The sequence below is a fragment of the Ostrea edulis genome, chromosome 5 (assembly GCF_947568905.1).
Source record: "Ostrea edulis chromosome 5, xbOstEdul1.1, whole genome shotgun sequence".
Classification (NCBI taxonomy): Eukaryota; Metazoa; Mollusca; class Bivalvia; order Ostreida; family Ostreidae; genus Ostrea; species Ostrea edulis.
Genome location: NC_079168.1, coordinates 36,434,969 through 36,498,546, shown reverse-complemented (window position 1 = coordinate 36,498,546; position 63,578 = coordinate 36,434,969). Strand labels below are relative to the sequence as shown.

Below are 63,578 nucleotides of genomic sequence, written 5' to 3'. Positions count from 1 at the left end.
TTTAAATCTGGCGACAATTCTATGGTGAAAAATTATCGACCGGTGTCAGTTTTAGCAATTGTCAGCAAAGTTAGAAAGACGTGTTGTTAACTCATTTTACAAGTAATTAGATAAAAACAATCTTTTAACAGAACATCATTTCGGTTTCGACCAAAGCATTCATGTGAAACGACACTTCATAATATTTTTGATAAATGATTAAACATAAAATAGACAATGGCAAATTAACAGGTGTTCGTTTTATTGATCCTAGCAAAGCCTTTGATACTGTAAATCACCAATTATCGTTACACAAGCTTTTATCATTTATTATTTGTCAAAATTCTTTTACATGGTTTCAGTCTTATCTTAGTGGTAGACCACAGTGTGATAGATGGAAAGGCTGATTGGTTGTATATTGTTTAACGTCATTCTAGAGAATTTCCCACCCATATGGAGATTTCATCATTGGCGGTGAAGGGCTGTAAAATTTAGGCCTACAGTATATTCGGCACTTACGGCTTTTGAGCAAGGAGGGATCTTTATCGTGTCACACCTGCTGTGACACAGGGCCTCTGTTTTTTTCTGTCTCATCAGAAGTGGGGGAATGTCCCTTTTAAAGTCAGCATTTCGCAAATTTAATTGTCATTATAGTGATCATTTTGCAAATACAACTTCTCATTAAGTCGAATGCCGTCTGACTGTTTCATGCCAATACTGATTTGACTACGGATAAGTCCGTTGATCTGATAAAGATTGGGGGTTCACTGCAGGTGTGACCGGTCAACAGATGATGTGTATTCAACCATGGCACGTGATCCCACCTCTTGTGTTTCCAGGGATGTTTGCTCTGTTCTCGATTTTATTCATTTATAGGATATAAGAGATTGATTGTTGTTCGTTATCTTCACCTTTTTCATGTTGACTGTAAGGACTGCTAGTATTTATTGTACCTTTTTATATTATTGATTGATTGAGGTTTTACTCCGTTTTGTCAATATTTCAGCCATTTTACAGCGGTTAACTAATTGAAATATGTTTGGTTGTGAGTGTTTGAGTTTCCCTGTCGACCCTATGTGAGCCTACTATTTTTCGAAAATCAGGAAAACGGTCTTTTGCGTGCCAAAGGGGTTGTGATCCTTGACACCTTTTATCGTCCCATCCGACGGACTAGCAAAATCGTAAGGTACCAATGAACATCAGAAATACCCCCAAAAGATATTACGCAATAATTTTTGTGATAAAAGTGGCTATGTAGAATCGCAACGGAAAGAAAGGGACTGCAATAATGTTGCTACAATGATGTCGCATTTGAGTGCAAGAAAACCACATTTAGATCAATGGTGCTATAATCAACACCCGAAACAGCCAATCTTATTTTCTTAAAGATCATCATATCAAACATTTGGGATTTGCTTGTTTCGCATTAGAATGTGACCGGACCCGGTATCTCAGAGGTAGAGCGTTCGCTTCGTAACCGGGAGGTCGTGAGTTCGAATCCCGCTCATGCCATGGCCGCGTCAAACCTGAGACGTTAACATAGGCTGTGTTTGCTCCTTCGTCAACCACTCGGCATTTAGAAGTGAAAATCACGGGTCTTTCGGACATGACCTTAAAGGACATATCTCATGTTTTCAAAGTATACAATATTACATGCATTTTGTCTTCTTTATGCTTATAGTAATTAATTCTAATAGTTCGTTCGCCGAAATTTTGCGATAATTAACCACAATACAGACTTAAATCTAAGCCCCGATTTCAAAAAGTCAAGTTAATTAGGTAGGTAGTCACGTGGTACAGTGACGTCACATGCGCCCTTGGGATTGTGAAAGTACTGCGAGATATTATTAAAAACTCAACTTTTAGGGGCCTAATTAATTTACCATGAGCAACATTTAAATCGATGTTGATAAATTGTCCGAGTTTTATATGTGTTCGCCACCAGTGCACACATATAACGATGTAAATACCCAAATATAGCGAGTAAAGCGTGTATGAAATCGGCAAAATTGTGAGTAAATAATGTTTATATGGGTCGCTGTCTACAAACTGTTTGGGGATGTTATTCCTTTATACATATGTAATTGGCGCTGTTTTTCTAAAATAAACAGTGCAATCATTATTTATTTTTGGATTAGACAAATTATGATACGTTAAATTGTCGACAACTAGGCCCTATGCCAAGCTATTGTCACGCGTGCATTTCGGAAAGAAAGAAAAAGATAATACACACACAAATCAATAAAAATATTCAAATTTAAAGTGGTAATCACATTATTTTATTTTGATAAAGCAATCTTATTACTATTTTTGAATTGTGATCTGTACGTCTTTAGGAAGTACGAAGTGGGAGCACGGCGTTATAGCCTACTGACGCACTCAAGATGCTACGAGTTCAATAAAGAAATAATTTTATAATTCAATTTAAAGTTAGAAAATACAATATTCTATTATTTGTATAATTAAAAGTTCAATTATTTTGTATCTTTATTTTTTGTTGTTGTAAATCTACCAGTTGGTAGAAGTTACATTGTATCGTCGATATATGTTGTTACAAGGTGAAGGTCAGTTGATCCGAGTGTGTATTGAATAGAATGTATGCTATAGGCCTACCAGTGCTTATAGCTTCGATATATCCATTTTCTCGCAGTTTATCAGGGTCTCTGTCCAAGCGATGTTTGAAAAGGTGACTGGGTGTGTTTTTTAAGGTAAAGTTCTTGCTCCAACAAAAAAATTATCCACGTCTTTTTTCTCGTACCTTCCTTCGAAAAATTGAAAAATACTCAGTCTAAATCCTTTCTACCGACAACTAGTACACCCGAGCACGGCACAAAACATCTTAATGCATTATTATTTACAAGCCGTTAACGTGACAATTGGTTTTTTGTCGATTAAATCTAATCTGTTTATGATATGGCTAATAGATGTTTTCAAACCCGAGGGCGCATATGACGTCACACAAAATGGCGCGTAAACTAGCGAAAGAAAATATGCATATCGCAAGATTTGAATTTCATCGCTTTCAAACTCGAAAACTACGCAAAATATTTCATTTAAAACACATTTAAAGTAGTTTTAGGCATAAAAAGAGTTAATTTTGCTGAAAAAATGAAAAAGTTTAGAAACATGCGTTGTGTCCTTTAAGAACGGAGGTCCCGTGTCGCGGCTGGCGTTGGCACGATAAAGAACCCTCACTGCTCGACCCTGAGCTTTAAGCATGTCTAAATTTGTGGTACTTTTCCTACAGCTGGTGACGTCTCAATATGAGTGAAAATTCCTACAGCTGGTGACGTCTCAATATGAGTGAAAATTTCTCGACGGGACGTAAGTTTACACAATCAATCAATAGAATGTGACTTTGGTAAGAATCGTTTTATTTTCATTATCGTTATGAGACAGATGGGAACTCAAAGTGTCATTCAGTCAAGAAAAACAAAACATTCGATCGAATTGGCTTTATATTAAACCATCCATGGAAATAGATTTCGCGATTTGCAGAATGCCGCCCCCTACCAAATCTAGATACATTGTACCTTCCTAGTAAATCTCTGATGACCAATCATATCAAATAAGTGTTCATTCTAATTATATTTACTACAGTACAGTGTATTCAGTTTTGAATCATCAGGAATACGTAGGTGGTGTGTCTTTTCACTTTCCAATGTTTTTCTCACTGCGATTATGTATAATTATAGCAAGCAATCAACGTCGACAACACGGTGTTTAGTATTGAATTTGTCAAAAACAAACACATCAATCATTATCCGATAATAGGCAAGTAAATTTGGACAGATAAGAATTTGACAGATGTTGTAATATATAGAGGATAATGTATAATCGTGCTATTTCTGAAACCTATATAATATGATATGTCTAACAATTGATTGCAGGAAAAGTATGTAATTTCCAAATAGTGTGTATAATAATCGTATAAATTAAAAACCTTAACTGCAATTAATTCAAAATAGGAATTGCTGATGATTTAATCATTTTCAACACAACGGGCGTTCATCTCATGTCCTTTCATTTAAATTTCCCATTTTAGGTTAGGACCTTAATTTTCGGAGTACATTATAGGCTGCTACTATTCTGTACGCCTAGCGAAAGTGTGTATATATATAAAAGTACCAAAACGGTTAAAATTTTCATTATATTTCTTACACGTGTTATTTTATCCATATTAAAATAAAACCCAAAAATTAAACCCATTGTTCATTCAGTATATATGAATTTTTAGGGTAAAAGCTAAGAATGTAAATATAAACTTAAAAAATTCGATGATACATTATGCTTCAAGTATGTATTTTTAATGTTTTATGTAAACTTCAATCCATAATATGAAGTAAGCTACTTAAAATTACTTTAAGAATACCTACGAGAGGAAGGTAAGATGACGGCTTTATATGACCACCATTTGGAGAAGTCAGGAGATCATCAATTTGGAAATCAGATCACGTCTTTTAAAAAATTAGTATCGGGTTTGACATATGTCATATTGCAAGTTCACAAGAGGGTCATAAAGTTAATGAAAATTCTGAATTCCATCATTTTTTTGGTCCAACAATTGAAAAAATTGAAGACTGTTGTAGAAAATATACAGCATAAACTTGCCTACCTCTTGAACTTGCACATTTGAATACTAGTATCAGTTGCAACGTTGGTATTAACTTGTTTATATGCACACGTATTCTCCATGTTTTCTAAAACAAAAAGCATGTAAAATTTTATAGAACAAAACAATGTCATTTCTGTGGCTTTAGTTGCTTCCATTCATAAATGTACATGATAATCTATTTCTTTTGAAACATCATCTTGGAACAACATTCACTTAGTTTCACGATTTTACAGGTCAAGTGTAATGGATATGACGCCCCTCCCCCCAAATGTTGATATATTGTCAATTTCACATAAAAATTGTAATTCTAAAAGTTTTCGATTTGTACTGATACTTAAATGTTAAAAATATTTTTATAATTTTAAGATTGACAATATTCGATATAACCGACGGGGTTACATCCCCTGTTTATGACGTCACCAGAGACGTCGATAGTAAAACAAGTTATAGTAAACCTCTAAGAAAATAGCATATTTTCTGGATAACAATGAAAGTGATGGAGAAATACCCGAAGTTGACTTGACATAGCGAATACAGTCATACATGTATGAACCCATGCTAAGTACTACAAACAATCGTAGCATGATAGATTCGACGGAGACCGTGACCGATTCTGAAGCAGAAAAAGAATCCCTAGACGATCAGGAACATTCAGAAGAGTGCAGGAACATTCGGAAGAGTGGAGAAATGGGAGGCCAATTTTTTCTTCTATTTATTCATTTTACAAATATTGGGTTCTTGGTGTGCTTTTAATGTTTATATGTCCAAAAACACCAAAACTGTGTCCTTATATAACAGCTTCCGGGGACCACACCCCTTGTGTACCAACCAGGGCTTCTCCCTGGACCCTATTAGGGGGTTTCACGGCAGTTTCCCTTTCTCCCAATTCATTACTGCCCCCACCCCACCCCCAAGTTCAGGATTCGTCACTGGATAAAGGTACATGCACCAAACCAAACGAGTAATAGTCCAGATATTCTACAACTGTCATATCAACGAAAGAACGTTTAGGACAGAAACGTACATGACTCACCTGATCAAAAACATGCCATAGATTACATATTCAACCATGCCTTAATTTGGAATAAATCATATGATACTGTTACTTACTTATTTATTTTTTCTCTTCGAATTTGAAGATACGTGTAATATCACAAACCTCTCTTTGATTTATCAGGGCCCCGCATGAAATTTGGGAGCCCTATGGTACATGTAATCACATTGTCCAACCGTTATTCTGTCCGTCAACACTTTCTTTGTGACACAACTCAAACAGTTTCCATTGTACAGTTTTCAAATTTTGTACAGAAATAAATTACAATAGGCGGAAGACACCTATAGATTTTGGGGTCATGTCACTTTGTCTCTCTGTCTGTATATATGCCATCATCTTTATTATTATGAACACTTTCTTTGTCACATGTCACTTTTTTTCTATCTGTATTTATGTCATCATCTTTCTTTTTATGACTGTGTCTCTGTATCTATTTACCACTGTCTAAGGGTGCCTAGGAGGAGTAAGCATCCCCTGTCGACCGGTCACGCCTGCCGTGAGCTCTATATCCTGATCAGGTAAACGGAGTTATCTGTAGTCAAAATCAGTGTGCCAAGAACGGCCTAACAATCGGTATGAGACAAGTCAGACAGCATTTGACCCAATGATAGGTTGTATTGACGAACTAGATCATTATAACGACCTTAGAATTTGCAAAATACTGACTTCAATCGAGACTGTTGAAACCGCTGTACCATCAACTTGTTTGTCAGTAGCTTGCCTCGATTTAAAAACTGACTATACGCAGAACAAGCTCTTGCATATCGAATCAGTTGAGAGATATAAACACCATATGCAGGTGATAATGGAATATTGCTACATAAATATGGGAAGTTGACGATGGAGAAGCTGAAATCATCCCGTTTGTCATACATGTAATATGTCAAATTCATAATCATTTTCGAATGGTACGTACCACATTTTGCACCAGTTATCTATTTTGAATCCCCTTACAATGGGATTTAGTTACACTCTGTTATGTTCGAGTGGATGAGTGTGTGCCAAACAGAAGTAATTTACATTTGCATCAATTTCTCATAAATATGCTTCATGATTCCTTTTTCACAAATTTTCATTCCAATGTATCTTCGAATATTATTTATTCTTACATATATACCAACCCCAAACATTGCTATATCAAATACAGATGTCACTTTCCTCTTATTAGGCCATCCTTAAAATTTTCAACATGCCCCTGTCCCGGGTTTAAATCACAACTCTGTTTACGTCAGCCTGCTTTCTCTCAACTGGTCCCCTATTGTGACAGCTCCCAAGACCAGTAAACGTAAACCCGGGACAGGGGACATGTTGAAAATGGATTAAAAGCAAGTAAGTGTTGATTTCCTTGTGACAGTTTTGTGCATTACTGCTAAATGTTTGAAAACAAGTTGTCTATTGCGTAAATCCAGGCACATCTGAGTCGAAACGTCGGTCGAAGCATACCCCGTCACCGACTCCGGCATTTACACGTTTTCCAGAATCAAAATATGAATGCTTGCGAAGAGAAATCGATGAAGGCTATGCCTCTCGACTTCTCTAAAGAGAATAAGGTCACACCATACTATACTCAGGACACCAGAGTAACCATATACGAGGTGTGGCAATTATTATGAAAGAAGAAGTGACAAAAACTTTACTGGAATGGGAACCAATTAGTGAACGACTTATAACAGCCAGATTTAATTCAAAATACTGTAAGCTAGCAATCATTCAGTGTTATGCACCAACTAACGATGCTGACGAGGAAACAAAAGCCGAATTCTATGAGCAGCTTCAATCCATCTTCTCCAAAGTGCCACAGCACGACCTAGTCTTAATAACAGGAGATGTGAATGCCAAAGTAGGATCCGAAAATACCAATGTTGGAAGAAATCATGGGAAAACATGGCTGTGGGATAAGAAATGAAAATGGAGAACAATTGGTAGATTTTTGCCTCAGTAACAACTTAGTCATTGGAGGTACCATCTTTCCACATCTAGATATACACAAACTTACTTGGAAATCGCCAGATGGCAGAACAACTAATCAAATAGACCATTTTATGATCAACAGGAAATGGAGAAGATCGCTACAGGATGTCAGAGTGATTAGAGGTGCTGATGACAACAGTGATCACTACCTTCTAAGGGCATAAATTGTACATTGAAGTACATGGGAAGAGCTTTAAAAGAAATTATATTTTCATATTAGGACATGATCTTATTCTAACTCACAGGCCTGACTCCAACAATAATTAGGATATGATCCAGTTCACAAGCCTGACTTTAACACTAAGTAGGATGTGATTGAGTTTACAGGCTTCTAATTAGGATGTTATTCAGTTCACGGGCCTCTAATTAGGATATGATCCAGTTCACGGGCCTGCCTCTAACACTAACTAGGATGTGACTGAGATCACGGGCCGCTAATTAGGATTATAGCAGTATTATTTATTTCCACAAATCACATTTTCATACAAATATTTATAGTAAAAAGTTACACACGCTTTCTCTTTATAGTTTTAGTAAATCAGATTTTTCTTATTTTTACCAAGGACAGATAAGTCCTCAATAAAGTATCAAGTTTAAAAAGGTCAGCTTCTAATCATTTACCAGTCATGTGAGTTTGATCTACCTCACTTTCATTAATAAACGATAAACTTCTATTTTTATTTAAATCATTCAAAACTGTTCGTTATCCTTTCGTGATACATTGAATACCTTAAATTCAGAATTCCACCAGATACTCTTTCCCATTATATCAATGTCTTAAAGACACAATCTGATTACAATCACAGTTGTTATACTTATCTTTTATTCAAACATTTGATAAGCACTATTAAGCAAGTTAAACAAAGTAAACTTTGTCTCATTAAATCAAATACATTGTTTTATTGCGCTTTAAAAGCATCCAAAAATTATATCATATATTAGAGTCACCATGTCTGTCTGTCCATCTGTCTGTAGATATGATTTTGTCCATTCACGTTCCAGGAAACTTGTGATTGGAATTTCCAGATAATTTATGCACTCCTTATTCACCATATGAATAGTGTTTTAATATTGATTTGACGATTTTTCTTCACTTTATACTTAAGTTTATAGGCATTTTTTCTGTCTACTTTTGGCTGGGTTGCACAATGTGCAAATGGCTTATAGAATGGTGAATAGCGGGCAGGCGTTCCTGTAATAGGGTACCTACATTATATATTAGAAAAATAGTTTATGAGCACTAATTACCATTACAGATACCCTATTGTTCACAAGTACAGGCTGAGAAAGAATCCCACAAAGGTACTTCTTAATTAGAGATATTATAAACTATATTTATTAAATGTGTAGATGATTTGTTCGTTTGTGATCACACTCTTCATATTCATGTTTCAGGCAAGGAAAAGGAGTTCCTTCTTGTACGGTGATGCTAAAGGAAGGTAGCATATATAATTATAATAATTCATGATATGAGAAATTTCTTAGATTTACATACACATTGTTACATGTAAATTATGATATCATGATTGATAGGCTAGAGTACCGTAAATGTGCCTCTGAATTAAGATGTAATCACGCTTTGCACATTTTAGCTCACCTGATTCCAAGACTCGAGTGCACTTCCCTGATCAAAGTTTGTCCCTTGTCTACTGGTTTGTCCACCTGTCTTTTGATGACCTAAATCAATCACGAGTGTTTTTAAAGCACTTAAATACAAGGGGTGGGGGTAGGGTGCAGGTATATTTGAACCTCTCCCACACATGATTAATTGGCTACTATTTTTTTCTGCCAGAATCTTGTGACATTGACATTGACCTAACAGGCGTGGGGTGAGTAGGGGTAAGGGGGAAGCCCCCCCCTTCCGAAATTGTGCTGATATTTTTTTTTTCCTGTGATTTGGGTGCAAGAAATTAGGGACTCCCCCCAACCACAATGACATATGAGAAAATGAAGACGAACTTTACGCATTGATACCCCTACTGGACCCAACATCCAACCTAAAGCCAACGTTAGCCCAACATTGTTGTGCTATCTGAGAGGTTACCTTCGATTATTTTTTTAAACCAGATTGTTGGAATAAAGCTTATTCATTGCTAGGAACTGCTGCTTAGGTAAGGGATGTGACCCATGGGCCTCTTGTTAGTGAAGGTTTGCCAAATTCAAATATGTTCATTTTAGCTCACGTGAAATGAAGACTCACTTGAACAGTTCTGATTACCTGGACATTAAGTTGATTTAAAAAAAATGAATCAAAATTTTGTTCTTTATCCAATTTATTCAGTCATTAAGCATGGAACATTCCCTCTGAATTAGCTTGCAACTCTTTGTACCATGATATATTAATTATTCTTTTTATTTAAATTGTTTGAAATAAAAGACAGTGTAAATTTGAAGCTGTTAAGGTAATTTCCAATTCCACATCAAATAACGTTAGGACTGATTGTTTGAAAGCAAACAACAAAAAATTAAAATTAAAAACAACAACATACGAATCGCAATATTACAAACAAGCCGGTTATATAAAAAAAAAAAAAGAAGAGGAAAAAAAACTCGCAAGGGAGAATGCTTATGGTGTGGTTTATACATCGCAAAGTTCTTCATACACATTGCGTTACGATTTAGTCATTTAGTAATAGGTCAAACAGTTTTCCGGGCTTTTTTCCATTATGGATACAGATATTGCCCTGATATTTAGTCAAAGGCTTCCTCTCAGAGGAATACAAGTTCAGTTTGCATTTCAGCTTGATTGGTCCATTCTTGACTTGCTTTTTGAAAAAAATAGGTCAAACAGTTTTTGGGGCTTTATTTCAATACAGATTCAGATATTGCTCTGATATTTAGTCAGAGGGTTCCTCTCAGAGGAATACAAGTTCAGTTTGCATTTCAGCTGGATTTGCTCATCCTTGACCTACTTTTGGACTAAAAATAGGTCAGACAGTTTGCCGGGGTTTTTTCATTACAGATACAGGTATTGCCCTGATTTTTAGAAGGGCTGTACTCTGGGGAAAGTCTACTAAACACATTTTTTTTATGAATTTCATCAATATACATCCTCGACAAAATACATGCTGATAGAAACCTGTCGGGTTTTCAATATTAAGATGTGGTATGGGAAATTACCTTAAACAAACCATCGTTTAATTGTAAAATTTGTTGTAGCAAAATATTTTTCAATATTTTGCTATTTATGATGTTTTCAATAATTTATAATATATTGGTTTTAAAATTTTTATACCATAAACTGGAAAAAAGAATACTATAAGTAACTGTTTGATCCTTCTTTTAATGAATTTGGAAAATGTGCAACACATGTAAGTGATGTGCTCCATGGAACTTTTGTTATCTTATTGGAGACCCTCACTTCCTAGATGGAGATGGAACTACATTTGCTGATACAAGAAATCCGTCCTATAAAGTCCTCTGTAAATTCCTTAATCAAAGTCATAAAATTGCACTGTAAAATTGTTGGTTTTTTTATGAACAGGTATGTCACTGCAGACAGAAACTGTCAAGAAGTGGATGAGAAGTAGGTTATTCATCTCAAATGGATTCAAGTGTTATACTGTATTACATGTATGTTATTGATATGCCAGCTTGATATTTTAACATTTTCTTAATAAGGACTCCGAAACAATATATAATAAGAAAAGTCAAACTGTGTTGTGTTTACTTGGTCATTCAGTCTTTTCCCTCTAGTATCTTGTGTCATAAATGTAAATAAAAAAAAAACCATGAAAGATCTCTATAATATGTAATGCTACTGCTTTCTCTCTCTCATCTATATACATTTAAACATTGTCTTTCAAAATTTTTTGTCAATAAAAACTTGCTACAACTTTTTTAATTTTGAAGGGTTACCTGTGATGAGAAGGAAGAATTGAGTGGTGAAGTAGTAATGTGAGTATAAGTTTGATATTTCCATAAGAAAGATATTCATATGATAAATGTAATAAAATTGTCTAATTTTTGGCAACATAAATTCAATTTACATACCAGAATTTATATTCATTTTGAAATGTTTATAAATTCTCTTCCATTTGTTTTAAGTCATGTTTAGTGCTGTGTGTATATAAACATGCACACATATAATTATACCTTCCCTCTTCCAGGGGGAGACATATTGTTTTTGTACTTTCTGTCCGTCTGTCACAAGATCTTGTGAACACTTCTCCTATATGGCTTATAAGATAGACTTGAAACTGTAAATGCTTAATTGTCATTTGTAGATGTGCATATTGTCGGAACGGGAGGATCCAAAGTTTTTCCAAAAACATATATTGGATCTAAAGAGGGGTGGGGGATGTTAAAATACCTTGTGAACACTTCTCCTATATGGCTTATCTTATAGACTTGATAATTTGTACAATGCTTCAATGCCATTTGTAGATGTGCATGTTGTAGGGACAGTAGTATCCAATTGTTATCCTTAAAGTTAAAGTGGATCTGAGGGGTGTAGGGTATAAAATAGTTTGTGAACACTTCTCTTATATGGCTTATCGAAGTTCATAATGTCTATGTTTCTGCCCATGCTTTATCCTCCATACCATTCAGTACATTAAGGGGGAATGTTTCATTTGGTGCACTTCCAATTTGGGGAGCTGGGGAGACATTTGTTTTTCATAAAAAGCAATATCTAGTATTTGACATTTTAAAGATTCAAATATTCAGTTATTCACGGATTATTTTGCCAATTTGCAGGAAAAATGACATTGACAATGAAAATGCAATGGGAGAGGATGAGAGCAATTCAGTGAATGTTTCTGATTACAATCCATACAAACTCTGCCATTCTTTTGACATATTTTACAGAGTTTTTACAACGTTCTTAAGCTTTATGTATTTTTATGACTGTTTCAGGTTGAGATACTGACTTTATCAACAATAATGTAAGTATTCATGTACATGTGCATTAATAAATCAGTTGGTTTTTTTTAGAAATTGTTATGCCCCATTCAAAGAAGAGGGACATATTGCTTTGCAACTGTCGGTGGAAAGACCACATTGTCCGCTCAATATCTTGAGAACCATTCACTTGATGGTAATGATATTTCATATGTGGGTTTGCTATGAGTAGAAGAGGACCCCTATTGTTTTTCAGGTGAAAAGGTCAAACCATACTGGACATAGGAAGACATTGTCTGTTCAATATCTTGAGAACCCTCTGTTTGACCACTGGTACATCCTACAGAGTAGATGACCCCTATTGATTTTGAGGTCACATGGTCAAGGGTGAAACTAGACATAGGAATATACTGACCACTCAATATCTTGAGAATCCTTGACTTTACAGACATCAAACTTGGTACACTGGAACATCTTAAGAAGATGACCCTATTGATTTTGAGGTCAATGGTTAAACTGGACATAGTAATATATGTTTCCTATATTTTAAGAATTGCTTGATTGACACCAAACTTGGTACACTGGTACAGCATATATAAGGAGTAGACGACCCCTATTGATTCTTAGGTCACATGGTCAGTCCTCTCTTGACATTGGAATATATTGTCTGTTCAATATTTTGAATTGGTGATACTACTATCAATTAAATTAGGCACAGGTATAACCCTTTTAATTTTGCAACTTGGGGGACATATATATGTTTTAGAAACATCTCTTGTGTTGTATTGCATGAATTACAGGTTTCAGTGTGCTCAGTTTAGAGAATAGCATAAGGGTATTTGATAATTAAATATCTTGCAGACTGACAGTTTACTTCATGCACTGACAGGAATTATAAACTGTGATATTCATGAATGGTGAGCATTTTATATTATTTATATGTGGCTGTGGCAGACAAGTTTCAGTTCAACCTCCTAACTATTCAAATCTATTGGATAGGGGTTGTGTGGAAAACATGATTTACATCTACATCCTTACTTCTGAAAACAATGTCCACTTCAAAAACATGTATTAACAAGACAAAAGTCTTTTTTTCCAGTGAGGAAGAAGACCATGAAAGACACCACCAGTTCATAAAAAATCCGTTGAAGATGTTCAATAAATATATCAAACTTTACTGCTTTGGGGAAAAGTATATTGATGTATTGGTAAGAAAGTAATTTACTAAAGAATCAGCAGCTCACATTTTGATTACTTTGATATGATACGAATTTGTCAATATATATTTTAATTTAAACAATATTTAATTATGTATGAAACATAAATGGATTAGGCAGCAGGCTTGCAGCCTATATAAGCCTTCTCCAATATATATTTTGGGTATGGATCCAAAATGCACATCTCTATGAAGTTGAATGAACATAGTATACTGTTTTAACTCGCATGTCAGGCAGTTTTATGAAACTCTGTAGTTGATAAGGACATATATAACATGTCGATATGCTTATTTACAAGAAACTCTGATGCATTTTAAATCTGAATGTTAATTTAAAAGTGGGGATAAATAGCATTGGATGAAGAAAGACACATATGAAGAAAATTATTCCATACATACTTTTTAGCTCACCTGAGCTGAGAGCTCAAGTGAGCTTTTTCTGATCGCCTGTTGTTCGTCGTCTGTCCATGATTAACCTCTTTTAAAATTATATTTTCGACTTCTTCTCCAGAACCACTGGGCCAATAATAACCAAAAGCATCCTTGGGTGAAGGGCTTTCGAGTTGTTCAAATGAAGGACCATGCCCTCTTCAAAGGGGAGATAATCGCAAAAATAGGGCGGGGTCATTAAAAAATCTTCTTATCAAGAACCACTGGACCAGAAGAGCTTAAATGTACATGAAAGCTTCCTGACATAGTGCAGATTCAAGTTTGTTCAAATCATGGCTCCCGGGGTTGGATGGGGCCACATTAGAGGCCCGTGAAATGAATAATATCCTAATTAGTGTTAGAGTCAGGCCCGTGAACTGAATCATATCCTAATTAGTGTTACAGTCAGGCCCGTGAACTGGATCACAATTTAATTCGTGTTAGAATCAGGCCCGTGAACAAAGTACAGCATCATCAAAGTTATTCATATAGGAAAACGAAAGTATACGGTATGACGTATGCAATTTGTGTGTGTTTGTGTTCACGGAATTTCCGGTCGGATCAGTTCATGGGTTTATAGCCTATCTTTGGATATGTATTTGATGCACGGCCGAGTGACAATTGTAGGTATTTAAATTCGTTTGTTTTGCACGTGATCTAACGTAACACGTTCTCTGATTGAGCAGTGGACTTTCCCTGCGTCCAATCATATGCTGAAAGTTGAGGCTACGAAAATCGCACTAAATCTGCCAAGGGTTTGTAGAGAAGCGAAGCGGATCGTAAACCCTTGGCTAGCGAAGATGAAATATCTGACACTTCCTGAAGAATAAAGATAAAGTTTCATATACCTGGAAAATGTACTTCCTCTCATTACAATGTTTCTCAACAAATGCCCTGTAGCTATCAACTTTTGGTAGATCAGCTTGAGTGTACTTTCCTAGAGTCATATTCCGATCAATAAAATCAAACACTTTTGACTCAAACTCATGTTCTTTAGATGCTGGTTCGCTAGTTAGTCCCCTACCGACGAAGTCGAAGGGGACTTTAGGTTTGCGCTCCGTCCCTCAGTCCAGTTTTCCGCACCTTTTTTTCTCTGTTCTCGCAGATATTTAATATTTGGTACGTTGCTTTGCCATAACAAGTTACATATCAAGTTCGAATTTTGTCTCGGTCCGTTGATATTTCACTTTGTTATCATGGCCCTTGGACTTAGAAAAATAGCATGAATTATTAGTTTTGCGGACTTTTTTCGTTGAGCTTGCAGATATTCATTTGGTATTTGGTACATAGCTTTGCCATATCAAGTTTGAATTTCGTTTTGGTCCGTTGATTTGTCATTAAGTTATGGCCCTTGGACTTAGAAAAATAGCATGAATTGTTAGGTTACATCCAAGTTTATATCTCTGTAGACTCATTTATGTAGCAATATTCCATTATCACCTGCATATGGTGTTTATATATCTCAACTGATTCGATATGCAAGAGCTTGTTCTGGGTATAGTCAGTTTTTAAATCGAGGTAAGCTACTGACAAACAAGTTGATGGTACAGGGATTTCAACAGTCTCGATTGAAGTCAGCATTTCGCAAATTCTATGGTCGTTATAATGATCTAGTTCGTCAATACAACCTCGCATTGGGTCAAATGCTGTCTGACGTGTTTCATACCGATTGTTAAGCCGTTCTTGGCACACTGATTTGACTGCAGATAACTCCGTTTACCTGATCAGGATATGGGGCTCATGGCGGGTGTGACCGGTCAACAGGGGATGCTTACTCCTCCTAGGCACCTGATCCCACCTCTGGTGTGTCCAGGGGTCCGTGTTTGCCCAACTATCTATTTTGTATTGCTTGTAGGAGTTATGAGATTTATCACTGTTCGTTATCTTCACCTTGCACTCATTAAAACTTCTAGCATAGTAATACAATACATATGTATAGCTAAATTATTCATGATCACCTACATGACACAGTTTATTGACTTGGTTAAAAACCTAAACCTAATTATAAATTTGTCTTATTTCTTGGTCTAGTCTCTACTCGAATAGTAGTTGATTTCCAACCATTGCTATCCTATTTCCCAATTTCTCCATTTACCATAACCTGCATAATGAACTTTGAATATTGTTGTGGTACAGTATTTTTTGCAACCGGTAGGGGACTATGTATTGCCATGCAATACTCCCAGAATGCTTGTTCTGAATGGTTTTCCTTTCAACTGAACCCTCTCTATGCGATCAATAAGCTGGTTTGTGATACTTTCTAGACTCCCAAGTCAAGCTTCCTCTAAACCTCTCTCTTTCTCTGCCTTCTTTCTGGTGTCTGCCATTGAATTACATGATCTTAAGCACTGTTCAAAATTACTTCTCATCTCTGCTCTGTGAACAGCTATATTTTGATAAGCTAAGTTCAAGAGACTCATTATGCGCTCTGCAGGATTTGCCCATGAGTGCCCTGGGGCAGTTCGTGCAGCAATCAGAATATCCAATTCAAGTAGCTTGAAAAGAATAATCAGTGACAACTTGACAGCTCCATATGTCGTCCGATGGTCTGGTCCCCCATCAGTATACAGGATCAATCTTGGTTTAGTATTCCCATCCAAAATATTGTACAACTCTGCAGCATGCCGAAATGGACTGGAGTCCTTTAGTGTCACACTCACCTGTCCTCTGTAAAATGTATCTGCTGGAGATCCACCTTCTGTACATGTAAAGCCACTGATGGAGTCAAAGAACCCTTTGAAGCCACGTAATGATCAAGGGTACATAAAGCTGTAGATACTAGTACAGTGCTCTTCTTTCCCCTTACAACACTAGATATAGCTAAACCAGGTTCCCCATAATCTATTTTAGCCTTATCAAGACAAATAAAGCATGTTTGATTTCTGTTCAAATACCGCCGCGGTGGCCGAGAGGTTTGAGCGTTCGCACCGCATGAGGAAGGCCGGGATTCGAACCCCGGCCGCGACAGACCTAAGTCGTTAAAATAGGTAGTGACAGTTCCATCGCCAAACGCTCAGCATCAGGTGTGAATGTCACGGGTCCTCCGATGACCCGTGTCACAGTAGGTGTGGCACGCTAAATAACCCTCACTGTTCAATGCATCGAGCATAGGCCTAAATTTGAAGCCCTTCACCGGTCTTTGTGACGTCTCCATATGGTTGAAAAATTATCGCGCGAGATGCTAAGCAAAATACAATCAATCACTCAATCTCTGTTCAACACACCATACTCCTTCATGTAAAGAAATATAGCTACACAATAATATTGGAGTTTCTTACGAAGAGGCTTACTTTTACAATCGACAGCTGTCTTTTAGAATTTAAAGGGGCCAACTCCAAATATGAAAAAATTGGGAGTAGTATTTGCAAAATTCAAAACTTTTACGGCATTCAGTTGTTGTATATTATTTAACGTCCCACTTGAGAATTTCTCACTCGTATGGAGACATTACCATTGCCGGTGAAGGGCTGCAAAATTAAGGCCTATGCTAGGCGCTTATGGTCTTTTTGCAGAGAGGGATCTTTATCGTGCCACACCTGTCGTGACAGGGGGCCTTGGCTTTTCTGGTCTCACCTATTCTAACCTAGACCTCTACGGGGTACGGCATTTGGGACAAGCACATGTCAAATGCTTATATCGATAATGTACAGTATATACTAGTATACCAGGGAGTGCGATTTAAACCTGTATGTGTAGATCTGCTTCTTTTAGCATACTTGATTCTAACGATCCGACGCACCTGGGTTAATCTGCGATGACCGGCGACACACTTGATTGTGAGCCGGAAATGCGCACGCATCTCGCCGGGTAAGCCTACTGTTTGATAGGCGAAGGCGGCTTCAAGCTCAGGTTGGCGTCCTTGGAGACAGTAGTATCGGAAGTTGCTTATTCTAAGACAAAATGCTTTTAATGTTTACACTGGTGAAATAGACATGATTTGTAAATATGTTGGTCATGTCTATGCGGAATAATGTTTATACAATAGAAGGTCAACATTTTTATACCCCCCGCAACAAGTTGTGGGGGGGGGGGGGGATACTGGAATCGGGTTGTCCGTCTGTCTGTCCGTCTGTAGACGCAATGGTTTCCGGTCTCTAAAGTGTTATGCTTTCCACCTACAGTCACCATATCATACATATGGACTACCCATGGGATGAAGATGTTCCCTATCGATTTTGGGGTCAAAGGTCAAGCGCACTGGACATCGAAGTAGCAATATGGTTTCCGGGCTCTAAAGCGTTATCCTTTCCACCTACAGTACCATATCATACATATGGACTACTCATGGGATGAAGATGTTCCCTATCGATTTTGGGGTCAAAAGGTCAAAGGTCAAGCGCACTGGACATCGAAGTAGCAATATGGTTTCCGGGCTCTAAAGTGTTATCCTTTCCACCTACAGTCACCATATCATACATATGGACTACCCATGGGATGAAGATGTTCCCTATCGATTTTGGGGTCAAAAGGTCAAACGCACTGGACATCGAAGTAGCAATATGGTTCCCGGGCTCTAAAGCGTTATCCTTTCCACCTACAGTCACCATATCATACATATGGACTACCCATGGGATGAAGATGTTCCCTATCGATTTTGGGGTCAAAGGTCAAGCGCACTGGACATCGAAGTAGCAATATGGTTCGGTTTGTCATGCCATTTGTTTTATACACTCAGAAAAGAGGTAGTTTATACCTATTACCAACACCCTTTGGGAGATTGGGGTAAGCTGGAGGTATTCTTAGTGAGCATTGCTCACAGTACCTCTTGTCATTACTGTACTTTGGCCGGTTCACTTCCTTCATAGCGCGTCGCCGGGTATACCCGGCTTAGTTTGATTCGGTCGGATTTTTCCAGAATCAAGCATGCTATTTAAGTCAAGCTTTTCAAGGTATTTATGCGTTTACCTGATCGAGACATAGGGCTCATGGCCGGTCGACAGGGGATGCTTACTCTTCCTCTCCACCTGATCCCACCTCTGGTTTGTCCATGGGTCGGTGTATGCCCAACTCTTTATTTTCCTTGTGGGAGTTGTGAGAGTATCTTCACCTTTCATGTGTGTGTGTGTTATTCAAACTTGGGGTGTCATAAATTTGTGGAAAAGGGGGAACCCTAAATGAAGGAAAACTGATTTACCACAAAGATCGTTGATTCTATCGTGTATCTTGATATACATGTATACGATATACACATCACGTGTTGGTTGTCTTCACATTTAGACCTAGATAGAGTTTCAACACGAAAGAGGTGCACATAGACGTAGCATTGTTCGTTTTCTTTAAATTAGGCGGAGCTATGACAAAATGTATACATAAATATATAAACAAGCCTCTCCAAATTTTGGGTCTAGTATGCAGCTGTCGTCCAAAGGTAAGTGTAGGTGAGTGGGGTTGCTTTGTTGCGGGGAAGCCAGAAACCCAAAATAAAATAGGTAAAGAACTTTTAAGAAATTATAGGATAACTTGAGTTCGTCTGATTACATTGAGTGCGCTGTGGTACGCTTATGATATACGGTAATGTGTTCTTTTATGGCAATTTTCTGGGTCCCTTTATACATTTCTCAGCTTCTCATTTAACCTAATTAAATTAAGTCAAAATGAGTAGTGCATTACGAAAGTGTCGAACGAATGTAGAGAAAATATAAGAGTTGCTAAAGAGTTTACAATACTCTATTAATAAACATAATAGTCGGTTTTGGTGTTTTTACGGAAGCAGTCTATATACATGTATTTATTTCGGTCCAATTTCTGTAGTTGGAGACGATCCCTTTAAATTGTAAAAGTCAGCTGTCGATTGTAAAAGTAAACCTCTTCGTAAAACTCCAATGTTCATCAACATGTGCTGATCTCAGTTGTCTGGATTGCACTTTGTGCTGCAAGTTTATTCTCCCCTTATATAATTTCGCAGTTTCAACATAAGAATTTTTCGGAACAAACGCGAAAAGTACCGTGCTTTCTGAGGGTATTGGTGTTCCATTTGGACACTTTTTTGCTGTCTAGATTAGGCAGCAGGCAGCGCCTATATAAGCCGTCTCCTTTAAGGTACTATTTAAAGTCCACATAATGATGTACTTGAGAAATTACAATAAATATGATCATTTATGTTACATAATGATAAGGGACATTTAATTTGGAGGCCTTACTGATTTCCTAATAATCAAGTTTTATTTATTGTATATGATATCAATAAATGTAATGCACGCAACAATTAAAAACAAAACTCTTAAATTCATTTGAATTACATCTTCACAAGTCAAGGATTATTAATTCGTTACCTCGCACCAACCCTTGACACCATTCACTATATAAAACTTGGGCTCATTAGACCATTACGCAATCGACTATAAATAAAACATCCAATGAAATCACTGCATCTTGTTATGGTGTACATGGATGAAAATGACGTGATTTCATATTGCTATATTAATAAACACGTGTAATTGTAATATTTACACCACTAATTACATTTATTGATAGTAGATCAAGTTTGGAAACCTTTTTGCTTAACACAATGTAGCTTGAACAATTGAAATAGTCATAACTGTAGGTAGCAATACACGTGTTTTTATTTGATTCTTTCGCTTCGCGTTGTTATAAATAGAACCGCATTCTCATTGGTTCCCACTCTTTTTTTTGGAAACAATCAGAAAGATTGATCGTGATGATATTTCATACGTGGGTTGGTTATGAGTAGAAGAGGACCCCTTTTGTTTTTCAGGTTCAAAGGTCAATCTACTTTGTACTCTGGACCAAGGAAAACACTGTCCGCTCAATATTTTGAGAACCCTTTCTTTGACAGACATCAAACTTCATACACTGGTACCTCCCAAGGAGTAGATGACCCCTATTGATTTCGGGTCACATGATCAAAGGTCAAACTGGACATAGGAATATACTAACCACTCAATGTCTAGAGAACCCTTTGCTTGACAGACATCAAACTTGGCACACTGGTACATCAATAGTAGAAGATGACCCCTATTGGTTTTGAGGTCACATGGTCAAACTGGACATAGTAATAAATTGTCTCCTATATTTTAAGAAGTGTTTGCTGGATTGACACCAAACTTGGTACATTGTTACAGCATAAGGACTAGATGACCCCTATTGATTTTTAGGTCACATGGACAATCCACTCTTGACATAGTAATATATTGTCTGCTCAATATTTTGAATTGAAGATACTACTATGAATTAAATGATGCATGTGTATAACCCTTTTCAATTTTGCACCAAGGGGGGGGGGGGGTATGTTTTACAAACATCTCTTGTTTTGTATTTGTAGTAATTATGAGATTGGTCGTTTCTCGTAATACATTATCGTTTGCTATCTTCACTTATTCATTACAAAATCTCCAACAGAACACCAAAAAATGACCTTCAGTGTTAAGTAAAAGGTACAAATAGAATAGGGCCCACAAGTGTGCTACAGAATGGAGAACTTTTCTGTCCTTAATTACTTGACAAAGACAATGCTTACGCAATATTCAAAGAGTGCTTGATAATTAATAACAATGCTTCAAAATAGAATTTTCTTTTCATTTTATTAAAACATTAACATTTTCTCCCAGACAGTTCACGGATGATCAGCTTGATCGAAACGTTTCGCACTGTTGTATTTTTGTGTTTTTAATTAAGATGGAGGTGTTGGGAAGCTGTACAGTACAGTGTTGTGACGGTTCCGGGAAAGCCCCCACCTGGGAACATGACGTTTGCGTAATCATTCCTCATTACATCCCGTTGTATTTCCACTGAAATAGAAGTTCCAACAGCGTAAGGCCGCAGTCTACTTAAAAGATGTTATATTGTCAAAGAACTTGTCATTTCATATTTTATTTACAGAGTACATCAAAATGGACAAGAAAATATTTTGTAAATGACATGTTTTAAAGTCGTAATAATGCTGAAATCCTACATAACTTTACAAGCTTACTGCAATTGTGTGTCAGGATTTGAAGGAGATAAGATGTCCAATAATCATCTATGTCTTTTGTTTTTCATTATTCTCCTTAAGAATGTAAATACCCAAAAAGAGGTAAGCAAATACTTTTATATGTACAAAACCTGGAACTAATTTCACCGACATGACACTGTTTATTTTATTTTTTAATGGTAGGGAGAATTCTAGTACTCGTAATTTATCTGCAACATTTGTCTGTTTTCAAAATTTTTGAACTGCAACAAAAAGTAGTGTTGTGAATGAAAGAGGATCGCTATGTAAACTTCTGTTAGCTTTAATTAACTGATCTAATTTACTACATGTATGTAGATTGTAAATACTTTTATACGTTGGTTTATTATAGTAATATTCTAGTAAGGAATCCCCTATGGTAAAGTCTATGGGATGGGGCTTACCTTAAACGAAAAAGCGACAATACAACAATTTACTTGTACTATCAATGACACTCTCATCTATTTGAAGAATGAGACAGTAATAGTAGAGCTTAACGTCTTCTCTGGACGAGCAAATCCAGTTGCTAAAATGTTGAAACATCCAATCCATCGACTGCTAGTCTCCAATAATCAGTGGACACGATCAGCATTTCCCAATGGTAAGATTTGCAACTATTTTATCCGTTTTTAATAAATTTGGGGGGAAAAAAGTACCTTGGGTCAAGATCATGGGATTAAAAAGAAAATTTAATGTGGATCCGGATTTCAATAAATCATTACACTTGACAATGTGTGTTTGGACGACAAACTGGAATCGCCCTGTCAATCCGCCTGGAGGCACGGTGTTATACAGAGTCTCTTCTCACAGGTAAATGGAATCGAAGCTAACCTCCTCACAAGACACGTTTTGAAATACTATACTTCCAACTTATAGTTCTCTTGCTACGTGTACCTACATTTTGAGCCTCCTACTGAAAAGGTGAAGATAACGAAGTGACTGATTAAGGAGCGCATGTAGTCTCAATATCTAATGCAAGTGAATAATTGATCAATCTTGTTCATATGACACAATTTGGGATGCCTTTTCTTACCCACGATATATAAGCTGTATATGGTTTACATTTTTGCTTCATGACCCTGTACAAGGTCCACTATCATCAGTATACAAATAGAACTGTCTTACGGGACAAATACCCCAGCAGGGCACATTGAATGGTTGGAAATGGTGAAGTCGTGCTCATCGAACAATAAATGGTTTTCAAGACAGGTTGTTATGTTGTCCTATCAGAATTGGAAAATATCTATAATTTCCTTGAATGTTAAAAAAAACCTCTCCATCAAAATAACATGTGCAAAACTTCATTATTCATATTACACAACGATTTAAAGGGACTGGTTAATTTGTTTTGGATATGTTAAACATTTAAAAAAAAAAAAAACTCGTTTAAGAGTTGACAACCAAAATTTTGACCTTCTTTGCACAAGAGCAGTGTCGTAGCCTTAACACTGTCGGGCCTTGTTTATGTTTGCAAACAAAGTAAAGAGATGCAAATTTCGTAACATAAAGCATCCTAATTTTTCACAGACCCAAAGGTAACTTTTTGATGACACAAATTATTTAAATGTATACATGTATTATATAATATCATTAAAATTACTTGAAATGCGATATATATCATAAACTTAGATCGATAAACATATTTATGCCCCCTTTCAAAGAAGAGTTGCATATTGCTTTGCACCTGTCGGTCGGTAGACCACATGCACAGGGGCCTGTCACGAAATATTTGCATTCTTTTATATATGACCCTTCTCTATATATAAAATAAGAAAGGGGGGATCTCGAAACCTCAATTTTTACAAGAACCGGTTTTCTATTTTCCCGACGACTTTCGTCGCCGGCCGAGTAGGTATGGATAGTAGATATATTCAATTTATATGTTCTGTAGTCAAATTGTCATCAATTGGTATATCTAATTAAGAAACATACCTTCTTTCTTGATATTTTCATCTGACGACAGGTCTTTCCATGTGCAGAAGCGCAGAGAATTTTCTCCTGCGCTCTGATTGGTCGATCTCTTTAGACCATACAAAAAAATAACTCGTACAAGAAAAGGAGGGAAAATCAAACCAAATACAAGTTTATCAAAGAATGTGCGAGACTAAAGTCATTTCGTGGTACGTATTTCTCACATTTTAAAAATGATTAATTATATGAAAATCTGCAACAAACATAAAACGGAAATTTAAGATAAATTGAGAGAATTAAAACTTAAAGGCATACTAAGTGGTGTAATTTTAAATTAAAAACCACAGTGGGTTTAATAATATGCAGTGTAATAAAATAAAATTCTTGGTACATATTCAAATGTTAATTTAAAACCCTTTTCTAATCGAATAAACAAAATCATTTTTGCTGAAATGAACACAATAAACAATATACATGACATACTTCCCTCCTCATCTACAAATTATAACTTAATTACACAAAATAATTAAGAAATGCATTCTAGGAAGAAGTAAAGTTGGCAGAGTTTAAGAAAGCCATTACAAAAATGTTGAGTATTAAATGTGACACAGCAATTAACTTCGGCCCCCAAAAATATATGTTGGTTTCCACTTTCACCTAAAACATCTTAAGGGTCGGTAGTTAGGTAGTTTTATTTATATTTCTTTTATAGGTTGAATATTTTTTTAATGATTTAGTATTCTACTATGCATAAAATAAAGTGATTATTTAGTAATCAAATAAAATTTATATGATGAATGAATACATTTCTTCACATTACTGTAAACAAAAACTGTTTCTGTGTTTTGGAATCTGTCTAGTATTAGTGCATAATAAATAACTTAATAAGTCAATAAATATACTCTTGTTGTAGTGACGACATTTGCAAAATCTGTGAGAATGGGAAAAAATGTGTCAGGGTCGGCAGAAATTTTTAGGGTAGGTCGGGAAAGTGGAAACCAACAATTTTTTTTTTTGGCCTTTACTTCATGATTTCTTTGTAAATAAAACCTTTGAAAAGTTAGAACATGTACATATTAATTACGATTGAATAATGCTCAAAATGGAAAACTTTCATTTTATAGTACATTGTTGTTAATAGGTATAAATTACCTCTTTCCTGAGTGTAAAAATATGGTATGCCTTTGTAGAAGAAAATGGAAGATATAGTCCGAACACAAATCCATGATATAAACCTATAATTTTGACCTTCAGATCAAAGGTCATAAAGAGGTCATGAATGTACATGACACAGTCTCATGGTGATACATCAATGTCTTATAGTATGACTATGTCAAAACCCTCTAATGAATTTGGACCTTGAGGTAAAAGTTCAAGGTCATATAGAGGTCATGAAGGTACCCGACACATTGTCTCATGGTGATACACTCATGTGTCAAATATGGTATGCCTATGTCAAAGAACAAAGAAATCATGGCCCTGACACGAATCTATTGTAAAAACCTTTAATTTTGACCTTGAGGTCAAGGTCATATGGATGTCATGAAGGTACCCGACACATCGTCTCATGGTGATACACTCGTGTGTTAAATATGGTATGTATATGTCATAGAACAAAGAAGTTATGGCCCGGACACGAATCCATTGTAAAAAAAAAACCCTTCAATTTTGACCTCAGGGTCATATAGAGGTCATGAAGGTACTCAACACATCGTCTTATGGTGATCCATCTGTGTGCCAAATATGGTATGCCTATGTCAAAGAACAAAGAAGTTATGGCCCGGACACGAATCTACACAGACGGACGGACAGACAGACATATTCCTATATACCCCCCAGAACTTCGTTCGGGGGGTATAATGACAGGAAATCATATTTGTGTCTACTAATTCACACGAAACCTATTATAATGCTCTTACATGTATCTAACAAATCAAGAATAAGTGCACAATATTAACTGATATTATCAGTGGTAAATGTATACATAGGTAGGTATAATGTATAAATCCTAGCTGTCATTCCTATAAAACAGATTTTGTTTCTATTTGCAAGATGAATGTTGAAGATAAAAAACATTTTTACTTAATTGTCCTTTACACAAGTATGTCAGAAAAAAGTATTAAATAATATCATAATAACCCTGTATCTCGTTTACTGAATCCTCTTAACCTTGTTTTTACAAGAAATGTGTTCATATAGTAGAGACTGTAAAGCTAAGAAACAAAGGTTTGTTACAATTATAATATGTAATGAAATGTAGATGTGTGAATTTTTATATTAAATGGCTAACAACCACAAACTTTTTTAATGCCACTAAAGATTAGATATTTCTCAAGTTGAAGGTTGCAAAAATTGTATATATACATGACATACAGGTATATATATTCACTACTTAGTACTAGCATAAATGACCATGAATTCCTGCTATAAATCTGTAACAGCACAACTAGGACACATCCACTCTTCTGCTGTGAACTGATCATCGTCTTTATCCAACAATAGACACTGAAAATGATGCCAAGTGTCACAACACACTGCTTCAACCAAACACTCTTCTTCACAAACACCACATGGCCAATGGATTTTTTTTGATTTTTTAGCCAAACGCTTCCATTTCGACTTTGACACTCCTCGAATTCTTTTTCTCTTTCTTGTTCCGCTGGTAGCAACATTGTCAGTGGCAATCACACCTCGGGAACTAGTTTTGATGGGTCCTGTAGTGTTTTGCGATGGTTTGAGCCTGAGGTACAGAGTCCTGTAGTGCTTTGCTGTGGTGTTGGTCCTGAGGTAATGGGTCCTGTAATGTTTTCTGGCTGTGTTGATCCTGAGGTACTGGGTCCTGTAGTGTTTTCTGGCTGTGTTGAGTCTCCAGAAAGCGGAAATGCACCAGGATTTACCATCTTTTCTGAAGAAAGAATGACTCTTTTCAAATTATCTGATATGGCTTGTTTTGTGGCATTTTTCGAGACCTTAACTACATAAGCATCACATAAGATCAGAAGATGTTTTTTTCTGAAAAGGTCCTTCACTTAGGAATTTGTTATTTGCTTCCAGCTGACTTTGGATAAATCTGTGAGATGAAATTTTGTCAATGCTTTTATCAGAATGTAAAACTTACGCGGTACCAATTTTGATGCACCAGCTGCGCATTTCGACAAATAATGTCTCTTCAGTGATGCTCAACCGAAATCTTTGAAATCCGAAATAACTATGAAGTTTTAGAGCTAAATATAGCCAAAAACAGCGTGCCAAAAAAGTGGAGCCAAATTCGTCCAAGGATAAGAGCTATGCATGAGGGAGATAATCCTTAATTTTGAAATGAATTTCTAAATTTTGTAACAGCAATTAAATATACATCCGTATTTTCAAGCTAGTAACGAAGTACTTAGCTACTGGGCTGTAGAGACCCTCGGGGACTAACAGTCCACCAGCAGAGGCCTCGACCCAGGGGTCATAATGTAAAACTTATACGGTACCAATTTTGATGAATAAATGTTCTCAAGTGACCAGATGAAAGTGTTTTCTCTTTCTTCTGCAAAATCTTTTTCCTTTGTGCTTTTTCAACAGCAAATATTTGGTTGACCTCTTTCTTGAACTGGTTGGAAGACATTCGGACATACTTGGCCACAATCTGATCAAAGAGATTAAAAACTGTCCCCAGCTTATCTTCAAGATTTCCAAATAAGGCCATCCACATTTCTTTCAGAGACTGACATTCATTTATTTCATTCATTGTGAATGTGTATAATTGTTTTGAGTGAATTTGCACATTTTTGATAGTTTCCAGCTTCCGAATTTCTTTGTCAAGTTGAAGGAAGAATTTGAAGCAGGCATCTGAAACATTTGTTAATATTTGGCGGAAATTTTGTTTACGTTTTACTTCCATCAGAGAAGATACGTCTGTTGTACACTGAAAACTCTCTTCCTCAGTAACAATGACTTCTTCTAAACATTTCACTTCTTGGTCAATAAGATTTACATCTTCTCTGGCACTGTTTTTATACAAGTTTCCTTTCACTTGCCCCTTCTTACTGTGCTTTAGGGAGGCAACGCACCAACCTGCTATGTATCGTACTTTTGCTCTTCCTACTTCTGAACTCTTAAACTGTTTAGTCTCTGAATCATGTTCTGCATCTTCCTGACTTTGTCTGATAAATCCCTCTGTGGCCTCCATCACAACTCTTTTCCTCAATTCTTCGACTAAAGTATAAGCTGCTCTGAAATGTCTGCTAGATACAAGTACTTCAATGATAGTAAAAAGTGTTGCAACCATCTTCTTGTATGCATCTGTAGAAAGAAAAAGCACCACATCTTTGTGATAATTGGTCATATGTTTGTTTCCAACAGCTTTACCGTCTCCTGGAATATTGCTCTTGAATATATCTTTGAAACGTTTCCATATTTGTTTTGCAAATGTACTTGTTTCATTGACATGAGTGAGAAGGTAATCAAGGTCTGCATTTAAAAGAAATTGATTTGCGGTTTCTGGGCAATGATAAATATCAGTTCTAATCACATTGTTAAGGTCAATATCATCTGGTAGATTCTGCATTGGAAATACATCAGGTACATCTTCAACTGGAGAGGTTTGTGATGAATCGACCAAGAAGATGTCAAAGTCATCATTGAAGTCTGAATCGGACCGATTTTGTGTAACATTTGAGAGGAGTGAAGTATCATATTCTGATATCCCCGTGTCTTCAGAATCAACAGGTTTTCTGCAACACTCCATGTTCTCTAGAAGTGGTGCAGAATCTGATTCATAATATGATGCAAGGAAGCTTTTTTTTATTATTTATTGAAGTTGCACGACCAATTGCTACCCCTAATTAACCTGGAAAGTTCATGTTCCTGCAATCAATTTAGACACTATCAAGAGTTGAGCCCTGTGAAGAGTAAATGCATATCCGAGTTTCAGTGGGATCTGCAGACGTGTAGCAACATCCCGTTTCAGCTTGATGTCATAGACCGTAAATAAATGTTTATGAATCTCCACAGTTGTATTGCTATTGCTCAAATACACTGTTACTGTTTCATTCTTCATGTCTTTGACTGATCCTCTGCTCCCATTCACTAGTGTGTCACTCAAATTGACAGTCAGCATTACTGGGGCATGCAAAATCGATGGGGCATCGCAGGATTTCAGTTGTTTGGTATCGCCACTATCAGTACTTTTGTATTCCCTGGATTCCCCTGTAAGGAAAACAAGTTATTAATTTCTTTTAATTTTTTTTTAAAAGTACACATACCATTTTAACCATGATGGTACTAATAGATACTCCAAATCATAGCAATATACTGAAACTTACAGTGTAAATAGATTAATTATGTATAAAGTCACACCATGTAACCTTATTTTCATATCAACAATATAATAAGAATGTTGCATTTTTAAAAATAATTAAAACTATTCCCTATATTTCAAAGTAAAATCAAAATATATTAATTTGATACAAGTTACACCACCACCCACCCCATCAAAGTATGTAGTGATAATAATAATAATAGCCTTTATTTATCCAGGATAAAATAATTAATATATAATTATAGTAAAGGAAATCAAACAAATTCTGATAGTAAAATATTCATGCAGAATAACAATTTAAATGTCTCTCTTTACATGTTCAACTTTTCCTAGGTAAAAGAGAAATATTACAATAAATGTCATGATCTAATTAAAAATACAAATGATTATTATACATACAGGTATCAATCAATCTTTACAGATCTATTCCTATCATTATCTTTGCAATATGAAATTAAAGCTTCTTTGCAAATTTTAATTACCAATAATTTTGTAGGTTGATGATCAATATTCAAGAGTGTGTAACATCTACTAGCAAACTGAGAGCTAGTGAAATTGCAGCACAGTATGAAAGAGTGCATAAAGAGACAATAGATTTAAGAAAATTAGAACGTTTGATTAAGAAGCTTTTCCCAGCATCAAAAGTAAGCTATCCAGTAAATGCAAGGTGAAGATAACGAACAGTGATCAATCTCATAAATAAAATTACTGGAAAACAAGAATCTGCATATTCAAATCTTTTATTTAAAGAAGCAACAGATTCAAAAACCATCTTAAGGGAAAATGTTGCACAATTCCTACCAAATTCATGCTTCATAATATCCCATGTTAAGGACTGGGTAACTATTGTACTTCCAACTCCATACAACTCAAATGGAAATACAATATTGAAAGGGATAACCATTAAAGATACATCATGGAGTCTTACTGTTAGAGGAAAATGTGTTGAATTGCATACATTAGGAATTGATGATAATTCTGTGTGTACAGAAGACTGTTTAAAAAATGTATTGGACTCAGTTGAAAAGATCCAAATATGTTTTGGCATTTCAGTTTCTGATTTAACTCACCTTGACTATGATATGAACAACAGTTCAGTTCTTAAAGAGTGCATTTCAGAATAGGGTGATGAAAATTCGTCCCAAATGGTATTGCGCTACCAGCACTGCAATCAAGTTGTTAGCTGGGAGTCTCTAGGGAGATCTTGTCGAGCTTGTAAAAAACAATACGACGAAATACAATATTAGAACACATAATTGAGGACAATAATGAAATCACATTAGATGAAGAAGATCATAGTGACATGTCAGAAATTCTAGAAAAGGTTTTTCAGGTTCCACCAATGAAATGAAAACCTTTTTGGAAAGCCAAAGAAAGGCTCTCAGCTACAAAAATAGGAAAGGTATGAAGTGGAAGAACTACGAGCAATTAGGGGACAGTAACATTCTAATCCTGCCATCTGGGAGGCAGCTGAGAAAGTATAAAAAATGGAGTGCCTCAAGAGCCTGGCATTAATGATGAAGTTATGCACTGGATGCATGCAGCAGCTCAGGAACACAGACTTGAGGAGCATGGGTATGCAGGAGGTCTGATACATGATGAAACCAAATTCAGGAAGGTGTTGCATTGAACATGAAGGGTGGTTACCCAAAACTGATTGGATGGATGGACACAGGGATATAGAATAGACATGCGCAAATTCTTAAAGACAAGGAAGTAAAAGCGAATTTAGCATCCCATGTCTTGCAAGTAGTGTTTGTTGGATACACGGGTCTTCGGTTCTCAGTTTGTCATCCGACTTCTGGTGTGAAATCGGCAGAACTTCACACAATTTTGTGGTCAGTAATTAAGAAATTACATGATTGGGGTTTCTTAGTGGACTTCATGCAAGATGGAGGTGATCAAAATAGGCAATTTTATTAAATAAAATTTTGATGAAGATCCTGCCAACAATTTCTTTAGTAAAAACACTGTCGACCCAACAAAAGTAATTGCACATATTCAAGACTTTTCTCACAATATGAAAAAAATAAGAAATAACATTTTAACCAGTGGACATAACAAAAACTTTCACAATTCTTAAAGAAAAATTATTACTTCATCACTTGGGACCATTGGAAATGTGCTGTGTTTTGGGATCGAGATGTCAACACTCGCCCTATATGTCACAGGATTACCAATGAACATCTCAATCCAAATAGTGCGGAGAAAATGAGAAATCATCTTGCTGAGGATATGCTCAGTGAAGATTTCCTTTATTTCATGGAAGCACATCAAGCAAGCCTTAATGATGGCGAACATCTTAATGCCTCCATACAGATGTTAAAACATACCAGCTAAATTATCTCTGTGTTCCGGGACAGCCGACCTGTAACCTATATGGATGACCCTCGGCTAAATACATTAAAATATGTGTTGAACTGGTTTCAGGAATGGAAATTTGAAGCTGCACAACTTAAAAGAAGTGGAATTAATACAACAAAATTCACCATATCTCAGAAATGTTTAGAAGATGTTGAGAGCATGCTACTTACTTTTAAAGAAATATGCAGAATTCATCTCCATTGATTTCCACAGGGCTATGTGGTGGAAAATATCTTCTGCCCACAACGTGGCTTGTACAATTGTAGCTCCACAAACCCTACATACAATACATATAGTTCTACTGTTAACTCCATAATTCTGGGACAGTCATTGAAATCAAGAGTCCGAAAATCTAATGCTGGGCTTGTTGCTGTTCCCCCATACACCATGTGTAACAATGACACATTGGCTTGAAGTCCAAGATTTTGAAGACAAGGCACTAGAAGTTTGTGAGTACTTAATTGCTTTCAAGAGGAGGGTATTATACGTAATGGAGTGTGTGTGTGTGTGTGTTATTTTAGAGGAGATGGTCATTTTATGCCCCCACCTTGATATGGTTAGGGACATGTTGTGTTACCCCTTTCCGTCCTTCATAGTTAATTTTCCAGACTTTTCTTGTTGATAATAACCTAATTTGTTGACAGACCTAAATCGTTAAAACAGGTAGTGACAGTTCCATCGCCAAACGCTCGGCATCAGGTGTGAATGTCACGGGTCCTCGGAGATGACCTTTAAAACGGATGACCCGTGTCACAGGAAGTGTGGCACGCTAAAGAATCCTCACTGCTCAATGGCCATAAGCACTGATCATAGGCCTAAATTTGAAGCCCTTTACCGGTCTTGGTGACGTCTCCATATGAATGAAAAATTCTCGAGCGAGACGTTAAGCAAGATACAATCAATCAATCAATCCTTCTCGAGAATTTTTCGTTGATATGGAGACAGGCACTGGTGAAGGGCTGCAAAATTTAGGCCTATGCTCAGCGCTTACGGCCTTTGAGGAGGGAGGGAATTTAACGTGCTACACCAGCGGTGACACGGGGCCTCGGGTTTTTACGGTCTCATCCGAAGGACCGCCCCATTTCATCACCTATTACGACAAACAAGGGGTACCGAGGACTTATTCTAACCCGGACCCCAACAGACTGACATATATTGGGATGATTCTGTAAACTCGTGGTCGAGAAAAACCAACTTATGACACATCTATGCTTCAGTTACGCATAAAGTCTACGTCTTTCACCATCTTCTAACAAGTGATATCTACAACACTTGTCAATGGGTAGATGCTGTTTAATGTACATTAGGTCGGACATACCAATGTATCACAAGTTGTCTCATGATGCATAATCACAGTACATAATGTAGATGAGTTAGTCCTGTTTGGAAAGCTCTCCTATCGACAGACTGGTGACGTTTGCATTTATGAAGGTGTTTAAAGGTGCATGTCGTGTGTACATCATCAAATTACAACCTGTAAAATTTAGTGATTGGATTGAGATAAAACAATATGAATGGCAGTATGTATTATGCTTATGTTATAGTATTGGGATACCGCGGCTTTACGATTTACGATCTGGAAAACGCCACAGAAACTAAATTCGTGTCTAGAGGAGCAGATATATCGGTAGAAAACCAACTTCTAGAGTGGACAGCAATACCAAAAAATATCGAGTTACACTGCAGGGAAGAGGTATTTTATAGATATATTTATATTCTTATGTTATTGCCATGCATTTTGATTGGCCCGGATATTAATGTTTCAGGCAGTAGTTAGGTACATTTACGATATTTTTGTAGATTCGCAGGGCTTTGCTTTCCAAAAGGGCTCATCCAAATCAGGTAACAACTTTTGATTTTTTTTCAGGGCAGTTGAACTATATTAATCATTCAAAATTTACTTCCTTTGAGTGAAGGACTCGAGTGAGTTTTTCTGATTGATTTTTGCCTATAGTCTACTCGTCTGTAAATTCTATATGATCATCTACCTTGACAACCAACAGCGAGTGATGCCAACATGAGGGTCTCTGCAAAAAGTGCATGTTTCTATGAGTCAGATTTCTGAAAATGATTGATGGTAATGGATGTGTGTAAATGCAATTCTGCCTACTAGAACATATACACAACAGAACTTTAAACAAGAAGACATAACCAAATTGTTTTCCACGATTGCGCAATCGGAGATTGTATTTTCCCATAATCAAAGGTTAGTATAGGCGCACTGAATATGTTTTGATTAAAGTTACACTGGTTAACCCTTGGATGATTTATGTTGTCATCAATCTACATAGAGGCAAGATCGTCCCGACTAGAAGACAAATCCTGCTGATTTCCAGGTCAAATAGTGACAGGATTTCAACTATGCACACTTGTACTGTTATGATGACAAGTAAATGATCATCATTGAGTTTAAGTTAATGTTTTCTACTGTACACAGTAACACCGATTTGTTGTCCAACCCTATTACTAGAGTCAATAATGATACGACTGTCATCAAGGTAGAGCCTTCGCCCCGCATGCGGAAGGTCGGGGTTCGAATCCCGGCCGCGACAGACCTAAGTCGTTAAAACAGGTAGTGACAGTTCCATCACCAAACGCTCGGCATCAGGTGTGAATGTCACGGGTCCTCGGAAATGACCTTAAAAACGGATGTCCCGTTTTACAGTAGGTGTAGCACGCTAGAGAACCCTCCCACTGCTCAATGGCCGTAAGCCCTTTACCAATACATATTGGTGACGTCTCCATATGAGTGAAAAATCCTTGAGAGGTATTAGGGGTGTAATGGACAGCAATTCAGATATTGCCCAATTCATCAGAATTGGGATGAAGTATATTTAGTTGATCATTTCTGCAAGTTTCATGAAAGTTTAACCACATAATTTTTTTTATAACTCTTTATATACCTCTACCCTGCATGGCTTTACTTCAATTAATAAACACATAGTTATCAGTTGCATTCTATATTCTAGATGGAAGAATCAACTTTATCATAAGTATTTTTTTTCCTTATATGATATTCTAAAAGAGAATTAAAATTGTTTGCAACCTCATTTCAATCATGTAAGAAAATGATAACACCAAATGAGTCGATATTCAGTTGCCAAAATATCAATTTTTTTTTAATGGAAAATAGTGACTAGTTTTATTCCTAACAAATAATTACATGCACAGAACCATAAAAAGGATTATTATTTTTAAGATACATGTATAAATGACTATCATAAAAGAGAAAAATTGTAATTACATGCAAGGTGAAGATAACGAACAGTGATCAATCTCATAACTCCTACAAGCAATACAAAATAGATAGTTGGGCAAACACGGACCCCTGGACACACCAGAGGTGGGATCAGGTGCCTAGGAGGAGTAAGCATCCCCTGTTGACCGGTCACACCTGCCGTACGCCCCATATTCTGATCAGGTAAACGGAGTTATCCGCAGTCAAATCAGTGTGCCAAGAACGGCTTAACAATCGGTATGAAACACGTCAGACAGCATTTGACCCAATGATAGGTTGTATTGACGAACTAGATCGTTATAACGACCATAGAATTTTTGAATTATTAGTTACCAACCTAATGTACCCCCTCCCCCCGTGAAAAAAAAATCCATTGTGCACTAAAATCACTCATCAAAATACTTTTAATAGATCATATTCATTTGACCTAGACATATGACCTTGAATATTTACAATTCATCTAATGGCGACTATAAATGAAAAGAAAATGATATGCACATGTTTTATTACACATTCTTTGGGCATTATATGTATACCATTATTTGTGAGATATCAATTGAAACTTCCACTCACAAGTTACATTATTTTTTTCCTTTGATTCACAATTAGTACACAGGAAGACATAAAAATAATTGCTTTCATTATACTTGCCAAACAATTCACATAATCTAGGAATAATAGTGTCCAATAATTTCTTACAACAAGTAACCCGAGCTTGGCCTTGGCTGTTTTTACTAATATAAATATTTCGAAGTCCATCCTCACCCTCCCTCATGTGAATTTTTCGAAGATGTGCAAGACATAAACCAGACCCTGCAACATTTTCATCACACCAGCTGCAATTAATGGATGTAATGATCCAATGTTTTTGGTTTTCTCTCTGTTACATGGAAATGCCAACTGATCATTCACTGCTTCAGGTGAAAATGTGAAATCTTGGAGATGTTTAACTGCTATCTTCCCTTGCTTTGTGAGCCAGCCTAGTGACCTTACATCCTCAAGTGCATTATGTACATCGTATGTTGCACCTAGTAGGTTTCTGACAAGGTTCTCTTGATTGTACGAACTCTGTCCAGGGAGAATCTTTTTCAACAACGGTAGACTGTCAACAAAACCGATAACAATATTACAAAACTCTGATACATGATTCCCAGATGCAAGTGCTGTCATGAAGACAGGGAAGTCAGCACATTTCCCATTGTGTGCAATTAAGATGACTTTCTTGTAGAATTTTAGCCAATCTATATTTTTTGACACAGCTGAGTCATTAGTTTCAGTCTCTACTTCCTTGCCGTTTACTATTAATACACTGGATGATTCCACGGTGATTCCACTGATTCTCTGGGCTTCTTGCGACTGTAGAATCTTGGGAAGTACATAACAGCTGAACTTCCTCTGTGATGTGGGGGTCACATCAGCTTCGGCAATCTGTATGATGTTGTGGGATCCTTCCTCCATGAACTGCAGAGAAAAAGAATTAAAGATGATCATTTGAAAAAGATACAATTTAGTTTAATAATATTTACAATGATTATAAAAATAGCAATATGTTTATACTATAAATTATTTTAAAATTTTCTTTGAGTAACTTACTTAGATCAGGTGTCTCCAGATCAAAGGTAACATGCAACTTTGTCTTAATGAGGCCTTGGAATAGCTTTAAAATATCCCTTGGATACAGGACTAGGTATTTCTTCAATGTCAACACTTTCCTCATGTCCAACACCTAGATAAATAATGCATAAGAATAATATAAAAATAATGCAAGTAACTAAACATTTCTCTGTTCATATGATAAATAAAAAATGAATTTAGGCCAACAAAATATATGTTGGTTGTTGACCTAGTGTTAGAAAATTTGAATATAAGCCATTTCTTTCAAATCGGAAGAGGTACTGATTTTATATTAAGCATGTGTATCATTTGTGAGAAGACCTATCTCACGATAACAAATTTGTTGACCTTATCACTTTAACAATTGACCATGTGTTTGAAAAGTTTCTAAAAAAACCTTGGTCTATTACAACGTAAGAAATACGGCTTTCATATTTGACATGTGTATTCCTTGTGGCAAGACCTTTCCATTAGTACCAAAATCTTTGACATGGTGACCTTTACATTGACCTACTGTTAGAAAATTCTTTAAGCCTCATCTCTCAAATCATGACGCGTACTGTTTTTATATTAAGCATGTGTGTGTTTTGATGAGATGACCTTTCCAACGATACCAGATTTGTTGACCTTGTCACCTTGACAATGACCTAGTTTTTGAAAATTTTCAAAACACTTTAACCTTCGTCATATCTATTATAAGAGGTACACCTTTCATATTCGTTATCTCTACCTTTCATTTGTCATCCTTTCCATTGGTACCAAAGTTTGACCTTGTAACTTTACAATTGACATCTGACCTACTTAGAAAATTATTCACTAAAATGTTGTAGTCCAGTGGCATGCAAGGTGAAGATAACGAACAGTGATCAATCTCATAACTCCTACAAGCAATACAAAATAGATAGTTGGGCAAACACGGACCCCTGGACACACCAGAGGTGGGATCAGGTGCCTAGGAGGAGTAAGCATCCCCTGTTGACCGGTCACACCCGCCGTGAGCCCCATATCCTGATCAGGTAAACGGAGTTCTCCGCAGTCAAAATCAGTGTGCCAAGAACGGCTTAACAATCGGTATGAAACACGTCAGACAGCATTTGACCCAATGCGAGGTTGTATTGACGAACTAGATCGTTATAACGACCATAGAATTTGCGAAATGCTGATTTCAATCGAGACTGTTGCAATCCCTGTACCATCAACTTCTTTGTCAGTAGCTTACCTCGATTTAAAAACTGACTATACCCAGAACAAGCTCTTGCATATCGAATCAGTTGAGATATATAAACATCATATGCAGGTGATAATGGAATATTGCTACATAAATGTGGGAAGTTGACGATGGAGAAGCTGAAATCATCCCGTTTGTCATACAGTTGAGTTGTTAGTTTGCCGTTAATGTCTACTTTCAATAAAATATCTAAGCATGAAGCAGAAGTGGACGACTCAGTGTTTCAAAAACACATCTTGTTTTACCCAAGCTCTAAAACGCTTTCTGCAAACGTATCTTTTATCAGATGTTCAGTTTGCTAATCTCAGATGCTCTAAACACCGGAGTCCAATACCACAAACATAGCAACGTTCGGAGACAATGTGTTTAAAAGACCACTCAGCATTTTCTACAGAGACGTACAAGTATATCGGTCTTTTATATCAGTTCTAGGTTCAGCGTCAGAATTTGTTTCCCATGCCACTGAAATACCTAACGAATCCACCAAAAAAAAAACTTGCATTGGTTTAATTGTCTCAACATCAGTGCATTAGACTATGAAAATGCAGATTACAAAACAGTTGCATTAGAATGACATTTGGGGGGGGGGGGGGGGGGATTTCCCCCTCCATATGTTCTTCCGCACACGGATCAATCCTCCGCTAAATCGTGTACCCGTGATACATTCGTCCACTTCTGCTTCATACTTAGATATTTTATTGAAAGTAGACATTAACGGCAAACTGACAACTCAACTGTATGACAAACGGGATGATTTCAGCTTCTCCATCGTCAACTTCCCACATTTATGTAGCAATATTCCATTATCACCTGCATATGGTGTTTATATATCTCAACTGATTCGATATGCAAGAGCTTGTTCTGGGTATAGTCAGTTTTTAAATCGAGGTAAGCTACTGACAAACAAGTTGATGGTACAGGGATTTCAACAGTCTCGATTGAAGTCAGCATTTCGCAAATTCTATGGTCGTTATAACGATCTAGTTCGTCAATACAAACTCGCATTGGGTCAAATGCTGTCTGACGTGTTTCATACCGATTGTTAAGCCGTTCTTGGCACACTGATTTGACTGCGGATAACTCCGTTTACCTGATCAGGATATGGGGCTCACGGCGGGTGTGACCGGTCAACAGGGGATGCTTACTCCTCCTAGGCACCTGATCCCGCCTCTGGTGTGTCCAGGGGTCCGTGTTTGCCCAACTATCTATTTTGTATTGCTTGTAGGATTTATGAGATTGATCACTGTTCGTTATCTTCACCTTGCATTGGTGATCATATAATCGCCCCACTACTTGATTTGCCGACATAATTCTCAAGGGTTGCCTTCTTGGCCTAAAAATACTTGTCCCCTATATGTCAAAATAAGTACGCGAGATTTCAAAATTAAGATTTCATTATTTTGGAAATAAACAGCGAAAAGGAAAATCTCTTGTCCTTTGAATACTTTGCAATTACCAAGAGTTGAGGAGAATAATGCCTTAACTTCAGAAATAAAATCAGGGTAAGGACGGTAAGCAATTTTGGAAAGCTTTTATTGGTAATTGTATTAAGAAACTTACCGAAACTGGGCATGTTCTGAAATAAAACAAGGAGGATTGATTGTATCTTGCTTAACGTCTCATTCGAGAATTTTTCACTCATATGGAGACGTCGATCAATGAAAGTCGCTACTGCAAGTTAAACAAAACTTACAAGAGGTCCAGGTGAGCTAAAGTTATCAGTGAGACCATAATGACTTAAGGTATTCCATGTATAATGAACAATTTTGAAGGATTTAGATCAACATAAAAGTTTATTGTTAAATGATGATGAAAGTGAAGCAAATGAAATTCACATGACCGATAAATGATTAGAAGCTGACCTATTTGCACTTAAGATTTTTTGGAAGAGTTGTCTGCCCTTTGTAAAAAGAAGAAAAATCTAATTTTCTGAAAATGTGTGTGGTCAATGATTAATTTTATTTAATATTTTCATAAAAAGAAAGTGTATGTAACTTTCTACCAAGAGATTAGTATGAAAATATAATTTGTTTTTAAAATATTGTAATAAAACATGCTTTTCCCATATACTTCAATATTAAATTCTAGGTGAAATAAATCAAGCAGTAAACAAAATTTTGAAAATTCCTATGGTGGATCATTTTTATTTGATGAACCCTTCAAAATGATACCATGATTACAAATATTCCACCATCCATTTATTAAATATGAGATATGGTTATTATACATTGAATACCTTAAATCATTTACATCGATATGATAGAGAGGCACAATGTGTTTTTGTGACATCTGAATTTGCTCTAGAAATAGATTCGAGTGCATGAAAGGTGAAGATAACGAACAGTGACCAATCTCATAACTCCTACAAGCAATACAAATTAGATAGTTTGGCAAACACGAACCCCTCGACACACCAGGTGTGGGATCAGGTGCCTAGGAGGAGTAAGCATCTCCTGTCGACCGGTCACACCCGCCGTGAGCCCTATATCCTGTTATTTGCATGTGATTTGATGCAGATGAGCGATTCAGACTATTGAAAATCTCTTGCTTTTCAGGTTCCTGATGTAACTTCAACATTACGACAAAACCAGGTATGTTTCGTACTTTAATATGTATCATGCGATTATGTAAATAGGTTGGTTGGTTGTTTTACGTCCCGTCGAGAACTTTTCAGAATCACCCATAGTGGACGTCACCAGTTGTAAGTGAATTGCCTATGCTTAGCGGGTACGGCCGCTTATCCGATAGACCCGTGATTCTCACTACTGAATGCCGAGCGTTTGGCAAAAGAGCAATCACTACCTATGTTTTGACGCGGTCATGGCACGAGTCGGACTAGAACTCACGACCTACCTGTTACGAAGTGAACGCTCTACCACTGAGATAACGCGACCGGTTTATGTAAATAATAACGAATTTGAACAGTCAATATCTTGCATTTAGTTATAAGGCATGTGTAACATGGCAGGTGTTGCTAAATCGCGGAACGGAACATATTACAGGCTCGGATCTAGAAATTTTCCAAAACGGGGGGGGGGGGGGGGGGGTGAAGAGGAAATGCAGAGGCGGATCCAGGAATTGCGGTTACGGGGGCGCCACATTATGAGGCAGGGGGTTTGGGGCCGCCTTGAGACCCCCAGTGGGTCCAGACGAAGCCCCCGGAAGCTCCTGGATTTTACAGGGCTTAAAATATGTATCCTATTTAAGTCATTACACCCCCGCAACAAGTTGGGGGGGGGGGAGGGGTATACTGGAATCGGGTTGTCCATCTGTCTGTAGACCCAATGGTTTCCGGGCTCTAAAGCATTATCCTTTCCACCTACAGTCACCATATCATATATATGGACTACCCATGAGATGAAGATGTTCCCTATCGATTTTAGGGTCAAAAGGTCAAGCGCACTGGACATCGAAGTAGCAATATGGTTTCCGGGCTCTAAATCGTTATCCTTTCCACTTACCGTCACCATATCATATATATGGCCTACCCATGGGATGAAGATGTTCCCTATCGATTTTGGGGTCAAAGGTCAAGCGCACTGGACATTGAAGTAGCAATGTGGTTTCCGGGCTCTAAAGCGTTATCCTTTCCACCTACAGTCACCATATCATACATATGGAATACCCATGGGATGAAGATGTTCCCTATCGATTTTGAGGCCAAAAGGTCAAAGGTCACGCGCACTGGACATCGAAGTAGCAATATGGTTCGGTTTGTCATGCCATTTCTTTTTACACTCAGAAGAGAGGTAGTTTATACCTATTACCAACACCCTTTGGGAGATTGGGGTAAGCTGGAGGTATTCTTAGTGAGCATTGCTCACAGTACCTCTTGTTTTTACTATTTTCTATTATTCTTAATAAGGTGAAATTAGTAAAATGACGCAAATTTTAAGGGTTTTAGAAAAAATTAAGTTCTCCCAATCAAGTAATTCAAGAAATCTAAAAGATTTTGTCATTCATTTCTCCGGGAGTGGAAGAAATTATTGCTTCTTTTATCGTTTAGTACATTTGTTTAAACAAGATACCACGATTTACCTTAAATCCGCCACTGAAATGAGAGTTGTTATAATGTACGTTAACATAGTTAAACGACAGCTTAACAGGAATGCTATCAATTTGGATTTCTAAATTCAAAATTGGATTAATGTTATTGTATAATTATCAGACGTAGATCAGTCACTCCTGATTTTAAAACGAATTCTGTTTTAAAATGCATTCCGATTTACTCCCAGTAATTCATTTTTTTAAAAATAAAATGAAATATTACAAATACAAACTATATAAAATATAATTTGAATTATCATCACCAGATAGAAATTTTGACGCACAATTGTATAAACAATTTCCATCGCCTAGGATTTTAATAACTCTAAAGTCACCCCCCCCCCCCCCTCTCTCTCTCTCTCTCTTTAGGGAATCCAAAGGGGGGTTGCAACCCCCGTAACCCCCCCCCCCCTTGACTTAGGCATACCATATTTGACACATGAGTGTATCACCATGAGACGATGTGTCGGGTACCTTCATGACCTCTATATGACCTTGACCCTTGACCTCAAGGTCAAAATTAAAGGTTTCTTTACAATGGATTCGTGTCCGGGCCATAACTTCTTTGTTCTTTGACATAGGCATACCATATTTGACACATGAGTGTATCACCATGAGACGATGTGTCGAGTACCTTCATGACCTGTATATGACCTTGAACTTTGACCTCAAGGTCAAAATTGATTATAGGGTTTTGACATAGTCATACCATAAGACATGGGTGTATCACCATGAAACTGTGTCATGTACATTCATGACCTCTTTATGACCTTGACCTTTGATCTCAAGGTCAAAATTATAGGTTTATGTCATGGATTTGTGTTCGGACTATATCTTCCATTTTCTTCTACAAATGCATACCATATTTTTAGACTCAGGAAAGAGGTAATTTATACCTATTAACAACACCCTTTGGGAGATTGGGGTAAGCGGGGGGGGGGGGGGTATTCTTAGTGAGCATTGCTCACAGTACATCTTGATTTTTCATATGTAAGTTCTGTTGCAACCGGACTTTGCATTCACAACCCTCCCACTGATAATCCTAGGGCGTGTCTTCGAGAATTTGAAACACTTGTTAAAATTTACCAACCATGATCGAAAACAATAATTGTACTATGTATCGTAGAATATGCACACTGTGGTGCATGTATATCAACATTTCTAGAGAAGTCGAAATTGTTGAAAGTTTACAAGCGGACGAAAAATGATAAGAAAGGTTCACCTTGGATTTCAGCTCAGGTGACTAAAAACAATCATCTTTAAATGCATGAAATGTAACATTTCTTAATAATACACTGTGTGTGTATTCATCTGTATTGTGATTCATACAAAAGTGGAATAACCCACCAAAACGCGATGCATAATGAAAAAATTGTAACATTATATGTCACAATTGTAACATTTACATATGTGAAAATAAATGAAGGCAAACAAGTTCTATCAAGGACAGTGCGTCATTACGTATGCTAAAAATCCATCTACACTTAACGAAAAATTCAAACATTAACTCTTACCATATATTTCAGACCAAAAAATGCGAACAGTTTACATCAGACACAAAATATGAACCATCACTGTGGAATACCAACAGATTAATTCGTCGATGGAATAACTGTTATAATTACGGAAACGATAGAAGAACAAATACGTTTGCCCAGCCAGGAAAAGCAAATAACTATCGCATCCCAACCATGGACGGACCATCCGTGCAGCTGGGTGCAGAGTTAGATGGACTAAAACCCTTGGCAGCACCTACATCATGTCTCCCAGAGCCAGACGGAAACCTCGTTGCTTTAGTTGTATGGCCAGGAAACGATTACCATTTTTACAGATTGGATGAAAATGGTTTATTTTCCCACAAACCTGGACGAACTGAGGCTAAGAATTTAGACAATTCTGGAAGCTTGATATCCGATCCAAGAACAGCAGACAGAGGACCGTATACAGTATTTCAGTGCTTTATGGATACCGAGCCCGATCTTGTCGTGATAAGATAATTCAAAATTGAGTTTTTCATGCAATGCGAGTTTCTCTGAAATTTGCTTTCAAAATTTGGATTGTTCTTTTGAAAACCACGATAAAGACTCTTTTCGTGACCATTTTGATTGTTATTACTTTTAAGGCATCACAAATTACCCAATTTTTGTTGAATTCCTCAGAGAATGTCATTTTGGTTTCTTCAGGAAATATCTAGTGTACATGGATATTACGGCTTTTCGTGAAACTTCGGTATGGTGCATCTTTTAATGACTGTTAAGCCATTATTCCGATATGCGACATTATTCCGATATGCGACAAGGAAACCTCGACGTTGGTAACAAAACCTATTTCATCATTGCTCTGATTGGTGACTAACTGTCCTGCACATATATTACTTGAATTTTGTGAGCTTTCGTGTCGAAAAAACAGTATATTTAATTATGATCCCCCCCCCCCCCCCCATTTCCCAATGATTTTATTCACAGTAGAACCTGCGCCGATATTATGGCTTCTCTTTTAACATGTAAATTATGTTTTATTATTTCCAATTCATGCTTCGTTTTAAATAAATATAACTGACCCGCTTTTATGTTGTTATGAAGCAGAGTTTATTCAAAACCTCTACATGAAACATGAGAAGAAGAAAATCTCTTGCGGTGGCCTTCAACTTGACATTTAGATAAATCTACGACGTTTTATCTATTAGCAATAATCATTTTCATTCATATGTCGATTCGATATATCCCTGTGAACTCGAAATAAAAGACACCAGAGTCGTGCACGTCTGCTTCGTACTTCGATATTTGATTGAAAATGAATATAATATTCATTATCACCTAGATATGGTGTTCTTTCAATGATTCGATACACAAGAACTTGTTCTGCGTATGATCGAGGCAGGCTACTGACAAACAAATTGGTGGTGCAGGGGTTTCAACAGTCTCGTTTAAAGTCAGCATTTTTCAAATTCTATGGTCGTTATCAAGATCAAGTTTGCCCATATATCCTTTATTTGGGACAAATTCTGTCTGACGTGTTTCATACCGATTGTTAGGACGTTCTTCGCAAATTGATTTTGACTATGGATTACTCCGTTTACCTTATCAAGGCATGGGGCTCACGGTAGGTGTGACCGGTCAACAGGGGATGCTTACTCCTCCTAGGCACCTGATTCCATCTTTGGTATGTCCAGGGGTCCGTGTTTGCTAAACTCTTAATTTTGTATTCCTTATAGGAGTTATTGGATTAATATAGTGTTCGTTATCGTCTCCTTTCATGATAGATTGTTTGTTTTTGTTTCCTATGAAATATTGTGTAATCAAAAACGAAAATAGGATGGGTAGACATATTCATTTACGATTGTCAACCACCTTGAACCAAGTTGAAGAATAAAGTCGTTTTCTTTATCAAGGAGTCCGTCCGCATTTGTTAATAGGGCAATCACTTTTCTTGGATAATGATTCAGAATACGACGCAAATCAATTGTTTGGTGAAAAAGACATCTCTACCACTAATTGTAGCCTTGGTTGACTCGGCCAACAAGCAATATGCAAAATATGTGGTATGCTAATCATCGACCCTAAAGCCATTTTACATGCATACAATTATACACTGACAGCCGTTTTGTATTGTTTTTAGTGTTATTAATTTTAGAATTAGGAAATTAAGCGAACATTTACATGTAGAGCAACCCCAACTCAATCGACATAATAAAGTATACCCCTGTATTTATAAATGCAGGTGTATTACGGTGGAACTTAGCCGGGTCATTCAAATATAAATGCAGGTGTATTATGGTGTAACTTAGCGGGGTCATTCGACATGCCATTTATACCTTTTATGACATATTTTTCATGAACGACCATTAGGTAATCATTACATATGAATAAGATGTGTTTGTTTAACACGGATGCCCCCGTATGGCAGCAAAGTTATTATGGTTAGAAAGGTCTAGTCACAAGGAATACACATATGAAATCCCTATCAATATAACCATTCAGGATTATAGCCTAGACGTACGTTTGTCAAAAGTAGATAAAAATCTCAGTTCAAGGTCATGTGTTCAAACTTTTGGTACTTCAAGAAACGACTTGTGAAAAAGGATATCAAAACCCAATCACCTGCGATTCAATGTTAAGGGTTTTCAAACGTATGTCAAACTCCAAAGTTACCAGGTCAAACATTTTTGTACCAAACAGTAAAGTCTTTTGACAAGGAGTATAAATGTGAAATATGAAAGCCCTAAAACTAGCGAATCCAAATTTGTGGCCAAGGTAAAGTTATTCATAAGTAGGTCATACTCCTAGGTTAATGTCCACAATACAAAGTCTAGGTGTTTACCTTCTGCGCGCTGACGGGATGTGTTCCCGAATATCTACAATAACTCATTGACATATTCCCTGTCTCGACCACTAAGATCTGAAACATCACTGAGACTCACTGTGCCAAAAATTCACAGTCTTTTGGAGAACAAATATTTAGATGGGCTGCAGCCAGTTTGTGGATGGACCGTCCGCAACATTTTAAAGCTGCCAAATACATTAACGTTTTTGTAAAACTGTTAAAATCCCATTCTTTAAAATTGCTTGCCCTGATTTTTAAGCTTCTTAACCAATAGAAGTTTTTGTCAATGACCATTTTGATGCAAATTTTAAAATGTTAATATTTTATTTCGTTGACTTCTAATACTTTGCATAGGACTCGACATAACAACCCCCCACCCACCCCACACACAAAAAATTATCCCTGTGAAGCGCTTTAGAGTAATTTGTTTTATATAATGAGCTATATGAATTTTATTATTATTATTATTATAAGGTCACAAGGTCAAAACTTGGGGTGCTAAAAGAAGGGTCTTGTCACGAGGAATACACATGTGAACTAGTACAGTCCTTTCCCCACATATACAAAAGATATGGGCAAGGTTAAAGTTTTTGCAGACAGACCAAAAAGTATATTCCTACAAGGTTTCAATCAACCCGTTTTAGTTGAATTACGTACATAAGTCCTAGCAGCATTTCGTATTAGACATTGAGAGTTTTTGGGATGCATGCTGAATTGAACTATTTCAGTAATTCATAGGATTAAATTATATTCTGATAAACTAATACATCTCAAAATGTACTATATGTATTTCCTTGAATGCAGTGTAACTGACCCGTTTGTGAATTTTGACTCATCCGTGTTTAGGCAACCTCCACTCAGTGTAGTTAGATAATCTCTAGAAAGGTGAAGATAACGAACAGTGATCAATCTCAAAATTTCCATAAGCAATACAAAACAGAGAGTCGGGCAAACAAGGACCCCTGGACACACCAGAGGTGTGGGGTCAGGTGCTCAGGAGGACCAAGTATCTCCCGTCGACCGGTCACACCCATCAGTATACAGGTACTTGAGGCATGGATCATGCAATCATTCCCAACCTTATATTTTTCGGATCAGGTTTCTCCACACTTGTCTCTTTTTTACTTAGGATTTGTAAACATACATTAAAAAAGCATCCAAAAATGTAATTTTTCGTCTCTGGTACGTATTTGTACATATCACGTAATAAAGATTGGCTTCAACTCCATACCTTATGGACATGTTACAGTGTTCACAAGCAACGCTTCCAGATCAACATGCAAAATTTATAATTTTTTTGGAAAGGTGTGTACCACATTCTCATAGGCGCCTGGGTCAAGGATATTGTTCTATAACCTATATGTAAACAATGGAGGAAATTCGAACCACGAATAAATATTTCTCCCTGATCTATGGTGTCTCTTTATACATTTTTTCATGTTCCCGGAAGCTTAAATACACGTGTCAATATCACAGAACACTAATTTATCCACGTTTTAAAAAATGTCTTATCCCACTGATTCATAATATATAACAAGGCTTGCAACTCAATCTACCCCTTTCCGTACCCCATGACAGATATTTGTCGATTAAAAGTTATTTACACTGCTTACCAACTAGTTTCAGGGCCCCATTCAATCCCAGTAATTCTTCTTTAATAATTAAAATCCTCTAATAATAGCTGTCTATCTGTTGTATATTTTTAATATTTTTTTCCTGTCCAAAGTCATCTCATTCAAATCTCTAATCACGAAAGTGCGTAAACAGTACAAAACTCGAAACGGAATAAGGGATATCCGAATTAATCTCGAGTTCCGAAAGATGGCTATGGCTATGTAAACCCCAGAGGATTTCGAGAGTATTGGCGCTGTATTTGTTATTTTGTAATGCAAATCATATTGGGTGACGTGAGTGCCCCCCCCCCCCCTTTCAACAGTAGTAGTGAGTAGTGAATTTAATGAGAGGGATATATGCTTTAATATCCTGAAATAGCAGTAAAATCTCCACACACGGATTACGAAAGTGAAGATTAAAGAACTTATTTTATATATTGGGGGGGGGGGGGGGGGGGGGGGGGAGCAACTTTCCCACTTTTCCTCCAACTACCTCCTCAGCTTTGACAATTGTGGTATGTGCCAGGCAAATTACAAATTCTGTTCTCACTTCCATTAAACATTAATTATCTTTCAGTAATGTACCCCCGATTTTCAAAAGGGGGAGGCAAGCCAGAAGATTGTTGGTTTTTCTGTTTTACTTCCCGTCGAGAATGTTATACTCACATTGAGACATCACCAGTTGTAGGTGAGTTAAACGGAAAAACCCGTGATTCTCACTTCTAAATGCCGAGTGTTTGTCAAAACGATCGGAGCTCGAACTCACGACCTCCCGGTTACAAAGCGAAAGCTCAACCATTGAACTCTCACGACCGGTAGCAGCAGAAAGAATAAAAATCTTGACAAGCAAAGACAATAACAAGAAAGAAAGAAAGAAAAAAATACATCAACAAAATTCATGGGGAATAATGCCTCAAATAAAAAAGAAATTCCCCAGTTTTTAATTTCTTATACTCCGTGGGGAGGGGTGGGGGTGGGGGTGAGTATAGAGGGTTTTACTACTATTTCAGAACTTGATTCTTCTTTCACTACTACTGTGAAAAATAGGGGGGGGGGGGTCACACAATATATTTAATTGTATTATATACAAACCACAAATAATGGTCATTATAAAAAAAAGGGGGAGGCAACCCCCCCCCCAACCCCCCGATTCTACGTGCCTGGGTTTTTTTTAATCATCTCACCTAAACAACAATTGAGGGGAGGGAACGTATAAGACAGGTAGTGAAACTAATCTAAACTGAAAGAAAAAGATCCTAGTTGGGGGGGGAGAGGGGGGGGGGGAGTGGTAGGAACCGGCCCTTTACCCCCTCGTTCACTTCTGGGTACCTATTTTATTTTGTTGTCATTTCTTTTTATGTCGCATTGTTTTGGAATTCATAAAACCTGGATAGTTTAGGCTGTTGTTAGATAGAGCTCCAATACTCTCGACATCCTTTGGGGTTTACATAGCCTTTCAGAACTCGAGATTAATTCGGATATCCCTTATTCCGTTTCGAGTTTTGTACTGTTTACGCACTTCCGTGATTAGAGATTTGAATGAGATGACTTTGGACAGAAAAAAAATATTAAAAATATACAACAGATAGACAGCTATTATTAGAGGATTTTAATTATTAAAGAAGAATTACTGGGATTGAATGGGGCCCTGAAACTAGCTGGTAAGCAGTGTAAATAACTTTTAATCGACAAATATCTGTCATGGGGTACGGAAAGGGGTAGATTGAGTTGCAAGCCTTGTTATATATTATGAATCAGTGGGATAAGACATTTTTTAAAACGTGGATAAATTAGTGTTCTGTGATAATGACACGTGTATTTAAGCTTCCGGGAACATGAAAAAATGTTTGAAGAGACACCATAGATCAGGGAGAAATATTTATTCGTGGTTCGAATTTCCTCCATTGTTTACATATAGGTTATAGAACAATATCCTTGACCCAGGCGCCTATGCACATTCTGTACAAGTAATTCATTTATTATCCCTCGCAAATGAGATTTAATTACTCTCTTGTGCGTTTCATTGAGTATGTGCCTAGTGGTAGTAATTTACATTTGGACCAGCCTCTTATAAATACACTCTCTGATTCATGATGCCTTTATCACACTTTTTCATTGCAGGTGTACATGTATCTTTCAATATTAATAACTGTAACACAAAAACACCATATACAACGTCACATTCGAGGAGTCGTCATTGTGGAGCATGAGGGCTCGGCTCTGAAGCGGAGAAAGCGCAGTATCACCGAGTATGAGATCGATTTTCTCATAAACTACACCATATTTCTGCAAACATCATATTGCATAGAGTATGGTAGATATATTTTGATCATTCAAATTTGTGTCCGAATTTCAGAAACCCGTACTTACCTCAAACACTTCGTTCGCGTTTCACGAGTAGGTGTACAAAGTTGAAATTGATGAATAAAACCCATCTTTCTCGGTCATCTCATCTCTCTGCCTCCTTGATTTGTTTGATAAAGAGTATGTATATCCCGATACCATGATTGTTGATGATTATATCGCCCTTTTACTTACATTTCACATGTAATTTGCACAAAATCTTATCAATTTGTAATGTGTCGCTTGAGGGCTCAAATCTGGCATGCAGCGAGGAGTATGCTACATATATTTTTCTGTATCGCGAGGCTTTGAAGTTTGACCTTTGGGCTGATTAACATTAAGTTTACCACGATCCTTTTAATATCACATATTTGTCAGTTTTCTTTTCATATTTCACAATAAAATATGGTTGGAAAGAAGTACAATCTTCCTAGGAATAGGATGAAAAGTGGACTATTGGCAAAACTGAAACTTAAAAGCTACATGTATGTCCTGTAATCAAATAGCTCTCATCTGTTACAAAACATACTTGCACACCATTGAAAGGTCGAACGCCAAACGAAGATTTTTTACACCAAGATCCCCGCATGTGCAAAACAAGCATCGCTGAGATGTATATAAAAGGGGGATACCCACACGCCTGTAATTCTACCACGGTTATTATTGCAAAGATCAAATGAATGCCGTGGTCATTATTCTACGGTATACCTTCATACGTATTAACTGATTATGAGAAAATTGACACACATCTTGCTTGCTTGAGGTTTGCTAATGCAACAATAAGTTGTGAATATGTGATAATCAGATTGTTTCAGTTTTTTGTGAGTGTTTAATGTGCGGTGTGAGTGTCGTATAATGTTTTTTAATGCTTAAACTTAGTGAAACCTGCACACGGTGAGCTGATCATCACTCACGATGCCCGGACACAAAGGACAAAATCGTTTTAGGTACTCGAAATCTGAAAGTCCAGACAATCCCGCTAAGAAAAAGAAACCTAAAGATTCACTGAGTTCTGCGGCTGACGAAGATAGTGATGAGTCTGTTTTGTCCAACATCTTAGAAAGAGCACCATTGAGTGAGGAAGGAATTCGCAGGATTGTGTGATACTAGCTTATCCAGCCATTAAGAATGCCGTGTCAGTAAAATTGATAAGTGAACTAGACAAATTGAAGAGTGAAGTAAAAAGTAGACGATCTCGCCCAGTATTCACGCAAGAACTGTTTAAGATTTTCCGGTATTGCGGAGAGTTCCAATGGAGGAAGAGAAGATACTGACAAACTAGTGTTAAATATCTGTAACAAAGTGATCCTTAGGTCCTCAGGGGCAACCCTTGATGTCGGTGACATAGACAATTCACATCGATTAGAACCGAAGCCTCGATCCTCCCGTGACCCTCCGAGAGATATTATTGTCAAATTCACCAGATACAGAAGTAGAGCAGTAGTATATGGCAATAAAAAAAAACTTTAAAAACTATAACAACAACCCCTCCAGCGGTTACAAAGTGTACATCAATGAGGCTCTTACTAAGCGCAGGGCGAATATGTTTTCTCATTTGCGTAGATGTAAACGCGACGGTCTGATTGACTCCTGCTGGACTTATGAAGGTAAACTCTTTGTGACAAAATCACCTGGGGGTTCAAAGACTCTTATTAGAGATAAAGAAGATGTAGCATCTATCGAAAGCACAGAATGTGACCGCGTTAGCAACATGCAAGATGATAGAGATTATCATGATACATTAGAAACGTCTGATGTGTAATTTGCATTGACATTTACCGTGCGTTAACATTGACTCTGAAACAGGTGATTGAGACTCCAAATGTCAAGGACATTTCAAGTGGTACTTGATGTCAAACTAGTATTGTGTCAAACTCACATTGTTTGATATAGTATTATGAAGATGTTACGATTACTACCATATTTATCCTTTGCCTTGTTATCATGACATGCTATGTGATACATGATAATGTATTCGATCTTCATCCTTTTGAATTATGTATTGATTTTTATATTGTCAATATTTATCATACATATTGTATATATACTCAAGCTCATCATTATACATACATGTAATCACCTTGTACCTTATTGGAGAAGGCTTATATAGGCTGCAAGCCTGCTGCCTAATCCATTTATGTTTCATACATAATAAAATATTGTTTAAATTAATAAAGTTAATAATTGATAATTTAAACTAGCAAAAACTGCTTTCCACTTACGTGTACACGTATTTTTAATTTGTAAGTGATTGGTTAGATATGGGTTACTTATTGCCAGCATTGTAAAATTGTTTAATTTCACTACATTTAGACAGATTTAAATAATTATGAAGATTCCAATCAAAGTATATATGTACATGTTGTGCTTTCTTGTCAATCATAACATCACGTGATTCATTCACGCTTGCCTGAACAAAGCAGTCCCACTTTTTGAGAGAGCAGTCCCAGGGACTGCTTTCTGGGACTGCTTGGGTGTCGGGTTGGGTTTGGTTGGTACTGTACCTCAACCAGAATACCATGCCATTGTAATTATTGCCGAGCCACAAACCTACACACAATATGAAAATCACATTAGTATGAAAAACAAACAAAAAAGCAAGTGATTCTAGATCAGTTTACGAAATTAATTAATCCTACATTTCAAAATGGCCCCAACCTGCGACCACGGTATGATCCGCGACGCAGATGGGCAAAACAAACCTACCGGCGACGTCATTGAAGTAATATTTTATAAACTAAACAATACCAGAAAACACAGTATTTAACGGAGAACCAGAACATAAGTAAAGTAATGCATAGCTCTTATCCTTGGACGAATTTGGCTCCACTTTTTTGGCACGCTGTTTTTGGCTATATTTAGCTCTAAACTTCATAGTTATTTCGGATTTCAAACATTTCGGTTGAGCATCACTGAAGAGACATTATTTGTCGAAATGCGCATCTGGTGCATCAAAATTGGTACCGTTTAAGTTTTACATACAGAAGACTCGCCTTGAGGGAGAATATATCATACTAAACAAGAGTTTAAAGGAAGACAACATAGCTCGCCGGGAAGCGTGACCATTCCCTTGGTACAAAAAGGAAAACAAAACTTTTTTTATTTGAATAGTAGGTCAAATTCCAAGGTCAAGTTCACTACGTAATTAGCTCAGTGGTAGAGCGTTCGCTTTGTAGCCGGAAGATCCCGCTCGTAACAAGGCCGCATCAAACCTAAGACGTAAATTATAGGTAGTGATGGCTCCTTCGCCAAATGCCCGGCATTTAGATGTGAGAATTAAAGGGACATGGACACGATTTGAGCTGGACAGTTTCAAATTTTATTTTTCCATTTTTAATGTTTAAAATGCTTTACTAAGATATTACTAATGTTCAGCAAAAATAAAAGCTATATATATATATATATATATATATATATATATATATACCAGTAAAGCAGATTTGTCAATTTACAAGTCAATTCTAAACATAATTCAATAGTTTCTACTGTTTATTCTACCTCTCATTTTGTTTTAAACATGCTATTTTCTATCAAGCAATCTATATGTAAACAAAAACATGGCACGAGCCTTGTTTACAAAATAAAGAAGTGTGAGTGCTGTATCTCACTTGTAACTCAACAACTGATATTCAAATTTTGGTTGATCATTAGAAATATGTTAGTTAAGCACTGTAAACAATATTATATTGATCGATTGATGTTTTCCGCCACACTCAACAATTTTTCAGTTATCTGGTGGCGCCGAGTTTTTATTGGTGGAAGAGAGAACCCAGATACAATGTACCCGAAAAAAGACCACCGATCTTCCGAAAGTAAACTGGGAGACTTTTTAACTTACCGGCGTGAGTGGGATTGGAACCCGCGCCGACCAGAGGTGGGAGGCTGTGTGATTTTGAGCGCGATGCTCTAACCACTCGACCACGGAGAAATGAAAAAATAAAATTTTCAGTTCAACCGTGTCCATGTCCCTTATTTCCAATGGGGCCTTTTGGGTATAACTCTTTAAAACCGGAGGTCCCGTATCACGGTAGGTGTTGGCAGGTTAAGGAACCCCCACTGCTAAGGCTCTATTGATTGATTGTATGTTTAGTTTAACGTCCCACTCGAGAATCTTTCATTGGCAGTAATTCCACTTTTGGTAATCGTACTTATACTCCAACTGCCCTTTCAAAAGATACAATTCTTCAAAACCATGCTTCAGTTTATACCAGTCAATGGGTTGAATGAATGAAAGGCGAAGATAACGAACAGTGATCAATCTCATAACTCCTATAAGCAATACACAATAGATAGTTGGGCAAACACGGACCCCTGGACACACCAGGGGTGGGATCAGGTGCCTAGGAGGAGTAAGCATCCACTGTCGACCAGTCACACCCGCCGTGAGCCCTATATCCTGATCAAGTAAACGGAGTTATCCGTAGTCAAAATCAGTGTGCTAAGAACGGCCTAACAATCGTTATGAAACACGTCAGACAGCATTTGACTCAATGATAGGTTGTATTGACGAACTAGATCGTTATAACGACCATAGAATTTGCAAAATGCTGACTTCAATCGAAATCGTTGAAACCCCTGTACCATCAACTTCTTTGTCAGTAGCTTGCCTCGACTTACAAATTGACTATACGCAGAACAAGCTCTTGCGTATCGAATCAGTTGAGAGATATAAACACCAGACACAGGTGATAATGGAATATTGCTACATAAATATGGGAAGTTGCCGATGGAGAAGCTGAAATCATCCCGTTTGTCATACAGTTGAGTTGTCAGTTTGCCGTTAATGTCTACTTTCAATAAAATATCTAAGTATGAAGCAGAAGTTGACGACTCTGTGGTGTCTTTTATATTGAATATGAGTTAGCACACGTATACTGGATTCCTAAACTACATAAAAACCCTTACAAACAACGATACATTGCTGGATCCAGTAAGTGCTCTACCAAGCCCCTATCTTTGGTCCTCACGAAAATACATGTATTAACAGCTGTGAATGACAAACTTCAAACTTACTGTGCGATTACATTTGCCAGAAGTGGTGTTAATCAAATGTGGATTCTAAAAAATTCGAAAGAACTTTTAGTAAACTTGAAATCGCAAAACTTTTCCCGAATCAGTAACATCAAAACCTGATTTTTCAACACTTTACATGGCCATTCCTCGCGATAAATTAAAGACTAGACTTTTTGACATCATAGACAGTTGCTTCTTCAACAAAAATGGAAAACGGAAATATTCATATCTAGTGATCAGTCATCCAAAAACTTACTTTGTTGAACACCACTCTGATTCCACGCACAAGTACTCTGAAGTTGAAATAAAAAATATGCTAGAGTTCCTCATTGACAATATCTTCGTGGTCTGTGGTGATCAGATCCTCCAACAGTCTGTTGGAATTCCAATGGGCACGAATTGTGCTTCTTTGTTAGCTGACCTGTTTTTATATTGATATGAAAAGCAGAATTTATTTAAAAACTTCTACGTGAGAAGAAAACATCTCTTGCTGTGGCCTTCAATTCGACATTTAGATTTATCGACGACGTTTTGTCTATTAACAATAATAACTTTCATTCATATGTCGATTCGATATATCCCAGTGAACTCGAAATAAAAGACCACAGAGGCGTCCACTTTTGCTTCATACTTAGATATTTTATTGAAAGTAGACATTAATGGCAAACTGACAACTCAACTGTATGACGAACGGGATGATTTCAGCTTCTCCATCGTCAATTTCCCATATTAAACAAGAGGTCCACAGGTCTTATCGGTCACCTGAATACTAGTGAAAGAGTATCACTACTTCCGTGGGCTATGAGATCTAGAAAAAGTTCCTGTTCTGAATATCTAAGCTAAATTCTTATGTTCAGCAACAGTATAAACAAGATGTGTTCTTAAAACTTCATCACTGCCCTCAAAAAAGCATACACTGATGAAAGGCTTTAAATAATAGATGTATTAACATGAAAACATCAAAATATATGACTAATTTGGACTCATTCTAAATTCATAACCCTGGGTTGTGAAAATCACCATTTTTTGTACATCCTTTTCTGCTATTCCTAAGTATGCATTTAGATTTTATACAGTATCAGCAAACTTGCACATAAATACTATATACTAAGTTTGGCCCCACCCTGGGTTCAAAACCCTTTCTCTGGGGAAAATCAAATTTACAATTTTGCTAAAGGACTACCTGCTCTATCCATTTAGTTTCAATTTAGCATCAAAAGCACTAAAGAAAATGTTACATAAGTGTTTTACACATAAACATTATATAACAAGTTTGGCCCCGGCCCGGGGTCAGAACCCCTTCCCCAAGATACATGAAATTTACAATTGTGGTAGAGGCCTTCCTGCTCTACATCACCATGCATTTAGTTTTTCTTAAATGTGTGTGGTTCTTAAGAAGAAGATTTTTGAAAATTGGGCAGTTTTTGCCCCGCCCCTAGGGCCCCAGGGATGCAGGAATTCTGAAATTTACAATTTATGTTCTCTTTGTTCCAAATATGTTTCATACCAAATTTGAAAAGAATTGGAATGATAGTTATCAAGAAAAAGTTAAAAATGTCTATTGTTCACATATTTAATAACTAACCATTTTGGCCCACCCTGATACCAAAACCCCTACCCGTAGGATAATCAAATTCACAATTTTGGTAAAGGACTACCTGTTCTTTCTAAATATCTATTTACACGTACTTTCAATTTAGTATCAATAGCACTAAAGAATATGTTATCTAAGTGTTTTACACATAAACACTATATATAACAAGTTTGGCCCCGCCCTGGGGTCAGAACCCCTACCCCGAGGAACATGACATTTATAATTGTGGTAGAGACCTTCCTGCTCTACATCATCATGTATTTAGTTTTTCTTACATGTGTGTGATTTTTGAAAATTGGTCAATTTTGGGCAGTTTTTGCCCCGCCCCTAGGGCCCCAGGGGTGCTGAAGTCCTGAAATTTACAATTTATGTCCCCCTTGTCCCAATGATGATTCATACCAAATTTGATAAGAATTGGAATGATAGTTATCAAGAAGTTAAAAATGTCTATTTTTCACACATTTGATAACTGACCATTTTGGCCCCATCCTGATACCAAAACCCCTACCCCTGGAATAATCAAATTTATAATTTTGGTTAAGGACTACCTGTTCTTTCTAAATATCTATTTACTTTCAATAGCACTAAAGAATATGTTATTTAAGTATTTTACACATAAACACTATATAACAAGTTTGGCCCCACCCTGGGGTCAGAACCCCTACCCCGGGGATAATGAAATTTACAATTTTGGTAGAGGCCTTCTTGTTCTACATCACTATGTATTTATTTTTTCTTACATGTGTGTGGTTTTTTGAAAATTGGTCAATTTTGGGCAGTTTTTGCCCCGCCCCTAGGGCCCAGGGATGCTAGAGTCCTGAAATTTACAATTTATGTCCCCCTTGTCCCAGTGATGATTCATACCAAATTTGAAAAGAATTGGACTGGTAGTTATTAAGTAAAAATTAAAAATGTTCAATTGTTAAACTCAGGTGACCTAATAAAAATAAATGTTTATTCGATATATACATACAAACATACATACCAAGGATAACCCATGAAAGCTCGAAAGCTTATTTCCAATGGGGTCTTATGATGCACGGATGTGTGCGCTAGGGGTGTCATTTATGTGGGGGGAAACCTGAGTACCCGGAGGAAACCCACGTGTCCGAACGGGCGACCGCCATACCCTCTCACATACAAGCAATATCGATCACGGAGATCGAACTCGGGTCGCAGCGGTGAGAAACGAGAGCGCTACCCGGACACCCTTGATTTATGTAGCAATATTCCATTATCACCTGCACATTGCGTTTATATCTTTCAACTGGTTCGATACACAAGAGCTTGTTCTGGGTATGGTCATTTTTTAAATCGAGGCAAGCTACTGACAAATAAGTTGATGGTATACGGGTTTTAACAGTCTCGATTGATGTCAGCATTTCGCAAATTTTATGGTCGTAAAACGATCTAGTTCGTCAATACAACCTATCATTGGGTCAAATGCTGTCTGACGTGTTTCTTACCGATTGTTAGGCCGTTCTTGGCACACTGATTTTGACTACGGATAACCCCGTTTACCTGATCAGGATATAGAGCTCACGGCGGGTGTGACTGGTCGACAGGAGATGCTTACTCCTCCTAGGCACCTGATCCCACCTCTGGTGTGTCCGGGGGTCCGTGTTTGCCCAACTATCTATTGTGTATTGATTATAGGAGTTATGAGATTGATCACTGTTCGCTATTTTCACCTTTCACTCATATGGAGACGTAGCTAAGGTGCTTGTGGCACTTCTCATCTCAATAGGAGTGAAAAATAGTTTTGAAAAGTAGATCAAAAGTCCAAGGTAAAGGAAACTAGATCAGAAGTCTTGATACCAAATGAAATACCTGGTCATGAGAAATATACATGTATACGTGAATGAAGAAACCGTGAGCAAGCCCACGCTCCTGCAATGAATGACTACAATACACATAATAAGTGACAAGGTTGGGCATAACTTATGTCTCTGTACTATGTTCACCCTTGTATAGTAGATGGCACCACTCAAGTGAGTCAAATCATATGTAATATTGTTTAGAAATGTACACTGGAACATTTTAATCACATATGGCTTGAATAATAATAATAATGTCCTTTATTTAAACAGGATAGCACAATTAGTTTAAAACTAGTTACATTGTGGTCCTGAAAACATATATACAGACAGCAGTATTCTACAGATACAATATAAAATAGTATATGACGGTATGTTCTATACATACATGTATGCTATTTACATATTTAAAACTGAAAATAAAATAAATAAATAAACAAATAAAAATAAAACTGAAAATAATCAAAAACAAATCGATATGGTTTTAATTTCCCGAATGAAAATTTTTTCTAAGATAAGCGGATTTAAAAGTTTCCAATGTTAGGTAATGTTTTAAAAATTCTGGCATATTATTCCATAACTGCGAACCGTAAATTGTAAAAGATCTTCTAAAATAGTGTGTATCTGCTCTCTGGATATATAATGAATTACTTTGACTTAATCTGGTAGATCTACTGCTAATTTCATGAAAAACATCTAAATAATCGGGGGTTAGACTACAGGGTATGTAAAACTTTGAAGACAAGAATGATAGTTCTATATACAAAATAGTCTGACAGAGGCATCCATCTAAGTTACTGCATCATTTCTGTTGTAGGTGTATAAAAATTTCTATTTAAAATCATTCTAGCAGCTCGCTTTTGCAAACTTGTTTCACGCAAGTTGCATCAAGTAGTTTGATTGTGACCAAACTGCTATGTTCAAAAGGGGCATAACTTCAAGAAATCAACCAAATATTCCAAATTCCCTGTGAATATGCACATCTGTATAGAGTGTCCATATTAAATACAACGTGAAATTCTGTATAGCGGTGCCAGGGGGAGTTGACAGGCACTGAAAAAACTAATTCAGAAGTATGTTTGATTTTGGCCAAACATTTAAGTTCAAAAAGAGGCATACACGTACCTCCCAGAAAAAAAATCAAATTAGAATTTCCTGCGAATATGTACATCTACACGGTATGTCCTTAAATTTAACTATAAAATTCTGTTGAGCGGTTTCAGTGGAGTTGCGTTGACAAAAACAGGGCTAATAGATGGGTCGAAAAAATTATATCCTCTAAAACGCGTTGCATGGGGTATAAATATTGATGCTTCTTCCCCCTTGGTATAGTTTTCCCGTACCGTGTGACGCCGCCGCTAAGGACAATCATCCCGGCGAGATAAAATTAGCCACTCCGAAGTTTATCCCAATACCTTTGTATGACTACAATTGTTCCACTTCAATCATAAAATACTTTCATTTTCCCTTGGTATCAGGGGACAACGGACATAACCCATTAAACAGAAGAAGCCAAGATATTAAGAACAAGAGTACCGTAAACGGTACATAATACCCTGTTTTTCTTAAGCCATAATTTGTAGAACTCTGCTTCAGGTAATATCAGCCATCATCAGGCTGTGACATACTTTCTTGCATTGTATGAATAAAGGGTCTTTGCTTAAAACTGACAAGAGGTTCATGTAGATAGACAAACCAAGAGTTCTGTTTGTAAAATATTTCCCCAAATTTGACAAAGTTCAACAACCTGTAAATATTTTTTAAAAACATCAAAGAAAATTAAAGATTGTTGAGAATCACGATCCTTGCACTAAGCACATCTTCAAGGTATTTACAAAGACCCTAGCTTCTAAACTGTGAGAAGTGTCAAGAGGACAATCCATGTCCTTTATTGATATACGTAATATTTCCTCAAAATGGACTACCTTCAGCAATCTGTAATTGTCTCAAAAATTGAAGAAAATCAAAATCCTTGCCACATGAATGCCTTCAATACCCATATAAGCACTTTGTAATATAAGAAGGTTCTTACTTGAAATCTAGGAGGAGTTCACTGGGCAAATCATGTACTTTCTATGTAATATTTCCTCAAAACAGACTAAGTTCAACAATATAAACTTTGCCGAACAAATTATGTAACCTCCATATAACAATAATTTTCAAATAGAGGGCCAAAAATCCTGCAAGAGAGATTGAAATGGATCAAAATTGCAACATGATCTAAAGTTATCCACAAAGAAGCTACATAGCAAATTTCAACTTAATTAGAAACAGACAACCCCGAACAGACGTCCAGACATCGCTGTACCATAATACTTTCCGTTTAATGAAATTAATTACATGTACAATTATAATTACATACCTAAGCGTACGTTAAATGTGCTTATTGAAGACAGCGATTTCGCAACCCTTCCTTCCAAGGTTAGTTAGATTCATACCTGCCGCGAGTTGTACATTTCATCAGGTAAACTTTGTCAAAATCAGTATATAAAAAACCCCGGCTTGTTTAACAACTGGTATGAAACACGCCAGACAGCATTCAACCTAATGACAAGTTGTATTTGTAAATTAGAGCGTTATACCGACCGTTAGAATTTGCGAAAAGTTGACTTTAAACGAGACTACTTACACTCCTCCATCTTCAACTTATTTGTCAGTACCCTTTTATATAGTAAACAATTCATTTTTCGACTGTTGTAAACAACTAGGTTGAATCCCGTTTACTCCCTTTCCATCGCACGTTTCCTCTTCCTAGAAAGGGGTATATTGCTTTAGTGTGAATCTTCTCATACAAAGTTTGTCCGGACCATCACGTTTTGGTCTTTTGACATGTACCTTTGTACCATTTTTTATGACCTTTGATTTTTTTGTGTTTAGGTCATATAATAGAATTCGGGGCATTTTTTGTCCGGACCATAACATTTTTGCCTTGGTATACCATTAGACATTGTGTCGCATGCCGTTTTATTACCCTTAACCTTTTATGTAAAGGTCAAATAATAGAATTTTGGGGGCATGTTTTTGTACAGACCGTAACGTTTTGTCTTTTGACATACATGTAGGCCTTAGATGTTTGAGTGAAAATTTCTCGAGCGGGACGTTAAACAATATACAATCAATCAATCACATGTTTGTAAGTTTAATTTACTATCATATGTTCATAACACTGTTCCTTGGTAGAAGCACATATACATATAGGTGACTGTTATGTACCTAACTCCTAATTGTCTACGTTAAAGATGATCCCTAAAAAAAATTTAAACTGTGGAAAATGGACGGGGAGATATCAGTTTTAGTGTGCTTAACAATACTTCTAAGTTATTTTCGTATTGCCCGGTCATGATCGACTACAGAGGAGTATTCGTCTCATATGGACAGAATTCTAGATAAACATTGGTAATTTAAGTAACTTTATTTTATCTATAATTCATCTGAGTGATACTTTGTTTCATTCGCCAAATTAGAAAAACAACAACTCTGGGCCACTGTTGATAGATTTTCTTGTTCAAAAGTTTCAGTTTCACATGATACGGACACTGTTATTACTGGTCTCCATGAAACAGTGGAATTCTGTGTACGGCCCTCGATCAGCCACCCGGGGATCTCTGATCATCGCACCAGAATTATCAACATTTCGGGCGGCTGTTTGACCAGGTTTATGTGAAAAATATCCATCGCTGTCCAAACGGTAGAAATGGTAATCGACTTCTGGCCATATTACAAGAGCTATTAAGTTACGATTTGGAGCTGGTAAACAGTTTTGTGATGGAGACGCGACGAACGCCAGTCCGTCTAGTTCAGAACCACGCTGCATATTTGCACCAGAGATGCTTGGATAATTGTACCCACTCGCTTTTCCTGGTTGCGCAAATGTGTTTGTTATGATGTCGTTGGCGTAGTTATAACAGTTGTTTCCACTCTGTACAGCTGAATTTGCATTCCATTTAGAGGCCTCAAATACTGTTGATGATTGTGGATTCTGACAACTTCTGACAGATTCCTACATATATGTACAAGAGATGAATACATTTCTGTTGTAGTAACTGACATAATACCAATGATCATATATTCTATGTCATCGATATAACAGTGTAGTACTTACCGTGTATATAGGGTTGTTGGAGTTTTTGCCAAAGATCTGAAAAGAAAAAAATCGGATAATCTTTGCTAAAACATTTAGGATTCGCGATTGTTCACCCAAGAATTTCCTTCAGAGTGCTGTTCAATAACATAATTGTGATAGGGTAATATTTTGTCATCAGGGACGAGGGGGGGGGGGGGGTGCTTAATCAATAAAAATGTGGCTCAAATGGAAGCTGAAAGCGGCATGGCCGTTCGCAAAGTCGGGGATCACTTATTTTAACAGTGTATATGTACATGTATATCCGTTCTTGCTTATTAAAAATTATATCAGTCCTGTTAATTACACCTCCATATGATGAATAGCATATGAGGAAACACAAACTAAAACAATCGAAATGGTTAAAAGAATAAGACAAAATTTAATGAATATTTAGGCTCATCCTTTATTTATAGAATGGCTGACAATAACAAACTGCGTAAACTTTCTTGACATGAACGGTTCTGATTAGTGCTGAATAAGGCTTCACGTGGTTCCGGAAATGGTAAGAACATTATCAGTATGATATACCGAATACTGGTAGTACGTGAAGCAGAGGATCTTGTTACCCTGTCATATAACTATCAAGATTGATTGTTCAGATCTCTTTGATAACCGAGGAAGTGCAGATCGCCAGTCATGTTGCTTTCAGAGAACCGTTCATGAACACTGCTACTTGGAGTGATATGTCCTTTGACAATAATTTGATAAAATTCGTGTGTTATCTACCAAGCAGAAGTTGAATGTACCTATGATGTTTGTTGTTTCATATCTAACATAAAACAAGTGAGAAATTTATTTATTTTGTAATTCAGCTCTATCTAAGCTGACACCGCACTTGTGTGTCGGGACTTTTTTAAAACAACAAAACATTCCATGTTTTCCTGAGTCTTACACACAACGAACCATCAAAAGTGTATTACTGATAAAACATTGCTAAGCAAGCGAAAATACATAATCAGATATAAAATACATGTATATGAATTTAAGAAAC

At 36.8% G+C, this 63,578-nt stretch overlaps 2 protein-coding genes and 2 long non-coding RNA genes across 4 annotated transcripts in view; 2 read left to right on the top strand and 2 right to left on the bottom strand.

Annotated features, from left to right (window-relative positions):
• Positions 1-8,865: 8,865 nt before the first annotated feature.
• Positions 8,866-11,517, top strand: LOC130054882 (uncharacterized). The gene is made up of 4 exons (XR_008803215.1): positions 8,866-8,921; positions 9,015-9,058; positions 11,104-11,145; positions 11,472-11,517. It is a non-coding gene; the product is annotated as an uncharacterized LOC130054882 (long non-coding RNA).
• A 10,108-nt stretch (positions 11,518-21,625) lies between these two features.
• On the bottom strand, positions 21,626-24,071 carry LOC130054881 (uncharacterized). Its single transcript, XR_008803214.1, has 2 exons — positions 23,987-24,071; positions 21,626-21,854 (listed from the first exon to the last, which is right to left on the bottom strand). It is a non-coding gene; the product is annotated as an uncharacterized LOC130054881 (long non-coding RNA).
• LOC125649323 (uncharacterized) lies at positions 21,909-43,862 on the top strand. Its single transcript, XM_048876768.2, has 6 exons — positions 21,909-22,138; positions 22,526-22,655; positions 33,179-33,327; positions 33,435-33,476; positions 40,270-40,305; positions 43,288-43,862. Exons 1-6 carry the CDS (start codon positions 21,980-21,982, stop codon positions 43,756-43,758), a joined length of 987 nt encoding a protein of 328 aa, XP_048732725.1. The 5' UTR covers positions 21,909-21,979; the 3' UTR covers positions 43,759-43,862.
• Positions 43,863-61,858: 17,996 nt separating this feature from the next.
• LOC125649326 (uncharacterized) overlaps positions 61,859-63,578 on the bottom strand; it is a 3,231-nt gene continuing 1,511 nt past the window's right edge. Inside the window, exons 4-5 of the mRNA XM_048876771.2 lie at positions 62,567-62,602; positions 61,859-62,464 (exon numbers count right to left, since the gene is read on the bottom strand). Of these exons, the coding sequence (XP_048732728.1) occupies positions 61,985-62,464; positions 62,567-62,602 (516 nt within the window). The 3' untranslated portion in view covers positions 61,859-61,984. The remainder of the gene's footprint in view (positions 62,465-62,566; positions 62,603-63,578) is intronic.

Excerpts from the sequence above, each read along its gene's own strand:
- LOC125649323 (XM_048876768.2), top strand. The coding sequence starts at position 21,980 with ATGACATGTTTTAAAGTCGTAATAATGCTGAAATCCTACATAACTTTA. Across the intron at positions 33,328-33,434 it reads AGTTACACTGCAGGGAAGAG|ATTCGCAGGGCTTTGCTTTC; the intron begins GTATTTTATAGA and ends ATATTTTTGTAG. Across the intron at positions 33,477-40,269 it reads AAAGGGCTCATCCAAATCAG|GTTCCTGATGTAACTTCAAC; the intron begins GTAACAACTTTT and ends CTTGCTTTTCAG.